The sequence below is a fragment of the Micromys minutus genome (assembly GCF_963924665.1).
Source record: "Micromys minutus genome assembly, chromosome: X".
NCBI classification, from domain to species: Eukaryota; Metazoa; Chordata; class Mammalia; order Rodentia; family Muridae; genus Micromys; species Micromys minutus.
In genome coordinates this window covers 42,517,465-42,578,412 of record NC_137970.1, presented here as the reverse complement: position 1 = coordinate 42,578,412, position 60,948 = coordinate 42,517,465, and the positions used below count along the sequence as shown (strand labels likewise).

General features: G+C 40.5%; 1 pseudogene across 1 annotated transcript; it reads right to left on the bottom strand.

Annotated features, from left to right (window-relative positions):
• Positions 1-9,346: 9,346 nt before the first annotated feature.
• LOC308414902 (ATP synthase subunit d, mitochondrial-like) lies at positions 9,347-14,614 on the bottom strand (annotated as a pseudogene). Its single transcript has 2 exons — positions 14,602-14,614; positions 9,347-9,826 (listed from the first exon to the last, which is right to left on the bottom strand). The product of its transcript is annotated as an ATP synthase subunit d, mitochondrial-like (transcript).
• Between the last annotated feature and the right edge of the window lie 46,334 nt (positions 14,615-60,948).

Here is a 60,948-nt window from a genome sequence, read left to right as displayed (position 1 = left end):
TCTAAAAAAGGAAACTCTCAAAAAAACCCAAAAAAGTAAATAATATGTTACTATATTAGGCTCATGAAAAGTTTATTTTAAAACCATGGTAGGAGTTTGAGAAATAGGTTTATAAAAACTCATGATGTAGCAGGTGCTCAAACATGCACTAGGGAAATAGCCATTATGAAAAATAAATAGTCTCATGGAACTTAATTCCCTTAGAGAAGACAGACACCAAATAAAGTAGTATTATGTGATATGCTATCTGGTGATTAAAATTAATGCTAAATCAAGGATTGAATTAAATGATGTAGCAGTGATAGCAAGCTCAAGTAAGGGGAAGCAAAAACTACCTTGTTGAGAAGGCCACAATCAAGTAGCACCTGAAAGAACTGGAGGAGGAGCACTCAGATAAAGGATTGAACAAGGGCAAATCTTGTTCAACATATAAAAGTTTATGTGCTATACAAGAACAAGGACATCTTTCATAGATAGATTACTAAAGAGGAGTGGCAAGGATTAGGTCAGAGAAGTGAAGTTGGTTATCTTTGGATGGGACCGCCTGGAGAGCTTGACTACTTTTTCCTTTTCAGATAGGTCTCATGCATCCCAAAATGGCTATGAACTTGTTCTATAGCCAAGGATGGTCTTCTGTTCTTATTCATCTTCCCACCTTTGCCTCCAAAGTGCTGAAGATACAAACACACACTCAATTTCTATAGTGATGGAGAATAAACTCAGAGTTTGTGCAAAGTATGCAAAAATTCTATCAGCTGAGCTATATACCCTCTACCCCATAGAATTTTTCTTTTTAAAAAAGTTTTTAATGTTTTTGTAGACAGGAACCTAGCTATGTAGCTCCACTGAGCAGAAAGTTGCAATGTAGACTAGGCAGCCCTCAGACTATGGCAAAAGGTCTGCTCCCAGCCTCTTTCCTGAGAAGGAAAAAGCTGGAAGAGAGAAGGAGCTAAGGAATGTCAAAAATGCATCAGAGCTTGTAAGGTTCCAAGGAGAAAAGCAAGTACACACTATTAGAAAGGGTATGTGGGGACTGAATCACAAGCAGAATTATGTGTCTGCCAAAGATTTAGGATGGCTTTATACAAAAGTGCAAGGGAGGTAGGAACACATTAAGATTAATAGTTGCCTCTCATGGCCCCAGCCCACATTCATTTTGATAGAGCTTTATGATCAAGTTGGAAATTAGATTACTCAAGGAGAGACCTGAGGTAGAAAACAAAAACAACACACAAACAAACAAAACTTCTAAGATGTTACACAATAATCTAGTGAGTTCTCCATACCAGAGATACAATGACAGAATTGAAAGAGGGAATCTGTTCCCTCACCAGTCAAATTCATTGCCAAGAGCATGAGCTTAACATTCAACTACTAAGTCTAATTTCCCTCTGCAGTCCAGGCTAGCCTGGAATTCACAATCTTCTTGACTCACCCTCTTAAATAAGACAGAATTACAAACGTAAATTACCTCATTGAGTTTATTGTCCTCCTTGAAAGAAAGATAAAAAGAGTTCTACCTCCAGGCTTCTGACTACAGTAGTACACACCTGTAATCCTAGAATTCAGGAGCCTGAGGCAGAAGGACCTGGGGATCAAAGTCATCTTTGAAAGCACAGCATATTCAAACTCAGTCAGGACTACTTGAGAATCTACTTCAAAACCCAAAATGTGAACGTGTTTGTTAGAATATTTGTTTTGTTTTAGTTTTCAAGACAAGTTTTCTCTGTATAACAGTCCTGGCTGACCTGGAAGCTGCTCTATAGACCAAGCTGGCCTCAAAGTCTCAGAGATCTGGCAGCCTCTGCTTCCAAGTGCTAGGATTAAAGGTATATGCCACCATTCCTGCCCCCCCCCGTTTGTGTGTGTGTGTGTGCGTGTGTGTGTGTGTGTGTGTGTGTAAATAAGCAAATGAGGCTGCTGAGATAGCTAGTGTGAAGGAGTAAGTGCTGCTGAGCCTGATTTCCTGAATTCAGTCCCTTGGACCCACAGGGAAAGACAAGAAGTGAGCATATAAGCTGCTCTCTGATCTGCTCCCTGTTCACGCATGCATACCTAAAACAAATGAAATTGGAAATGGAAAAATAAACAAATAAATATTGATCGAGTAAGATTATCTGACCTCCACAATTCTTACCAGAACACTTTGGGTTCTTGGAATTGGGGCACTCACTATATTCATTCACTTTAAATTCTCTGTCTAGATCAACAACTGCTGTTCCTCTCTTCTCTTTCCTCTCTTTTCCTCTCCTCTCTTCCCTCTCCTTTCTTCTCTCCTCTCTTCCCTCTCTTCTCCTCTCTTCCCTCCCCTCTCCTCTCCTCTCCTTTCTTCTCCTCTCCTACACTGTGACCAAATCTAAAGTACCTTTAAGGATTGTTTTTCTAGAGGCCACTGGGAGCTTAGGAAAAAGTACAGGGACAGACCTCAGTTACTCTGCTCAATGACTATTCTGGCATCCCAAGCTGGATGGGGGTGGGGCAGACCCACCTTCTGGGATATTTTGAAAGCTTCCCAAAATAGCCTCAAGGCCTCACTCAGAGTGTTCTGGGCCAGGACACAGACAGAATGTTGGAACTCACACTCTGCCAAGTTCCCACCCAGGCTCCCATCCCATGACTGAGCAAACCAGTTTTCCCTCGATTTTCCTTAATTGTCTTCTGGAGAGCCACACCCAAGTCTGAAACTTCCAAATTTAGCTCCAAGTCTCATCCTTAGCTTCTTCTCCACAGAGAGAAAGGTTTACCTTTTAGAAAGAAGTTCCATAAAATTAAAATATTTGCTTTGTTTTGAGACTTGGTCTTTTGCAGTCTCAGACTCATGTAGCTGAGAACGGCCTTGAATACCCCGCCTCCACCTTTATGGACTGGAATGGCAGGCCACCAAGCCCATGTCTAGTTCCTGTCTTAGTTTTTTCTTTCTATGTGAGTGTAGAAGGGGTATGATTACACTTGGAGGCAGAAGTCAAACTCAGGTATTAGTCCTCACCTGTCCCCTACCCAGTTTTTCAGAAACAATCTCTCAGTTAATAAAACTCAGCCTGTCAGCTCCAGGGACCTTCCTGCATCTGCCTGCTCTGGCCCTGGGAGTGTACAGACAGACATCGCCCTACCAGGTTTGTTTGTTTCTTTGTATTTTCACACATGCTGGAATCAGACTCAGACCCTTATGCATAAATAGCAAGCACTTTACTGAATGAGTTATCTCCTTAGTCCCAGTTGTTTCACTTCTTATGGTCCCAGTACTCTTAGTGAAGAGAAAGGAGAGGATAAGACACTTATGAACACAAAAGTCAAAAAACAAAAGAAATGACAACGGAATTTGAAAGAGACAACAAAAGGCAGAGAGATTGGAAGACAAACACAATGTATAAGATGGTGCCCCCAATACCATCGTGAAAAAGACAAAGTAAGAAGTGGATATGTTAGTGCATGCCTGGAATCTCAGCACTTGGGAGACTGAGGCAGGACGACTGCTAAGAGTTTGAGGAGGCCACCCTAGGCTACTTAGTGAACTCCATGATAGCCTTAGATAGAAGTTAGCCTTTCTCTTCAAAACTACAGGGCTTAGCAGGTCTGGGCACTTAGTGTCAAGGCTGATTGATGACTGTCCTTCAGTCACTGGCTCTCACAAAGTGACAGGAGCGTAAACTGGAAACTTCTAGTTCTTTGGAAAGTTAGTTATATCAAATGATGTTTTGTTGGGCCACACAGGTGAAAGGATGTCTTGCTAAAGCAGACACACGAAAGACTGTTCACCTGAAGCAGACACGGGTGAGAGGATGTTTGGATATAGCAAACACATGGAAGAACCCGTGATAGGGGAGTATAAATATGACCCACCAGACAGTGGGAGACGAGCACTGAGCATTGGTTTGCTCTGCCTCGATATTCTTTGCTAAAGAGGCATGTATTGGTTCCCGTCATTGCTGAGCTCAACTTATGGTAACGCTGCCATTGAGAGAAGCTCACCCAAGAACTGTTTTTAAGGTTCCTGCAGCAGCCTGCTGCCTCAGCAGCCCCACCTTAGGCTGGTTGGCTAGCCTGGTGGGTTTTTTCAGGATTGAACTATACCTGACTGGTGACTGCTTGCTGAAAGGACAGGACTGTAACTGCTGGTTGGTGCTTGGTGTCTATCTGCCCAGAAGACTGGTCTGCGGCTGCTGAATCATATTTGGTGTTTGCTACAGGACTGAACTGCTGCCCAAGAAGAACAAGCTCACACCCAGAGAACTATTGCTGAACAGGTCTGCTTCCTGCAAATCCTAATCATTTTTCTCTCCCACTGCCTCTGCTGGGTGGTGGGCTAGAGGAGAGGTTGAATCCTTATTAAAAGTAGATTGCAAAAATTTACACCTACAGGATAGAACTTACTTCTGAGAGTCATTTTCTAACCTATACTCATACGTATTGTCACCTACACCACACACACACACACACACACACACAAAATGTTTAATATTTTAAAATAAGCTGGAGATCTAGTTTAGTTGTTACAATTCTTGCCTAATAAGGCACAATGCCCTTGGTTTCGTTCCTACTAGTTCATAAGTGATGCTACCCATAATCCCAGGAATAAGAAATGAATGCAGGAGGATTAGATGTTCTAAGTCATCTTCCTCGGCCACCTGGCATATTAGTTCATAACCAGCTTGGGCTGCAGAAAACAAAATCTTTTCTTAAAAAAATTCAAAAAATAAATAGAATGGAAACTTCAGAGAGAAGAGAAAGGGGGGATAGGATAGATACAGAGAGCTAGGACAGCAAGGGGTAGTAGGAGCTAAAAAGAGTTAGAAATAAGAAAGGGAATTTTGATTCCTTGCCCACCCTAAACCCAAGCATCAAGCCAACAGACAAAATAAGAATGGTTGTGCCTGTTGTAATATCAGCATTGGAAGTGATGGCTAGAGTGTAGTGAGTATGAGGCCAATTTGTGAATGAAGTCCTAACCTGAGCTGTGAAGATCCAGTGTTCCAGAGATTCTGGTAGTCTCAGTCCCCAGATGAAATACCCAAGGTAATCATAGCCATAGACCTTTTGGCTATGATTACAAAAAGCAACTCACATTTTTACATAATGATGCATAATGCATCAGTCACTCACACCCACTGTGTATATACTACAGATGTATAGAGAAAAAGATATAAAGAAAGTATACAGGCCTGGGGGTATGGTTCAGTAGTAGCAATTGCCTAGCACCTACAAGTCTCTGATGTGTTTTGGTTTCCTTTTTGATATGTGGTATTGTTGTATAGTTCTGTGTTACAGTAACTTTTATTCACCTGACAGTACTGTAAGTTGTCTCCCAGGCTGATTGCCTCAGCCTGCTAACCTAGGCCTAGCCCGCCTCCCCCAATCTTATCTAGACTGAGAATGTTTTCAGTCTCTGAGGCTTACTGCTGAATAAACTCGCCCTTTCTAGTTCTTTCTGCGCTCTGGCTGGTTGGTTCAACTCAACTGTTATGGCTCCACGTCCTCTCCAAGCTGATTGCTTCAATCTCTCTCAGCCTCTGACTAAATTGTTATGCCTGGCTTCAAACTAATTCTGGCAATCTGTTCTGATCTTGTGACTCCTCGGTTTCTGGCATGCTCTGTCTTCACCTGTGTCTAGCTTGTTCTCTTCAACCTGTCTCTGTAAAACTGTCCTGGCAAAACGTCTCCCTTCCTCTCTCCCTCTGCACTGCTAGCTCTTACGTCCCCTGCCTTCTTCTCTGTTCTCATGGGAGTTGGGAAAATCCTATTCTGTCAAATCTTTCTCTGGTCTGTAACAGCCTCTCAATTAGACATCACTTTCAAAAATATTGGGTTTGGGGGCTAGAGAGATGGTTCAGCAGTTAAGATCCCTGACTGTTCTTCCATAGGTCCTGAGTTCAATTCCCAGCAACCACATGGTGGCTCACAACCATCTGTAATGAGATCTGATGCCCTCTTCTGGTGTGTCTGAAGACAGCTACAGCATATTCGCATATTTAAAATAACTAACTTTACCTCCATTGTTTGGAATTAAATGTATATACTAAGGGCATGACTGTATTTCATCCAGAGAAATTGATGGTGTGTGCTAAAGAGTTTGCCTACATTCCAACCAGAGTATCCATGTTGCTGGATTAAAATCCCTATACAGCTCTGACTATCCCTGTCCTTACTATGTGGCCCAGACTGGTTCCAAACTTGGAGCAGTCTTCCTGCCTCTGCCTTCTCAGTGCTGAGATTACAGGTATGCATCACCATTACCACTCTGAATTTGTTTGTTTTATTTTGTGACATCGGTGTTCAAATCCAAAGCCTTAAATAGGTGTGGTCATAAGGAAGGTCTCAAAGACTCAAGATATTGAAGCAGGATTGCCATGAATTCATGGTCAGCCTGGAGTACACAGTTCCAGACCAATCTGAGCTTCAGTATGAAATACAGTGTGGCCAGGGGGTACCTGGAAGGCCCATCCAAGGTATCCCCCTGAGAAATAACACCATGCAGCAAATCTGGTATAAATGGGCTTTATTAGGCAAAGGGAGAGGAGTGAGGACCTGGGAAGGGGTAGAGGCAGAGGAGTGAATGAATGGCCAAGCATATAGGCAGACAGACCGGAGCAGAGTCATGAGGTCAAGAAGGGGGAACAAAGGACAGAAAGGGGAAGACAGAGACTGGCCTGGAACACGTGGGAACAGAGAGAGTGCTGAGATGGTAGGAAGTTCCTTTACAGGCATCCCACACTCAGCACACCTGCCAGTTAAGGTGTATGATAACTTAAGCTATTGCTAAGTCCCTAGGAGGAGCCCAGTGGAATTGTCTGTAAACTATCGGTAAGACCATGTCAAACAGAATAAACCAAACAAAGAATAATCCAAGAATGAATATCTGAGTTCACTGTTAGCATAGGCTGTTATGAACAATGCATTTATCACAAAAATAAAGAAAAAAAAGCCATAAATCTGAAAGGAAGTTGTGGAGGTATAGGAAGAACTAGAGCGAGAAGACAGGAGGGGTTCAGTGAAGCACAAGAAGGTAGAAGTGACACAATTAGATTTAAATTAACATAGAAATGTAAAGTAAATATTAAAGAAGTCTAGAGTGTCTATAATCCTGGTACTCAGGAAGCTGAGACAAATGATCTTAAATTCAAGGGAAACCTGGGCTACATAAGGTGACCCTATTTCAAAACCTCAAAGGTTGGAGAGATGATGGCTCAGAGGCTACAGGTTCAGACCTATATAGTGGAGAAAGAGAACAGACTCTGAAATTTTGTCTTCTTACTTCTACCCGCCCCCTCTCTCTTTCTTTCTCTCTCTCTCTCTCTCTCTCTCTCTCTCTCTCTCTCTCTCTCTCTCTCTCTCTCTCTCTCTCTCTCACACACACACACACACACACACGCATGCACACACTTATTAAGTAATGTCAACCATAACAGATATGTTTGGGGCTTTATTTGGTGATAATTTACAGAGGATCGGGAAATTATGTAAATATGCCTAGTCTATAAGAAAGACTATAATAGAAGTTTGTGGGAAAGGAATGTAAGTATTCTACCAGGGACCCAAGTAGCAGCTCACACCTTGCCAGCAGCATTTGAAGTGGGAAACCCAAAGAATGAGGAATGCTGCCGAATCCTATACTCTGGCCAAGAATCTGAGGGATTTCATGGCTATAGTAACATGCTTAGTCTTTGCCTGATTCCTTACTGTTTATTCCCAAATGTAGTGTGGGTTCTCTATATATTTATCTCTTCAACCTATAGACATTGTAAACTTCTGATTACCATAACAAACCCAATATGTACTTTTTGCTTGAAATTGTGTCCATATCAGCCTTTCTCTTGCTAAACTGATTTATTCTTCATGGTTCTTCTAAGGATCACCACTCCTGGGAAGTCTTTCCTAAAGATCCTTCATCCCCACTCTGAGAGTCCATAATTTCAAGATCACGATTCCTCCACTAAGCAAACTAATTGATATTGTTTCCAGATCTTGATCTTTCATGAGATAATAAATATTCCAAGGACTAGAGTGTGTTGTTGTCATCTCTATACACGTAATCATAATTATAACTAACTTTTATCTTGCTGTGTGATAAGAACTTTAGCATGAATCCCATTTAGATGGATATTATGAAATAATTCAGGTCACACAGTAGACATCACTATTCACCTGTCAGAATAGCTGAAACAGAAATATGGAAAAGCCAAAAGTACAAAGAACCAGAGTCATTCATAGATCTTTAGTGAGAATGTATAATAATAAAACACTGATAATCAAATAGTTTAGTAATTATCTTTGCTTCGTATCTCCTCTCTCCCTCTCCCCTATCCCAAAGTTTATTGATTTATCTCTTTTGAAACACACTTGCCCTAAGTCACATAAGTTAACCCAGAACTCTTAGTCCTTCTAACTCAGCTTCCCAAGTAATGAGATTGCAGGCAAGTCCCATCACATTCAACTATCAGTATCTTATAGTGCTCCTACAGAATCTCCAACCATATCTTAGTCCATTTCTTGGTCCTATTTTGGAATTCTCAGATTGGGCAAATTATAATAAAAAAAAGAGTATTGCCTTGTAGATTCAGGAGGCATGGAAGTCCAAAATTAAGAGTCATTGTATGGTAAATTTGGTAGAAGAACAAAGACAGTATTAGTATGCTGAACTCCTCCTATTATAGCAAACTCACTTCCACAATAATAACATTAATCAACCCATGATGGTAACCTAATCAGTTCTCATTAGGCTTCAGCTCTCAGTGACACTGCACTGGGCATTAGTTTCCAACAAATATCCCACCTTTCATTGAACTCTTTGTTTTGAGACAGGACTCCATGGAGACCAAACTGACCTCAAATGTTAGGCAAAGATGATGTCAAACTTATTTTTTGTTTGTTTTGAATGTTTTTACTAACATAAATTTATGGGAATATACATAATGGGAATGCATTGTGGGAAAATGCACAATAATGAGCTTCATCATGTTTTCATACAAATATATAATGTCTTATTTTTTATCACAACATCCCCAGTATTCTCTTTTTCCCACTTCCCATTTCCATTAGCTTCTTTATTTTCTCAACTAGCCCAACCCTACCTTAATGTTTTTTTTAAGTGTGCAAGTAAACCACTCTCAAGGTGATGGGATTACAGGTGTGGATCATTATGTCCAGTTTATTAAGGGTTGAATCAATAGCCTCAGGCATACTAGTTAAACACTCTGAGGACATATCTATCTATATCTATCAATCTATCTATATCTATATCATCTATATCTATATCTATATATTCCTAGTCCCAAAAAAGATTTCTTTTTTTGTTTTTTTCACTATGTAAATGTTTTATTTCATGTCAGCCAGGGCTCCCCCCTGGGCTGCTTCATAGGTTCTCGATGGGCTGGTGTGGCCAGTACGGGTACTTCTTTTTGTCTAGCTTGGTTTCTGGGAAGATCTCATTCAAGTCATCAATGGTCATCTGGTCAAAGGGAATTATATTTCTCATTTTCTCCAGCTGATTCTCATATTCCTGGATCCTGGCCTGAGATCCAGACATGAACTCAGCACAGTTCTTCACATCCTCCATCTCCTCGCTGTCCACCAGGGCTGTGTGTTTATCCTCGGGCACAGGAATCTTCAGGGCATTATACTTCTTTTCAAAATCATCCACCAAGCCAGCCTTGGCCACATTGGCCTTGTAGTAAGCCCAGTCAATCGCTGGTGGCTTCTCAGGCAGACTAGCCAACCTGGTGTGGAGGGTCCCATTCCAGGACTTTAGGGCATTTCCAATTGTCTTCTGGTTTGGAGGTATGATCTCCACAAAAGACCCAATCAGTGGTTTTTAGAGCAAATTTATGCCCAGCTTTTTTTGGGATACTTCACTGACCCCCAGAGGAGCGCTGTCTCCAGCAGCAAGGAACGGAAGTGTCCCAAAAAGGTTTTCTTAGGGTGATGAAAATATTTGAAATTTAGATTTGGGTAATGGTTATAGAAATCTAAGAACACACCAACTGCTGACTTGTATAATTTAAAGGAGGTAGAGAAGAAAAGAATTAGAAAGTCTGGGAAAAAGAGAGCTGAGGGTTCACTGTTAGAGTGACTTGTTTTACTTATTCAAAGCCCCGTGTTATTATTAGTGTTATAAGACAGAAAAATAATAAGAAGGTGAATTTTATGGCAGCAGTTAAATAGCCAAGCATGATTGTGAGTACTTTTGTTCCCGGCTATATGAGACTGAGGCATAAGAATTGCTTGAACACAAGAGGGAGTTTGAGACCATTCCAGGCAAAACAAAACAAGACTGTATCACAAAACAAACAGCAAAACCCATCGCAATCATTTCTGTGAAACTCCAAATATTGGTCTCACTAGAAAAAGTCTTTATAAGTACTGTACTCCACATGCTTAAAGATTTAAACACAAAGAGACGGTGTGTGGTAGTAAGATGGCTTAGTGAGTTAGGTCTCAGGCTGTTGAGCCTGATAACACAAGTTTAATCCTCAGAACCCACACAATGAAGAGAACCTTCTCCTGGAAGTTGTCATTACCTTTGTATGCACTCTATAGCATCATGGCATCCACTACACACACACACACACACACACACACACACACACACACACACACACTGGATAATGTGTCAAGGGTAGTGTTACTGGAGAAGATAGATTCTCGCTTTCTTAATAGTCATTAATTATCTGTAGCTCTTCATGTAGGGGTAGGACCTTGTGAGATTTCTCCCATCCACGTTGGTCTATCAACTGGTGCTATCATTTTGCAAGCCTTGTTTAGGCAAATGTATTAGTGAGATTTCATGAGTGCAGATAGCTTCATCATATATAGAACACATGTACATGCATATATGAGCTTGTGCATGTACACACACACACACACACACACACACACACACAGCTTTATCCTCTGGATCTTAGTCTTTCTATCCACTATTCCTGATGTTCCTTGAGCCTCAGTTGTAGTGGTTGTGTTATAGATGTATCAGTTGGGGCTGAATATTCCCATACTCAGTTTTTTTTTTCTTACATCTTGAGCTGTTGTGGCTTTCTGTAGTAGTCTCCCATGTGATACAAAAACAAACTTTTTTGATGAGGGGTGAGAACTACACTAATCTGTGGAATTAAGGATAAGTATTTAGAATGCAGCTAAAAATTATGATAGTCTAGTAAAGTGGCAGTAGTAGGTTCCCCCACTAAGATTCACAGTAGAAGGCATGAATCTCCTTCTTTTGAGTGGGCCTTAAGTCCAATTAAATGGCCGTTGGTTACTCGCGGGAGATAAGTGCCTGGGTTCATAGGCCCTGTGGCTGGGTAAGGCTATTGACTACTCGTATTTCATGGCAGATTGCAAGGTCCGTCCAGTACTATGAGAGTTAGTCCTCAAGGAAGAGGATTCCAGGTCTGTTCTAGCTTGATTCCTCCAAGTCCTATATCTGTAGAGCATGGCAGCTTCAGTAACAAGGACTTAACTTCACCCTCTGGCAACCAAAGGCAACAACTATATGATTTTGGAAGTGCCTGGGTTCCTAGCAAGGGTTCTGGAGAGTAAAAGAACTGACACAGTCAGTACAACAGTGGCTATTTTAAAGAGCCTGAGAATATGCTAGTTGTTCAGTCCATGAGGATGAGTGCCTCAGCAGCTCCATTCTGGGAAAAATAAGCCCTCAACAGTTTCTGTAAAGCTTCTGCTCTTCAGTCCATGTTGGAAATCCAAAGAATATGGGATTGATATCAGCAAAGGAATCACTGATAACAGCAAATGGTAAATGAACTCAACAGCGAGTAATGGCAAGGAAGCAAAAGTAAAAGAGAGCAAATATTTTTCTGTGTTCTTCTATTTGGGATACTACAAGAAGATGCCATCTACATTTAAGGTGGATTTTCCTACATCAGTAAGGGCAATTAAGACAATCACACACAGACATGCCCAAAGGTCTGCCTGATATAAATAGTTCTTCATGGTAACTCGTTGTAAATGATTCTGGGTTATGTCAAAGTTAAAGGTACCATCTCACTTTTCAGGAATTCTACCAGTGAGATACATCCCAATTCAATTGTATACTAGATGATATACAATAATTTTTGCTATTAATAAGAATATAATGCTGCATATAATGGGATATGTTTGTATCCCTGAACTTATGAGGCTGAAGCAGGAATATTATGAGTTTGAGACTAGCTACAAAGTAGCTACAAAGTATGTCTTTGCCTCAAAAACCATAAACAAACAAATCAAATCCTACTATGGGAGTTAAAGAATAAAATTATTGTGGATGAGTAAAAATGAGAAATTGATAAATAATATACACTTGGGAGGTGAAGACAGAATTATCAGGAGTTTCATAATGTATACTGAGTTAAAAGCCAACCTGAACTACATGAGACCATCTTTCAAAAGAATTAATCAAATAATACATAAAATTTATAATATCTAAATTAACTAATTAATTAAATCCATCCAATATGAAACAAACTGAGAAACCTGACAGGAAGCTCACACCGTTTTAAATGTTAATGGAAGACTAAAATCTCTTCATTTTCTTTGTTGTTGAATTATTTTTTCTTCAGTTTGAATATGAGTGTATTTTGCAGCTCTCAAGCAAGGATAGATGTTGAATTATTTTATTAAGGAGCTGAAAAGGTCAATAGGATCTGATGATATTCTTAGCAGGGTAGGCACTTCCTGTCCTTATCATCACTGAAGAGTCAAAAATCCTACTTTCAATAATAGAATATCTAGACAAAAAATAAATAAGGAAATAGGAGATTTTATTTAGAAGACAAGTCCTCCACAGTAGGGCTGGGATTTACTTTGTTAGCTGAGACCAGCTTTAAACTCCTCCTTGTGCTTATATGTCTAAAGTGCTGAGATTATAGGTGCATGCCACCACATCCAGGGTAAAGAAAGGATTTGAATGGCACCACAAATGAGGTAACCTAATAGAAACATATGGATCACTATACTCAATGACAGTAAAATACATATTCTAGGGCATGATGGTATATGCTGTAATCACAGCACTTGGTGCATAGAGGCAGAAAGATAAAAATCTCAAGGTCTCCTCAGGCATATATCAAGTTCAAAGCCAGCCCAGGTTACATAAAACCCTGTCTCAAATCAAAACAAAACAGCAAACAGGGAATGGAAAGGTGATTGAGCTGTTAAGAGGACCAGCTGCCCTCCCAGAGGACCCAGGTTTAAGTCCAAGCACCCACATGCCAGCTCATAACTGTAATTTCCATTCCAGGACATTTGAAACCCTCATCTGTCCTCCATGAACACCAGATGTGTATGTGGTGCATATACATACATTCAGGCAAAACACCCATATGCATAACAAAAAGAAATCTATGTAAAAAAATCTAACAACAAAATATGGAATTAGAGAGATGGTTCAGTGGTCAAGAGCACTGACTACTCTTCTGGAGGAGCAGAGTTATATTCCCAGTGCCTACATGGTGATTCACAACCAACTCTAGATCTTGGTTGTGATCCACCTCAGGATCTGGATCTAGAAGATTCAGCATTCTCTTCTGGCCTCTTCCAACACTGCACATATATATATATATATATATATATATATATATACAGAACACCCATACACATAAAAGAACTCTACGATAGGGTGAAAGATGATAGGCCTTGAAACATGCCTAAAATAGATTTTAAAGTACTGGTGTCATATAAAGTATCTCCTTTAACCACAGAAATGATACTAGGAACAAATACTGAAAGAATACCTAAGAACTTGTAAATGTGGAAAAATTAAATATATTCTCTCTCTCTCTCTCTCTCTCTCTCTCTCTGTGTGTGTGTGTGTGTGTGTGTGTGTGTTTAGAATCACTGCAGTTTTAAAGGCAGAGCCAGTCTGGTCTATATAGGGAGTTCTCTGGAATCACATATTGACCCGTCCCCCAACAAAAGAGATAAAAGAAATAAGAACAACATGTTTATTTCTGCTCTATTCACAATAACCAGGAAATAGAAGCAGCCTGCATGTCCATCAACTTATGAGTGGATAATGCTATTGAGCTATTAAAAATTAAATTGTGAAATTCACAGGTAAATGAATGGAGTTGAAAACAATCATTCTGAGTAAGGTCATGCAGACCCAGAAAAGGAAACATCACATGCTTTCTCTCATCTCTGGATGTTAGTTTTGAATATTCAGATATGTGTGGTTCATTTGGTCTACTCATAGATATCAAGAAATTACTAAGGCTTTATGTTGAAGGGCTTTCAATGGAGGATAGGTAGAATATACTGGTATAAAGGGTTAAAAGACAACAGAATGGGAAGGGTTAAGTTGGGTGGGGGAAAGGGGGCAGGATAATGGAGGGAGTATGGGTAAATAACACTAAAGAACTTTTGCAAATGCCATATGGAAACTTACTATTGTATAAGTTTCCCAAAATATATCTATACACACACACCCCAGTTCAAGGAATGGGTTTACAACTTTTGGAGTTGTTCTTAGCCAGCAATGTTTCACAGACTCCTTAATAATACAGGTATTGCCAAAGCTCTTCTTGGTTACCTTCCAGAACTTGACAGTCAGACCATAGTGATGAAGATACTACACACTTCACTTCTAGAATAGATAGAAATCAAACTGGTATTTACCTGGAAGCTTCATCCCTACTGGATAGCTTTCATAGTCCTAGGAGGTACTGTGCATGCTACTGGAGAAGAAAAATAATTATTAATATTTCCCAGATGTGAACCCTGTAAGCTATAATAATGCCCAGCTTTGCAAGACATGCCCACTGGTACAAAAGTGACACAAACAAAATGGGAGTAAATGGATCACTTTCTGATTGGTTTTAAGTTCCAGTTCCCAAGATGAAAACAATATTTGGCATAATTTAGGGCATCAAGTACTATGGATAGACAAGTTCTAGAAGGTTCTTTTTGCAGTAAGTGTTGCTTAACTTAACTGGCCAAGGGTCAGAAAAATAAGAGACCACAGTATGCTCAGCCCTAAATGATATATATATCACTGCCTCCTCCCTAGGCTCAGGGATCATGTGGAAGAGAGGGTTAGAATAGCTTAAAAGCACATACCAACTCACATCAGTTGTGACAGCCTACACAAGACCAGTACAAGTCCAAGCTAGACCAAATCTGAAGATAGAAAGGGGAATTGGACACTAAATCCTACCATTAGCAGCTAAGCTATTGATAATCATTAGTATCTAGGAAAAGGAAGTCAGTTTTCTCCAAGAATGTAACCTCTGGTAAGTCAACCACGATCCCATGGAACCATTCAACCACACATCCAAGAATACTTAGTCAACACACATTCGTCTTGATCAAGTCACACACTGAATGGAGATGGGTATGGATCGTTGAAGACATTGGAGCAGGAACTGAATATAATCAAAATTCCTTCTACAAATTTCTCAACTAATATTTTAATAGGGATAAATTAAATTTCTACCAAGGTTAAGGAGATGAAATGAAGATAGTAATTAATCAACAAACCAGTACAAAATTAATAATTTTGTAGTTTGATGGACAGGAAGAAATAAATAGCGAAGGCTGAAATTTGGATAGAGACCACAAAGTTAGTAGAGCATGAATGAAATTCAAAGTTGATTAATTAAAAGACTCATCAGTGTGCTACACATGGAGATACATATATGTAATCCTAGCACTTAGTAGGTGAATGTAGAAAAATTAGAAGTTCAAAGCCAACATGAACTTCCTGAGATCAGTCTCACACCTCACCCGAGGGGGTAAAACATAAAAAGAAAAGCAACATTTCCAGGATTAATTTCCTGTATTTTTATATAGCTATGTGGATTAGTAAGTTTTACAGCCATTTTTTTTTCATCAGGAAAGTTCAGAATTAGATATTGTTAAGGTCACAGAGGGTCTCAGGAACATTTAAGTCATCCCATAGTTTCTGTACATCCTATGTAGTCTGAGGTTGCACTTCTATGTTCCTATTGTATATCTCATATTTAATATCTCACTACAGACACTACCTTTATTTTAGGTTCCTTGAAGCCCCAAAAGAAACTTGGATACAAAGCTGAACATGAATATACAGCTGTAATAGTAACACTTGAAAGCTTGAACCAAAAGATCTAGACCAGCAAGGGCATGCTCAAAACTGCCTCAGAAATCTAAAATATAAGGTAGGACATGGTGGCATATGCTTATAATTCTAGAATTCCAGAAGTACAGCCCATAGGATCAGAAGTTCAAGACCACCATCCGCTGTACATTGAGTTGGAAGCTAGCCAGAGTCAGGTGAGAGTCTGTCTCAGAGAAAAGAAAAAAAAGGAAGAAATGAAGGAAAAGAAAGGAAGAAATGAAGGAAGGAAAAGAAAAAGGAGAGTAAGGAAGAAAAGGAGGGAGAAAGAAAGACAAACTTTAAAATGCAAGCCATTCAAACAAACTGAAACTGGCATGTACATCTAGACACACTTAACAAGAATACTGACTTCTCTGTCACTTCACATACACATATAATCACACAGGTTTCCTTGGCCATTCATATGAAAAGCCATGAATTTTGCCCATTTATTCAAATATAAACACAAACTCTTAGGGATATACAGTTACAACTATGGTCTAACAATACAATGGGGACAGCAATGCTTCACTCAATCTGTTATATTCTCCTTGTTTTCTTCCCCCAAACCTGACCTGTTACCATGCCAACCTGTCTTTATTCCACTCATATACAGATGCTACACAGTCGCATGCTCACTGACAGACCTAAGTTAGGCTCTAACCAAACACTGCTAATTCTCTCTCCTTTTATCTTTCTCCTCCACTCTGTGCTATCTTGAACCACTATAGAGTTGCTTATGCAGAAAGAACTATGCCATGTACCTCAACTAAGTTCAGTCTCTGAGTGCTACATTCTTTCCCATGGAGTTAGATAAAGGTATAAGTGGAGGACCTTCCCTGGGAATCCAAATTTAATAGTAACAACTGATTACTTGTTTTGAAGCTATCACTACACTCTCCATTCATAGTGCCCTCACTCCACTATTGCACCATCTCTTGGATATAAAGGCATCAGGATCATTCTTCCCTGTCAATGTGCCTTTAAGTTACTTCATGTCCCTGTTTTTCCCATCTATGAAGGAGAAATCATACATGTGGCCTACTCTATTACCATAAATATTGAGAGTACAAACAGGATATATCAATTTTGTCTAGTCTGGAAGCTGCCTGTGAGGCTGTATTTTTCCAACATTTCCCTCTAGGTTAGGAACCCTGCAAGAGTGTCTATGTACTATTTTAGGTCCTGTCAAAAGCACTATGTTAAAATATAATGAGTAAATTGGCTATGTAGTCAAACTACCTGAACTTAACTCCTTCTTAGCTCTCTGACAAAAGGGAAGATACCAATTTCTTAAATTTTGATAAGCCTGTCTTAGAAAAGTGAAGCTAATGATGACATGTCTCACACAGGGTTGTTTGAAATATTGAATGAGGTATGCACCTTATCCTTTGAAAATATTTAATGGGAGCTTGTTGAATAAATGGGTGAACTGCTTAATACTCACTGAGGCTTAGGATCATACTCAGTATGTGTCCCATTAGAAGGCAAATTTTTCAAGAGAAGGGAATTTGGAGGAGCGTTTATTCTGGCTTCTGATTTTAGCCCATTGCAGTGTGGAACTGTAGTGGTGGGAGTGTGAAGCAGTGGTTACATCATGCATGCAGCCATGAAGCAATGAGGGAGATGAATGCTGGCACTTCTTAAATTTTCGCATTTCATTCTCTTTGCTTTTCTCTGAGACAGGGTATAAATATATAGATATATAGCTAGGTTGGCTTTAAAATTATTATGTGGCCCAGGATGGTCTTGGATTCTTATGGATCCCGTGCCTATAACCACAGGTGTGTGATGCCTGGTATGAAAAGGGCTCCTAAGCCTTTTTGGCAACCACATGACCCTCATACATTGACTGAAAAGTAGTGCTGTGTGTATGGGGTGTGTGTGTGTGTGTGTGTGTGTGTGTGTGTGTGTGTGTGTGTGTGTGTGTGTGGAGAAATAAATTAGTACAATATTCCAGTAACTGTGTTAGGCATGTGAGATAGAGTTCTAAGACAAACAGAAACAGCCTTCATTGAAGTTACAATCTAATTATTAAAGTGACAATCATACCTGAGGTGGAAACTGAAGAGTTCTTTGGAAAGTCAGTTAGGTGGTGTTTTTCCAGGGCAAACACCTGAAGGAATCTTTTGTTAAAGTGGACACAGGTGTGAAAGGCTAAGACAGACTTGTGGAAGAGCTTTTTTGCTGAGGCAAACACAGGACAGAGGATGTTCTGCTAAAGCAAGCACATGAAAGGACCTGTGATGAAGAATTCTTTGCTAATGACACACATGTATTGGCCCAACATAAATCACGTAGTTGAGCGGCTTTTGTTAGTACTCCGTAGAGAGAAACACACCAAAAAAAAAAAAAAAAAAAAAAAAAAAAAAAAAAAAAAAAAAAAACTTCTGGTGGTGTGCTGTAGTTTCTTGCCACTGCGGACACACTCTAATTGGATGTACCTGCTGAGTCAAGACCTGTACTGAGGCAAAACCCGTGCTAAGGCAAGGTGCGTGGAGGACGCGTGATGGTTAGAGGGTATAAATAGGACTCCATGGAGTGATGGAGACAGCTTGGCTTGCTGGTGCAGCTAGCTGTGCGATTGTTATGTATCTCTCATCCTCATTGATCTTCGATTCCCTGAGAAAGACACAGCCAAGAACTTCCCCCAGGTGCTCCTGTTGGTCCCTCCTGCTGATTCTCTCTGGGGCTGAGGCCTGGTTCTCCCTGCTAAGCTTTGCTACTGCTGCTAATTCCTGTTTGCTATCCTGACACTACTAAACCAGACTGCTGGTGCATCCGCAAAGTGTTTGTAAATGGATGAAGCTGCTGCTGCTAACCTGTGAACTGAACTGCTTATTTCTAGAAGGCATAGATGGGAATTCCTCCAAAGAACCTTTCGAAACAGGTCCACTTCCTCCATATCCTTTCTTTTCCACTACCTCTGGTGAGTGGTGGGCTAGAAGGGAAGTGAAAGCATTTAGGGGCCATTACTAAAAATCAGGTATGAAAAAAGTTAAAGTTATATGTACCAGTCACTGAACCTAGGCTTAAAGATGATTGTAGGCTACTATTACAGTGACACATAGGAGATTTGAAAAATGTATAATCTATCTGAGGTTGTTTGTTCATTTATTAAATGAGTCCAACAGTAATACCTAACTAAAACAACTGTTGTATGAGTGAAGTAAGTTTATATGTGTAAATCATAATGTGGCACTGACATTCATTTTCTGTGTAATCTTAGGCATACTATTTCCCTTCTTTGGCCTTAGTAGGATGATGGAATCAACTATGGACCATGTTCTTACCAGTTACAGTGGTATTTAAGGTAAAGGATTTACCTTCAAATGATATAAAGCAGTTATAGAGAACAACCAAGTATATATGGAGAAATATAAGTTCAGATCCTCATTCATCAAGTGTTGTTGACACTGGTCTGAGCAACATGATACTTTAAAAAAAAATCTTATGTTTTTAAGACAGAGCCTCAATAGCAGTGAAATGATTTTTCTATGTCCTGAGTGCTGAAATAGTATGTATATAATTTTACCTGGCTTTATACATCATTATTGCCTTTCATTTTCTCAAAAGTTCTCTGAGGTTCATTTGGTCAATGAAGAAGATGAGAGTAGAGAAATAAGGATTTGGAAAAATGAACCAACTGTTAAATGGCCAATGTTGAGTAATAACATGCATTCAAACCTAAACCCACACTCTAACCTTCCTTATACTGCTCATAAGACTTGATTGGCTAACATGAAGCTGAAAGAGTGAATTAGAACAACTCTAGAAAAATATGGAGGAGGCATGGGAAGGGGAAAACTTTGGAAACAGGGAGAACCATTAAGGGACTGTTGAACAGTATCTAATTTTATAAAATTAAAACACTACTATATATAAAAAGGAAATTTAGGCCTCAGTGTAATGGTGGGTGATTTTGTTGTTTGTTTGTTTGTGACAGGTTTTTGTGTACCCTTGGCTGTCTTAGACCTAGTTCTGTCAACAAGGCCGGCCTTAAACACACAGCAATCTGCCCAATGTTGCCGCCTGAGTGCTTGGATTATAAGTGTGTGCCACCACCACCTAGCTCAGTGGGTGATTTGTAATTCCAAGAATAATTATGCATAACTAGAGAAAATATCTCAATCTATGCAAGAGCACAACAGACATCAAGTAGCTAAAGAAATCTAAGCAAAGTTATATTGGAGCCAAAATAAGACACAAGGACAACACTTAAGGGTATCGACAAAATTAGATTTTCTGGATAAAACTTCACAAAGTAGAAAAATAAAAATCAACACCTAGAATTCCATCCAAATCTTCTTTCCAGCAAAGCAGATAGATTTCACTCTGTTAACCTATAGAATTCACAGAATGAAATGGCCTGTGGTGTTCTGAATGAGAATGTCCCTATAGGTTCATATATTAGAATACTTGGCCCCAGTTGATGGAACTGTTTAGGAAGGGTTAGGAGGCATAGTATTGTTGGAGGACATGTGTCACTGGGAGAGGTCTTTTTCTCAATTTTGGTTTCCTCCACTGAGATGACTCAAGCTTATATCAAGTTCACAGAAAATTAGCCAGCACTGAGGTGTTTCCTTCTTGGAGCTGGTGTGTCCCTACAGACAGACATGAGGTTTCAAAAACTCATGTCTTTCCCGGTGTGCTTTCTGATTCCTGCTTGTGGTCTGAGATGTTAGCTATCAGCTATTCCTGTAGGCATGCCTTTGTTCTGCCATCATGGACTCTCTGGAACTGAAACCCAATTAAACCTGTTCAAGGGAGCAGCTGATGTATGAAAATGGAAAATAATGGGGGATCTAGAACAGGGAGAACATCGTGGATGAAAAGAACAGGTCAGAAAACAGAAATCTCACTACCATTCCATTAAAGTATTGTCAATTCCTTGAGGGCAAGAATTAACTTTTGCATCTTTGTGTGTGTGTGTGTGTGTGTGTGTGTGTGTGTGTGTTGGAGGGCAGTAGGGGAGACAATTAACTAAAAACTTCTAGTTCTTTGGAAAGTTATATCAAATGATGTTTTGCTGGGGCACACAGGTGAAAGGATGTCTTGCTTAAAGCAAACACATGAATGACTTTTCCTGAAGCAGACACGGGTGAGAGGATGTTTGGATATAGCAAACACATGGAAGAACCCGTGATAGGGGAGTATAAATATGACCCAGCAGACAGTGGGAGACGAGCACTGAGCATTGGTTTGCCCTGCCTCGATATTCTTTGCTAAAGAGGCATGTATTGGTTCCTGTCATTGCTGAGCTCAACTTATGGTAACGCTGCCATTGAGAGAAGCTCACCCAAGAACTGTTCTCGAGGTTCCTGCAGTAGCTTGCTCCTCCTGCAGCCTTGCCTTGGGCTGAAAGGATTGGACTATAGCTGTCAATTTGTGCCTGGTGTCTGTTTACTGAAAGGACTAAACTTTAGCTGCCCATTCATGCCTGGTATCTGCCTACCAAAAGGACTGCTCTACAGCTGCTGAGTTGTATTTGGTGTTTTCTATGGGACTGAATTGCTGCCCAAGAACATGGATATCACCACCAAGGATCTATTGCTGAACAGGCCCACTTTTCCCATATCCTAATAACTTTTCTCCCATATCCTAATAACCTCTGCTGAGTAATGGGCTAGAGGAAGGTTGAATCCTTATTACAAGTAGGCTGCAAAAAAATATTATGCCTACAGACAAGGTCTCATGTGGCCCAAGATGGCCTCTCAAATGAAAAATGACTGGGAATTCTTGATCCTCCTGCTTCCACCTGGTGAGTTCTGTGATTACAAGCATGCAACACCAAACTTCCTTTTGTGTGGTACGGGGCAGTGAATCTAGAGTATGATAGTAAAGCACTATTAACAGCTGAGTTACATCCCTAGTCCTATTTTCCAACTTTGGATCACATCCCTAATCAGATACACATAGAGTACAATGCAGTGTTTTGCACTCAAGTCCAAAGTTGGCTAAAATAGGTTCAAGTAAATTTTATAAGCAAGACAAAGTGTCATGATTTGCAGATATAAAGAGGGATCTAAGTTTAGAACTTGATTCCTAAGGAGAATTCTGAAGTTGCTTTTGGAGTACTCTAAGCACATACCATTTGCTTGGCTTCCCCTGCCTTAAGTGCTACCCTTGGCAGTGCCCCAGATAGGGTAAATCCAGCCTTCCCCTCCCAATCATCTGGCTCTCTAGACTGGGAAGGAGGCTTTCTTTTTGGGCCTCCCTTCCGCTTTTCCTAGCCTGGGTAGTGAACCGCTCTTCATAGTATTTGAATCAGAGGAAACAGATAGACTGAGGAAGTAAAGAAAAAACAGGCCGCCTAGGCTCTGGGAGCCAATGTAAACATTCAGTGGTTTCCTGTTGTTGCAGCCCAGAGTCCCATGACATCATTACTGGCCTTTCCAGAACATGCAGGCTCAGCCCAGCCTGCCAATCTGCCCAGGGCTGAGTGGCAGTCACCCCCTTCCCCACTAGAGTTAGATTCCCCCGGAACTCGGAAATTTCTCCAGGCCAACAACTCCCTCACTTGACTAGGTCTTTCTAGCCCTATAAGGCATTAGAGGTTGCAAAGCGGATATGCTGTCCTACTTCTCAGAGGCCGTAAAACTTATGGGTTAGAGCAAGATTTCCCAAACCGGAAAAGTTATTTTATTTCTTTTAATGGAGACTTGGAGTCAAAGGAGGTTGTGACACATAGTTTCTGAGACAAGCCCTGATTGCTTCTTCCTCTCTTCATCCTGGTTCAGGACCCACAGGTTTGTGCTCTGATTGTTCACATAGAGAAACAAAGCTGTTGCCTATTATTTCCACGGTGCAGATAAGGGCAGTGAGGCCCAGCAAGGAAAGGAACTGGGGACATGTGGGGAGAACAGTTTAAGTCATGCGCAATGGAGATATAGACTGAAAGTTTTCTTAGGCAGGATGGACTGTACAGTTTCGAAGAGTTCTCGACTGAGAATTAAGAAGCTGCAGCCTGAACTCTAGTTCCTTTGGTAGAACTTGAATAATTTTATCCTTTTCGTTGGTTCTTAGCCGGATGTGACTAAATTCAAGGCAAGATTTAATTCTTGAGAGCCTAATATACTTGGTAGATAGGAGATGAGAGGAGTCGTAGTAAAATGCCCCCCTTTATGAGACAGGGTTTCACTGTGTAGCCCTAGCTGTCCTGGAACTCTCTCTGTAGACTAGGCTGGCCTTGAACTCACAGAGATCTACCTGATTCTACCTCCCTAGTGCTAAAATCAAAGGTATGTGCTACTCCCTCTCAGATCCATTTACTACGATTTACTCAGATCCATTTTATTTTATTTTACTTTACTTTATTTTATTTTATTTTATTTTATGTGCACCAATGTTTTGCTCCCTTGTATGTTTGTGTATCAGTTGCATTTTGGAACTGAAGATATGGACAGTTGTGAACTGCCATGGGAGTGCTGAAAATTGAACCCGAGGCCTCTGCAAGAACAAGTGTTTTAAGCATGGAACTATTTCTCTGCCCCTCAGTATTCCCCATTTCACAAGTTGCAATGAAAAGAAAATGAAAGTCATGGTCTAAATTCTATGAGATCTGAACGCTGTCTGGACTAGTCCTCTGTAAGAAGCCAATTGTAATCAGAACCGGGGTCTTTTGTGGCTCTAGCCTCTCCAGCCCACTCATCACCATAAGACAGCACAATGTTCTTATTGGAAGATATCAGTTTGCAAAAATGCTCCCCAGTTTGGTGTCATTTAGTTAGATAGATTTGCATAAAGAGGCAGCAAAGTCTTAAATTACCGTGTGGAAAATCAAGCCAAATGTATTATGGTAATTCCTGCAGCCAGCAATGATTGAATGTCAGGCTGTAGCTGTGCTGCGGAGCACAGACAATGTGAAATCTCTCATAACCAATCAAATTCATCACACTGTAGAATAGCAACAGAATTTGGGAACACCTTTGGAGAAAAAAAGATTTCTTCACTCAAAGATGCACAAGACAATTTGAAGCAATTTCTTCAGCCAATCAATTTAACCACAGACTGGACTAGGTGTAGGACACACAGAGCAAAGTATAGCCTCATTTATATGTCTGAAATGCATATTCATACTCCAATGTGGACGAATAACCAGGAAGCTACGTAAGCATATTGGGAGACAGAAAAATGGCATGTAAGTGCACACACCAGCAGCAGCACCAGCAGCACCAGTAGCACCAGACACAGACACAGTCCAATAGAAAGGAAAAAAATAGCTAGCTGTCTGGCAGTTTAAGGATGGGAGTGGCTGTTGACTCTGTTTCAGAGTACCTTACTCATTTTTTCCTTCTCTACCAATGTTCCTAATTCAAACACTACAGTGTTTTCTGTACAGATGCTATTTCTCTCACTTTCTACATCCATACGTACCCCAGCACATCATATCATTTACCTGTCTGTTCCCTGCACTATAGAAGAGATCTTTTATCAGAGCTCTTTAGTGGTAGTATCGTCTGTGGTCTTTCTGGCAGAGTGACTCCCTAAAACTCAGCCTTGTTCTTGCTTAATCCCTGTCCACAGTCTCCTTTTAAGATGTTTTCACATTCATTCATTTATTCATTCATTTAATAATTGTGTATGCACACAAGCCATGACTCACTTCTGGAGGTCAGAAGACAAGTTTCAAGAGACAGCTTTTTCTTTTTACATTATAGGTCCCAGAGCTAGAACTCAAGTCATCAGGATTGGTAGCAGGCAGCTTCGTATGCTAAACCACCTACCTCTCCATCCTTCTTTTTCTTCCCTGTTGCTAGCACAACACAACACAACTCAGATACCAGAAATTCACGGAATGACCATAATCTGGGCCTCCCATAAATCTGTCTCCCTCTCCCTCCTCTCTTTCCCTCCCTCCCTCCCTCCCTTCCTCCCTCTAACCAGGTCAGCCTTGAGCTCAGAGATCTGCCAGCATCTGCCTCCCAAGTCTTGGGTGGGATAAAAGATGTACTGCATCATATCCAGCTCCCTGACATTTCTTAAAGGTTCCTTGTCTTTCAGCAGGCAGATTAAACCTTGCTGAGATCCCTACCAGTGTCCACCTTCAGATTTCTTCCTCCTATAGTAGTCTCTTGATAAAACAACTTCTTTCTCCACCTTATCAAAATTCTACACAATGTAGATATTTCTGGGGTGTTTTGTTGGTGGTGATGGTAGGGGTGGTTTTGTTTTGTTTGAGACAGGATTCCATGCATCATAGATTGTCTTTATTTGAGGATAACCTTGAATTTCTGATCCTCTTGCCTCCATCTTTTAAGTGCTGAAATTACAGGTATGCACCAGTGCACTCAGTTCAAGGGCTTGAAGACATGATGGCAGACACTCTAGCAAATGAGCTACATCCCCAGTCCTTTTAAAACATTTGTAAAAAGATAACTATATGCTTGCCATTAAAATTTTGTTTAGTATTTTCATTTGTTAAGGCCCACGGCACAAATTCCATTGTCTGTGACGTCTGCCACTAATCTCTAACCACCGTATTATGCATAGACTTTAACTTACTCCAGTCAAGCTCACTAGTCTGGAGTGTGTGTTTTAGTCTCCAAAGGAAAGTTGATGTGACAAGGACTAATTTGCTGATGCCAATACTTCACTGGAGCAAACAGTGTCCTGGCATTCTTCCTGCTGAGACATACTGACAAACTTCGGGTTATTTTTATTTTGATTGTGTGGAGAATTGAACCCAGGACCTTGTATATGCGTTGCAAGTATTTTGCTTCTGAACTATTTTCCCAACCCAGCCCTTTTGTTTTGAATTGCCTTTATTCTACTCATGATTTGAGTCAGGGTACTGCTACCATATTGCTGTGTGCCTATCATCAACACTCAATACTTCTCTTGCCTTGATGTATTTCAAAGCTTACTTTTGTTCTAGATGGCGTTAATTCAAGGTGCAGGGTTTTATAATCCAGCTCCTTTTATATGGTTGTTTGTCCATGATTACATCCTTCTCTGTCTTTCTTTCCCCCCCTATTTTGCCATCTTGCCCTCACCCCACCCCCATTCCGCCACTCTGTCACTTCGTCCTCAAACCCAGAAGCTGACTGAAATACCTGCCCATTTTAAACATTTCTGGGGATTCCTGAGTGTTCTTGGTGAACAGCAGTGTTCATCTGAAGCCTTTAGGAAGTTCAAGTCCCCTATCCTCCTAGCACAGCTCACAGAGTCATAAAGCAAAATAGCAGGCCAAAGCAACTTAGAGAAGCCAAGTGTGGTATTGCAACTATAGAGGACAAGGCAGGAGGATTGAGAGTTTGAGGCCAGACTGGATAACACAGTAAGTTCCAGGCAAACCAGGGCTGTATATTGAAAGCCTCGCTCAAAGCAAAACGAAAGGGAGCAAAATAAAACAGTATAACATAATACAAAATGGCCCCATAGGAAGGCCTTCTGACAACTGTGCTTTAGCTTTTCATCCAAAGAGAAGATTCCGTGGATTAGAGTCTTCTCCTACATGACATGATTAAAATGTTGTTTATTATTATTATAGTTATCGTTATTATTGTTCTATGGCTTTCAGAAGGCAACTCTTCAGAAGAAAATTCTCTCCTACCAACTTTATCTGCATTTGGGGAATTGAAGTCATGTCAAGTACCTGCTGAGTCATATTAACCAGCCCATGCCAAAGGAGTTAGTAAGGAAATTTCTACTGTTTTCAAATCCTACCCTTTTGTAAATGTGGAAAGTCATCCCATAGGTTTATTCTGTACTGAAAAGTGACGCATGGAAAAAGGGACTGGAGAATGATAGTCCTTCTGACCCCCAATCAAATGCTCTGAGAAAATTATAAAGGTGTTTCAGGACCATCAGTTGAAAGTCAGTCTTTTGATCACTTTGCCAGCAGAAGATGATTGTCATTGGGTGGGGCAGTGACATTAACCAACATGTAAACTGCGAACACTGAGGCACGGGGCTTAAGTGAGTGGATGTTTGGTTTTGGATTCTTGTTTCCAACGAAAGGCTAGCACAGCATCTGGCCACAGTGTACTGTTAATAAATGAGAGATGTAACTGCTACCAGGTACTTGATGAATGCTTGTACTTCCTCTGGGGGTATGGATATTGATGCAGAACGCTATAGAAACTTGGAAAATTAAGGATCTGGAGACTTAGTCTTGGTTTGTCCAAGACTTGGTCAGGTGTCCTTTATCCATCCCTCACAAGTCATTTTCTTCTTTGTAAGAGAAGGGGTAATGACATCTTCTGCCTCATCTGGCTCCCTGGGGCTTAGGGAAGTAGCAGCGAAAATAAAGATAGGAAAGAGCTTTGACAAAAACAAGCTCTGCAAATGTGATGGCTGGGTGCTACGGTGACATCCTAGCAATTACGTCCTCCACAGAGGCGACTGTGGGCACAGAGTGACTCATCCTCTCACTCTCAAAGCCTGAGGCCTTGACAGGGGAGAAATGAGGTGAGGTTTTTGTTAAGAAACTTTTTTCCTGTGGAGGGGAGAGCTTGAACAGAGGTGGACAGCCCCTCCTACACACAGTTTACCACAGATGCCAGGCTCTTGGGGACAAAACAAGTAAGGACTAACCAGAACTTCTGAAATACAATTCTGAGATACATGGGGCACTAAGCTATTGGGGGTCTCTCTAAGGCTAAAGTTTGGGACCCAATTTTCATTCAGTCCCAAATCTAAAAGGCAGGTAACAACCACTAATTTACTTGGCAGCTGCTGGTAAATATCATTTCCTCTCTGAGTCCTTTTCACCTGTAGCAAATAGAATGAGCTAGAATGCTGGCATTGTGCTTTCAGAATCCTAGGCACTTATTTAGAGGATTTAAATTCAATCCTAGCTCTGCCACAACTCTATTACCTTAGACAAGTTCTTTCCTGGGCCTCAGTTGCCACAACCATGAAGGAAGCAAGCTTTTTATTAGACTTCATACATGAGTTCTTAAATATGAACCAAGAAATATGAGTTCCAATTCAAGTTGACACAGAATATATAATTATTTGGGTTTAGACTGTTCTCGGCCCTTCTTTAGGCCTCATTTCTTCTAGATGGAACCCAGGGTTCCAAATGTTCTCCTACAGAGTTGCATTCAATGGTTATGAAGAGATGTAAATACAAATTATCTAACCTATACTGTGATTCTGACAGTCTGTGGTTCTAGAATTTTACAAGCACTGGAAAGGAAGCAAAGAAAAATGCCACACCCAGAATAATTCTCATAAACTGGACTTGGTTGCCCTCTATGGGTCAGAGATGAAAACGCAGGCCCAGCATGACACCTAACCAAGGCAACTACTTAAAAGGCTTGGCCAGAATGGCCAAGATGACAGCTGTACCAGATAGGGTCAAACACAGTCTCGCATTAGCCCACGGACTTGCAGACCTTCCTAACGAGGGATCCAGAAAGTGTATGTTAGATGACTATTTCTTTCTATCTACCAACCAGAAACAGGAAGCCTCAGGGTTTTTGTTTGGTTGTTTTGGTTTGGTTTGGTTTTGCTACAAGCAAAGTTGTCAGATTTTGGAGGCTATAGAGAAATATTTAGGGGTGGAGTATCATTGTACTATGAGAGAGTCTGGAAACAAAGTAGCTGATGGCTTAAGAGTTTTCATATGATAGACAAAGAAACCTTCTTAACAAATGGTAACATCTACTCAAGATGTATCAATATCTTTAATGCATTAAATTTCTGTTGCTATGAAAATATTGTAATCTATTTTAAAGAAGGAGATATTTATTCAGTTGTGGCGGTATGTACCTGTAATACTAGCACTTGTTGGGCAAGGGCAAAAAATTTGCCAGTTTCCAGGATAGCCATGTTTGTTGTTGATCATTTTAAAGGTTTCAGTCCACAGTCACTATATTCTGTTGCTTTTGGGCCTTGTGACAAGGAAGTATGTCATGGCAAAAGCATGTGGTAGATGACAGATGATATTGTGGTTTCTAGGAAACAGAGATTTTTAAAATGGTAAAACTCCCAATGCTTTAATGTTCTCCCAATTTGTTATACGTTTTGAAGGCTCTAGCATATCATAATAAAAACCCTTCAGTCCAGGAGCCTTGAACTTGCTGGTACAGGAGACAACTTCCTGAACCAATGGCTCAGGCACTAAGAACAAGAATTAATAAATGGGACCTCATGAAACGAGAAAGCTTCTGTAAGGCAAAGGACACCAGCATTGGGACAAAATGACAGTCTGTAGATTGGGAAAAGATAGTCACCAACCCTACATCAGACAGAGGGCTGATATACAAAATATATAAAGAACTCAAGAAATTAGATACCAACAAACCAATGGCCAAATTTTAAAATGGGGTACATAGCTAAACAGAGAATTCTCAACAGAGGAATTCATAATGGCTGAGAAGCACCTAAAGAAATGTTCAACATCTTTAGTCATCTGGGTGATAAATGCAAATCAAAATGACTCTGAGATTCCATCTTACAACCATAAGAATGACCAAGATCAAAAACTCAAGGGACAGCACATGCTGGCAAGGTTTTAGAACAAGCAGAGCATCCCTCCATTGCTAGTGGGAGTGAAAACTTGTACAACCACTTTGGAAATCAATTTGGTAGTTTCTCAAAAAATCAGGAAACGACCTCAAGACCCAGCTATACCAATCTTGGCCAAAAGATTCTTTGCCATCCCACAAGGACACTTGTTCAACTATGTTCATAGCAGCCTTCTTTGCAATATCCAGAAACAACCCAGGTGTCACTCAACTGAAGAATGGATAGAGAAAATGTGGTTCATTTATACAGTGGAATGCTACCCAGCCATTAAAAACAAGGACATCATGAATTTTGCAGGCAAATAGATGGAACTAGAAAATATCATCCTAAGTGGGGTAATCTAGACCCAAAATGACATGCATGTAATCACTGATAAGTAGGTATTAGCCATAAAGTACAGGATGACAAAGCTACAATTTACAGAACCAAAGAAGCCAAATAGCAAAGAGGGCCAAAGGGGGGATAGTTGAATCTCTCTCAGAGGTTCCTAGTTCTCCATAGTAAGTAATAGGAACTTGTCTGTAAGTTGTCGGACCTGAGCAACTGGCTGAACAAGTAGCTCTGACTGTGATGATTTTTGATGTCTATTCCCTGATGCCAGACCCTGGCACTCATTAGAAGTAGCACCAGCATTACCATTAGCAGCAGTTCCCATAGGTCTCTTTTGTAGATAACTTAAGATTGTCCTTAAAGTTGTCCTTAATGAGATCCTTGCCTGGGAATAAGGAAGAATAAGAACAGTGTTGAAGCAGAGAAGAGAGAACTGGAGCAACAAAAAAGCATTCAACTAGGAAGCATCAAAACATAACTCATATCAACATTTCAGTGCTGCCTACCCACCACAGGCTTCTTGTATTTGTCCCTGAATACAAAATAAAATAGGACATAGGCAAACACTACCAACCCAGAAACTCCATGCCAGCCCCAAGCAGCCCCTGCTCCCTCAGTTGTATATATTGTATAGTCTATGCACACTGACACCAAAGGCAACAGTAGCTGGCTAGGGGCCTGTGGTGATGGACAGATTCTGGGGCCTGTAAGAATGTTGTTTTCTCAGGAGTTTGTGGCTGCTTCTGCTTGGAAGGATTCCAAGTTCCAGGAAGAGGATGTGCTCATGGAAGAATGGAGAGGAACTAGAGCCACCCAAGAATTTCTTGTTCCTGCTGTGGCCAGAGAGATACGAGTCAGACCTTAAACTATATGTGCCCCGCTTGCTGATTGAGAGAGACTATCTAGGTCCTAGCCTCTAAAAGAATCAGTCAAGTGACTTTGGCCAATGTTTCTGCTCGTCCTTTCTCCCCATCTCAGTTCTAGCCCAGAGCACTGCAATGGGAAAGGCAGGTCAAAGAAACAGGAAGTTATAAGGTAAAGGGTACCTTATAAAACTAATGATCTACAACTTTCTTCCCCAAACCAGCTCCACTGGAATTCCAAACCTACCACCCCAAGGATTGCAGGAGAGAGGCAAAGACCAGGAGTTATCCTGGAAGAGGCCATATGTGCTCTTGGATGCTCTTTTCTGCACACACTTTTTTTCTTCTTGATTCTGAGACTCTTTGTAAAGGGAATGAGGAAGAGTATGGGAATAAGAGAGAGATCTTCTTGCCTGTGGCTTGTGTCAGGACTAGAAGGGACTCCAATTCCTTTGAGAAAAACTATGTCTCCTTCTCCAGATAGATTACCACTCCTTCCAGGTTTCCACCTCTGAAACTGGTCCCATCTCCTGGTACAGATGAGATTTTGCTAATGGAATACCTTCATGATTATTTCCAAGATAGCACCTACTTCTCCTTGACCCAGCCAATGTGCCTCTATGGACACTTCAAATTCATATATGTATATAATATACATTTATAATGTTATCTCTACCTCCCACTTCTCTCCTATCTTTCTCAGCCTTGTTGGTCTCTTTGGTCTCCCATGCAGTTTCACTTTTACCTTTTGTGCCATATATATGATTTTATGTATCTATATAAGATCTAAGAATCACAAGAGACAGCATATAGTATTTGGCTTTCTTTCTTTTTCCTCTTTTTTATTAGATACACTATATTTACATTTGAGATGTTATCCCTTTACCCAGCCCTGCTCCCATACCCCCTCCACCTCCAGTTCCCTTCACAAAGGTGCACTCCCTTCTGATCCCCCTCTCCACCCCATTGTCTTGTCATTCCCCTACATTGGAAAAAAACGTGCCCTCTCTGGAACAAAAGCCTCTTCTCACATTGATGACAGACACTGCTATCTTCAGCTACATACACAATTGGATCATTAGGTCTCTCCAAGTGTGCATAAAGGTTGGTGTTTTACTCCATGGGGAGTTTTGGACGGTTTGGCTTGTTGATAATGTTATCTTCCAATGAGGTTGCAACCCCTTTTAGCTCCTTGGGTCCTTTCTTTAGCAACCTCATTGGGATCTCCGAGTTCAGACAGATGGTTAGCTGCAAGCATGCTCAGCTGTATCTATATGACTCTAGCATAGTCCCTGAGGGGCATCTCTGTCTGATTCCTGCCATAAGTACTTTTAGGGATCAGATATAGTGCTTGGATTTGGTGACTTCAAATGTGATGAATCCCCAGGTGAGGTAGCTTCTGAGTGATCTTTTCTTCAATCCCTGTTCCTCTATTTGACCTTGCATTTCCTCCCATGAGAGTTTTGTTCTCTTTTCTAAGAAGGACTGAGACATCCACATTTTGGCCTTCCTTCTTTTTGAGCTTCATAATGTCTGTGAATTATTTCGTGAGTATTGGGTATTCAGTTCTTTCTGGGGCTAGTATCTGCTTATCAGTGAGTGCATACCATGTGTGTTCTTTTGTGACTGGGTTACCTCACTCAGGATGATAGTCTCTTGTGCCATCCATTTGCCTATGAATTTCATGAAGTCGTTGTTCTAATATCTGAGTAGTACTCCATTGTGTAAATATACCACACTTTCTGTATCCATTCATCCGTTGATGGACATCTGGGTTCTTTCCAAGTTCTGGCTATTATAAATAGGCTGCTATAAACATGGTGGAACATGTGTCCTTGTTATGTGTTAGAGCATCTATGGAGTATATGCCCAGGAATGGAATAGCTGGGTTTTCAAGTAGTACTATGTTCAATTTTCTGAGGAACTGCCAAATTGATTTCCAAAATGGTTATACCAGCTTACAACTCCACCAACAGTGGAGGAGTGTTCCTCTTTCTCCACATCCTCACCAGCATCTGCTGTCACCTGAATTTTTTATCTTAGCCACTCTGACTGGTGTGAGGTGGAATCTCAGGGTTGTTTTGATATGCATTTCCCTTATAACTAGGGATGTTGAGCATTTCTTTAGGTGCTAGTCAGCCATTCGATGTTCCTCAGCTGAGAATTCTGTTTAGCTCTGTACCCCATTTTTTAATAAGATTATTTAATTCTCTATAGTCTAGCTTTCTGAGTTCTTTGTATATATTGGATAATAACCCTCTATCAGATGTAGAATTGGTAAAGATCATTTCCCAGTCTGTTGGTTGTTGTTTTATCCTTTTGACAGTGTCCTTGGCCTTACAGAAGCTTTGCAATTTCATGAAGTCCCATTTGTCGATTCGATTCTTGATCTTAGAGCATAAGCCATTGGTGTTCTGTTCAGGAATTTTTTCTCTGTGCCTATGTGTTCTAAGATCTTCCCCACTTTCTCTTCTAATAGTTTCAGTGTACCTGGTTTTATGTGGAGATCTTTGATCCACTTGGACTTGAGCTTTGTACAAGGAGATAGGAAAGGATTGATTTTCATTCTTCTGCATGCTGACTGCCAGTTGAACCAACACCATTTGTTGAAGATGCTGTCCTTTTTCCATTGAATGTTTTTAGCTCCTTTGTCAAAGATCAAGTGACTGTAGGTGTGTGAGTTCATTTCTGGGTCCTCAGTTCTGTTCCATTGATCTACCTGCCTATTTCTGTACCAATACGATGCAGTTTTTATCACAATTGCTTTGTAATATAGCTTGAGATCAGGGATGGTCATTCCCCTAGAAGTGTTTTTATTCTTGAAAAATAGATTTCACTGTTCTAGGTTCTTTGATATTCCAGATGAATTTGCAAATTTCTTTTTCCAACTCAATGAAGAATTGGGTTGGAATTTTGATGGGGATTGCATTGAAGTTGTAGATTAATTTTGGCAAGATGGCCATTTTTACAATGTTGATCCTTCCAATCCATGAGCATGGGAGATTTTTTTCTCTTTCTGGGTATTTGTCTTTCAAAGACACTTATTATGATAATCTCCATATTAGCTTATCAGTGTTAACTGGGCAGTAATAGGATCCCTCCATGTTATATTATGTACATGCATGCATATATATACATACATATTCATACATGCACACATATTTTTTAATTCAGGTAAGACAGACCTATGACCAAGAGCTCCAGCAACAGAAAAATAGACCCTTCCCTCCACATCCTCAACCTTGTATTCATGTCCTGATTCTTTTTCCTCTTTCTCTATTTGTCTTGTATATGGGCCGAAAGTACAAAATTGTTTCACATGGATGAAGGTTATCAATTGTATGCTCATATTTTCACAGAATTATAAAGTTGAAAAATAACTTGGTGAGTTTCATTTGTCTCTTCCTTAACAAAATGAAGAATCAAGGCCTATGAAAGGTAAAGGGTTTATCCAAGCATCTGAAATATTGTTATTCTAGTCAAAATTAAATCTCAGGAAAGTTTTCAAGATTTCTTTATTTAATCAAAATATAATTGAATTGTTTCTTTCTTTCCTCCTTTCTACCCCTCTTGTGGCCCACTTCTTCCCAAATTTATGAACTCCTCATCTTTAAGCATTGTTGACATAACAAAACCTACTGAGTCCATTCAGTATGTTCTGCACCCCTAGATGAAGGGGTGCATCCAACTAACAGCTGCTAAGAGACGAACTTTACTCTTCCCCATGGATAACCTCCCCCTCTGTTATGCAGTATACCAAGTGATCAGCCCTAGAAACATACACATGAAAGTTTTAGAAAGTGTTAAAATTTATTTCCTTTCTACACTGCCACTTTCTAGAAGCTCTGAACAGAAAAGTGGGCCAATAGTGCCACACAGTGGCTGACAGGCTAATGTCACTTAAGGAATTTCCTTGAAGTTGAACTCCTAGCCCTTGCATGCTTTCTGGCCTAAAGAATGAGGGGGCACAGGGAGATCATCTCTAGGGATAAATGAAAAGATATCAACATAACCTCAGGTTTACCATTATAAAATAGTAGCCAAGTATACTGTTTAACATCCTCACTAAAACAGGTAGGAACTGGGGTACGGTACACAGCATAGTAGCCACAGGGATTCCTAAAGACACTCCAAGATCTTCCCTAAAACAGCTTGGAAAGATATTTTTGCAGTTTTAGTCTGGCTGCTTTTAGAGGCATATTGTTTTTACATCTGGCTTGCTAAGGGCTGGATTTTCAGATTGATACAGGATTTTCTTCCCAGAATAGCAAATACAAAGGTCCAGGTCTCAGGATACCAAAATCCACCCCCTGATACTTCAAATAGGGGCTTTACTAAATGTGTTTAGAAATTTGGAAGGTGGGTCTTTATTTTTACTTTTTTTCACAGAAAACCAAACTCTGATTGTTCTTCACAGGGGTCTTATACCCAGGTAGGCCAGAGGAAACAGAGATATATGGGCAGAAAAAGGAAAAGAGAACAAGTTTCCTGTCTTCGGCCAAGATCTGATAGCATGCCTCATCTGGGACTGGAGATTCTGGGAAAGCTAAGAGAAAACAAAAGGCTTCCCAATGCTGGACCTCAGTTAGGGATACATGCAGGGCACTTGGCAGTGAAACCTCGCTCCTATTTGGCCTATGAAAGGATTTGTGAATAGAAGTAAAATGAAGAGAAATCTGGCTTCAAGGAAAATGAGGCCTGGCCCTAGCCCAGCCCACGAATAACATTAGGATTAGAAAACTGGAGATTGAGGTCAGAAATTTGTAAATTAGGTAAATGGCCAATGGTAACTCAGGTAAGAGTTTTGTAATAAATGCATCTTGATTTTGTTCCAAGTTCTTATAATATGTCCAACTATTGGATTCCCTGAATGAACTGATTGCTGGCAAGCTGGGAAGTGAGAAATGCTTAGAATACTGGGTTCAGAGGAAAGGATGAGCATGAGGTAGAAAATAAAGAGCACTATAGGGCAACAGGGCAACAGGGCCTTGGGTAGAGGACAAACATTTTTGTGTTGGGATAAAATTTATACAACCAAATTAAGCTTAGTTTTAATTTAACATGATTGAGGTATTTATTGACATGATTTTTCATTATGTAATACAATCTGCTCTCAGTGGCAATCTTTCTGTCTTAGCTTCCTAAGGGAGGAGAGTGTATGTGTGAACTATCATATCTGCTTCCTTTAGACATAGATCAATTAGAAAGTCGGGGAAATGTAGTCGTGACTGATTATATTCTTGACATATAATTATTTCATAGAGTTGTGAGTTGGAAGAGACATGGTAGCTTACCTCCATTTCACAGATAAAGAAATTGAGCCTCTGCCAGCTGGTGGGTATGCCACAGGCCTATAAACACAGTTCTTGATTACATCTCTAATTAACTATAATCCAGAAATGGAGCACACAAAAACAGTTGTGGTCTAGATCTTGAGGCTGGAGTATAGGTTTCTGACTTGCATCTTGACATGGAGATCTTAAAGCATAGTGGCTGTGAAAATCTTAGGCTCAGGGTATTGAAGCAAGCAGATCTCTGAGTTCAAGGTCAGCCTGGGACAAAACAAGTTTCTAGGAGTGGTGGTGCACACCTTTAATCTGAGCCACAATTTCTACTGGAAGCCTACATAAGGACATTGGAATAAGAAAGATTCACTCTTTTTTGACTATGTTGTAAGATCCCAAGGAGTCTTAGCTCAGAGGCACGACCGACAGAACACAATTAGATGCTGTAATAAGAGGTTTTTATTTCGTGTACATGGGGTTGCTTATCCTTTCAGGGAGAGTCAACCCCAAATTCAAAAAGCACAAACCTTTTATTCTTTCCAAATGGCAGATTTCAGCAACAGCGTACTTGGCTTACTCTCATTGGTGAATCTTAGGACAAAGGATCAGACATTGGCTAGCCCTGGGGGGCTTAGTCATTTCTTTATCTTGTTCTGTGCTTGGCCTTGGGGAAAGGGCCAAGTTGAAAGTCCCTGGCGATGGGGAATGGGTCACACTGGGTGGTCAGGCAGGGATAGGCTGACTCCTGGTGGTTTTTCTCAGAATTTATCACCGGGAGGGGTAGAGGGTCTTTTCCAGGAATTGTTTTATCTTAACTCAGCTTAGCATAGCCTGACCTGTCCATTAAAACTTTGTTTTTACATTTTCAGAACATTTTTTATACATTCTCAAAAACTTTGAGGGATTTAAGCTGATGATGACATATATTTGGACCTTTCTATGAGACCCTGTGGCTGTCAGCCAGTTAATTCTGTCCTTGCCTATTTTCTCAAAAATGGGTGTTTTGGAAAAGTCTCAGATCCCCTAAAATCTTTATTTTTTTATATCTCAACTACTTGCACTTACTTGCCAGCACATCTATTGGAATCTACTTCTTCAGGACTCCAGTTTATATAGAAGATCAGGTGAAACAACTAGCCTCATGTGACTGATTTGTTGAAGGAATCATGAAATTTTAAGGTAAATAAAGGGCCTAGAAAAGACTAAATTGAGTGAGGTAACAGAGACCTAGAAAGACAAACATTGCAAGTTCTTTATCATCTATGGCTCATAGCTTAAAATCTTCAAATATGGGTATATAACATAAAGTAACCACAGAAAGCAGGAAATACATACATGGGGAAGGGTTGGGAGGGGACTAGCAGGATACGGGTGCTATGAGGCAGGAAATGGAAAAATAGTGAGGGGGATTCCAACTGGATAGTGGGGAAGGAGATCAATACAGACAGAGGAACAAGAAGGAGGGAGCAATATCATCAAGGCTGCTTGAGAAAGCCTCCAGGAATCTTTTTTATATTTATGTAAAATTATACATAATACATATATGCATACACATAAAAGTTATGCAGCTACAGCCAACAATGCTCCCCACAAGAACCATAGACTAATAAGAACCCTAGAATAATGCACAAGTACTTTCTTTTAGAGGAGTTGGTGTGAGCAGTTGAGTGTCCAAGGGACACTCAAAACAATGCAGACTATGGCTTTTGCTCTTGGCTGGCCATTAGGGATTGAAGGTAAACTCCTACTGATGAAGACACTGCACACATAGGACAGGGACTCAGATGATTGGAGCTGGATGAAACCTGAAAGCCTTCATTTTACTTCATAGTTTCAGAAAAATATGTATAAACTGCCAAGGGAGGGAAGCTGTGACAGCTGTCTAACACAGCAATGATCAGTATGGCAAGGTAGACGACATGCAGTAAGTGACACTCACATGGTGGTGCTAGCTAGACCAAGAAACCACAATCGACGGCAGGTTTTGTTTCACCCAGCCTGTGACCCATTAGGTACGGGTTCTGAACCAGGTAAACAAGAATTAGATGGAGGTTATAACACAGCTGACATTTAGCTTACTATTTCCAAGTAGTGAGTTCACAAATCAGTTTAGCTCATTTGTACTAGGCATCTCTTTATATTATCACAAAATCAAGCCTCAGGGAAAGAAATGAACTCAACTCAACAAAAGAAGAAATATACTAAAGAGTGCTCACCACAAATCTCTTACTCTAGAAAAGGATCTGGGTTGGGGTGAGATGGGAGAGGAAAAGTGGAGCTGATTTATAAATCTGGTTAATTCCCTGGAACCCAGACAGCACAAAAAATATTCCAGTCATCTTAGAATTGGATTTTAATCTGCTGCTAAGAAGTAATAGTATGATAGTGTTGAGTTCTCATCACAAATAGATGTACTGTTCCAATTGGGCTACTTTGAGGTAACCACCCAAGCTAGTAGCTCCCATGTGGCAGATGAATTAGTTGTCCATTGCCAGAAGTCTGAAATGAAGAAGAGGAATTCCATTTTCTTCTGACTTGAGCAACTATTTTGGCATCATGAACAGGGAGAAGTCTTCTCCAGAACAGAAGTTAGCCCTACAAATAATTTTGTCAATGTTGTTATTATATAACCAAACTCACCATGTGTTCGATTATTATTAGCAAGAAACCTGATGCCCAGGGAGATGGTTTTCCCTTGATAACAGTAAAATTAAGCTGATTACTTGGTAAGTTTTTTAGTGAAGTTGATTCATCTGATTGTTTCAGTGAAAAACAGCCAATTTTCTTGACATAAAACTGTTCGCACAGTTCACCAAGCTAATGTTCCTGTTTTTCTTATGTGTTTACTTTGACAGACATTAAATCTAAGTCTAGGGGGTGGAGAGATAACCTCAAGAGCACTGGCTGCTCTTCCAGAGGTCTTGAGTTCAATTCCCAGAGACCAGATGGTGGCTCACAACCTTCTGTAATGGGATCTGATGCCCTCTTCTGGGGTGCATACATACATGCAGACAGAACAGTGTATATATGATAAATAAAATCTAAATTATTTTTTAAAAAATCTAAGTGTGACTTTGTTTTATGTGTTCTCATTTAACCTGATGCCAAAAAGAAAGGACAGAGGTATTTTTGTGCCTGTCTCATGTGCACAGTCAGGTGTTCCCTCTACAAACTCTACCAGTATTGAGTCTAACATCTAAGTAAAGGATCCTCTGCTCTATTTCCATGTGCCTCTTTTCAACCATTCCTGCTCCTCTCCCCCACCCACATATATGTGCCCCAAGGAAATATGCTAGTCAAACATTTTTATTTTGTGGTGCTAGAAAATGTTAGTCAAACACTCCACTGAATTACATCTTCAGGTCTCTTCCATCTAAATATGAAGGTTTCTGAATCATCAACTCATGGCCAGTCTTCTAGACATAGTTGTCCTTCTGCTATCAGGAACACTACCTCATCCAGCCTACCTATTTACCACCCATACAATGGTTTTGGCAAGTATCTCCTGGGAAGACCCAAAAAAAGGAGTAATAGAGGAATGAATGATTTCTTCTCTCTGTGTCTCTGTCTAATCTCTGTGTCTGTCTCATGCTTCTCTCTCTCTCTCTCTCTCTCTCTCTCTCTCTCTCTCTCTCTCTCTCTCTCTCTCTTTCTCTCTCTCCCTCTCTCCCTCCCCCCTCTCAAAACATCTTTTAAGTAATGTCTACAGGTTACAAACCATTTTCATAGAGGGTATGTTTATACAAATTTCACATGTATTCAAGAGCAGGATATAAGTCAACTTTTGTTTTTATTTTAACAGAGGAACAAAGTAATAGAGTGAGGAAAAATCTGCTTTCTTTGAATCCAACTATCTGTGAGAGAAAAAGACATAAAGAGGGAAAACTACCCTCTTTCATTGTCTCACCAATAGTATCTTCTTTAAAAACCATTAAACCGTGGGTATCTCTCTTCCTAGCTATTAGTCAATCAAGTCCACTTGATAAGTGCTTTGCTATGCCCACTACTGCTGCACACTACACCAATGCTTCTTCACACAAGCCTAAGGCTTGCACATTAAGACCAAGGTATCATTCGTCTGCAAATACCTTGACTTCCCACAACAGGGAAGATTGCCGTCTTTGGATCTGACTCCTACAAAGGTGAACATCAAAGCAGACAGGTCATATTACTGTGTTGCAAGATAACCAGGACCCTGTTTGATAATTTTGTTTTGTTTTTTGTTTGTTTGTTTTGGTGTTATCCTATGTTCTTGAGAGAAATCAACAAACCAACCTTCCTAAGCAGAAAACTACATAGTCTAAGTCATATGTTCAACCCTAGCGCGGATGTGGGGCTCCAGGGAAGGAAATGTAGAAGACCCCAGTCAAGGTTGAAGACTTCCAATTCAACTCTTCCCACTTGCATACCCCTATTGACCACTCAAGTCTATCAATTGAAGTACTCTTTTTTCCAGGGGGGTGAAAGCAGCAAGAACAGGCAGGCAAGGGCAGGAATCAAAAACATCACAGAGCTGGTTTGCTTGAGCAAAGTCCTTAGGCCACAGCTTCTAGTGGCCAAGACAAACTGCCTGTGGAAGCAGGTTTGTGACTTACAGCTTTGGGGAGCTAACAGTGTCATCAATAACATGAGATGACTAGAGTGAGAAGGTTTTGAAAGAATGTGGATATATTCGAACCTCTAGACAGGACAGTGTTTAGAAAGGGAAAAACTAATATATCCAAGTTTGGAATTTCCCACGACCTCTAAGTGCTTCCTCATTCAGGAAATGACCATTCATATGTTTATTGGAGGCTACACCATTTCTTTTACTACTTGATTTTCCCTACTACCTAGTATAAAATACCAGCTCCTGGTATTGATCATCTCCTAACTCGTTCCAAACCATAATTGAGTCTCCCATTCATTTTGGTCCCCAAGTGGTACTATTTGTCAATGGCCAGTTTACTCATTCCCAAGTACCTCCATTTGGAGGTTAAAAAATAAAACAATTTCCACTAGGCTGGCTTTAGTTAAGTTAGAAATAAAGTAGAAGATCTGGCAATCTCCCGGAAACTAAAACAACTTGAGAGACTAAATTTATCTTTCTAAGGATGGGAAATTTATTTATTCTGATAATGTTTGGGAATTCATAGGTGCCACTGTAGGATAATAATTAAAAAGTACAAATCTCATTCTTCCTCTTATATTTCTTTACTGCCTAACTGATGTAACCATGTTGGTCTGTGTACCAGAGGCTATCTGTGCAGACCTCTGGCCCAGCCCAGCAGGAAGGTTCAAACGAAAAAGAATTGGCAAAAGAATTTTCAAAAAAAAAAAAAATCAGGTCTGGGAAGTGCCACCACCTCTGCTCTGATGCTCTGAAATGCTGCACTGGTTACACTGAGCATAGCTGAACCAAGCTGAGCCAGCATGGCGCTGGTTAATGAGCAGAGTGCAAGTGAGCTTCTGGTGGCAAAGCTTTCAGAGAGCATTCTCTTCCCAGTCAGTGTTACAGCTCTTGTGTGACAGATGCGCTCAGACTACTGAGTAATTTTCACATACTCCTTTATTACTTCTGGGTAGGAACTTATACACAATGTTGGGGTGGGTTGGATTTGACAGCAGGTGCTGCCTAATGGCTTAGCCTGAGATGTCTCATCTACATGAGGAGGGACTTAGGGGTGCTGCCTCTATGTGACTGATGGCCACATTTCTCTCTGTGAGGGCTTTGGCTGCATGACAGGGGCCTGAAGTTGGGAACATGCAAAGCTCCTACTGTCCCTTCTGGGTCTCTGGGTCTTTAAGCCCAAGCTCAACCTTACCAGGCTTCCTCTCATGGTCCACCACCCCACATGACTGAGTCTCACTGTCACTACATTTCTGCTGAATGGAGCCCTGGGCATTAGTCACACAAGTAACTGCTTAGTATCATCAGAACACATCACACCTTCCCACATTCAAACTTGGTAGCTTCATCTCTCTGGCTACAATGGTGATTCTTCTGTTACTTCTGTACTTTAAAAGGTTGCAACAGCATACAAAAGAATTTCATTTTAAAAAAAGTTATTGATATGTTTATAAGAAAAGATATGTCCCAGTTTTCAGCACCAATATTATGAAAAAAAGAGAGTAGAGGGATATGTTCTATGGAGGTGTGGTGAGGTGTGAGGGGAGAAGGGGGTGCCTCTGGCGGACCCATATTGGGCATCCCTTCCCCTCCAACCACAGTATAGTAGAGTTAATTCAGGGCATGGGGAGGAGAGTTTAAGAGGATAGTAGGGGCAAGAGAGAGGGAGAAGAAGAGTAGAGGAGAAGAGGCCAGCTATGAGCATGTGGAGAGAGGTGGGGGAAGGGAATGGGGAGAGGAGGGACAAAGGGGCTAAGAATAGGAGACGCAATAGCAAGAGAGTGAAAAGGGGGCAAACATCCCCCTTTATAGTGACAAGTTGTAGATTTATGTTAAGGTGATACTTGATTGGACAGGAAAGAGATAGGAGGAAGAAAGGTAGAGGAGCAGAAGTGGAGGCAGAGGGGGAGGAGATGGATGGAGGAGATGGAGGCAGATCTTTATGTTTCTCTCTGTACATCTCTTCATAAATAAGGTTATTATGAATGTTTTATAAGGGAAGAAATTGTACAAGATCATTTGATTTATCTAGGTGGGCAAATTATACTTTACCACTTGGATCAGAGTGTTTTGATGTGTTCTTCGATGTGGCAACTCAATCGAGTTAAAAGGGTGTACTGGAGGGATGCATGGAGTTGGTGTGTGTGTGTGTGTGTGTGTGTGTGTGTGTGTGTGTCAGGCCTGGCAACAACACATCAAAGGGAATTGTGTAAAAACAACATGTCGAAGTGGTAGTACCCACCTGGGACAGAAGCAGCAGGGGCAGATGAAGTGGACCATGCCAGAGTTCTTAGAGGAATCCTGGAGCACCAAGTCGTGTGGGGACCACATGTGTGTGCTTGGCTCCACACTAGAGCAGCATCTGTGAAGTGAGACCACGGGGGCCAATAAAAGGATAAGCCGTTTTTATTGTTTTCTGCAACACCAAGTCACCATGAGGTGGAACATACCTGGCTGTTGTCGGGTATCTGTGGGGTGGAGTTTAGACAGAATTCTAACAGTTATGAAAGACCTCCAGGACATGGTGAGAGGTTTTATTTGTTCTTGAATGTTCCAGGGAAGAGACACAGGGTGTGGAGGTCTACTCAGTGTGGTCATATCCCTCATTTTCATCTTCACTGTCCATGGAGAGTGTCATACTTGCTTGCAGAACTGAACTTGAATGCTGGAGTTCCTTCAGATTGCTTTGGATCAGGGGCTGGAGTATTGATCTTTTCTTTTGCCACCTTTCCTATCCAGCTCCTTCCAGTGGTCTTTGCTTCCTCCAGGATCTCCAGGATCACAGCTGAAGCTCTGAGTTTGACCTTTGGAACATCCACCCCACCAATTTTATTTTCAGCTTTCCTTGATAGTCCTTCTTCAGAGGGATGAGCTGTAGCTACTTTCCCTCCACCACTTGTAGGGGTTTGCTGATCTGTTTGAGATCTGAGATTGAGCAGGGATTTACGGTTTCCCTTTACCCACACATTTCCCTTTGATGGAATAGTTGACATTACCCTTGGAGGCTGATGAGATTTAGAAAGTTTAGAGGTTGGGGAGTGAGAGTCTTCTTCCTCATTGGGTGATTTCTAGAGAATTTTCACTCTTTCTCCCCTTTGTGTATTCTTGTCTGATTTAATTTTGCCAGGTGTGTCTGAGGTCCCAGACTGTGATGACTCACTTCCTGTCCTTGACCTTACTCTTTCTTGAATTTCTTCACATTGCCAACTTGGGCATCTCTACCAGGGCTGGCAATCTAGTTTTGGCCCATGCATCTGGTACTGCAATGACTTCATCTTTTTCTCTAGTAGCTGTGTCAACAGCCTTGCCCCTCCAAAGATACAAGGTGCTCAAATTGGACTGGAAGGTTCTAACAGAGTAATCATCTTCCTTAGGAGTACTCTGAGGGTTTAGATTCAGTTTGGTGGGGACGTCTGTCCTCATGCCTATAATCCTTCCTAGAGTACTCATCCCTGACTAATTGTTCCATTCTGTCATAGGGGTCTCCATAGTGGTTGCAACATCCTCTGTCTCTCATCCCTATGGTACTCACTTACAAATGCTCTTCTGCCACTGTCTGACATGGAATCATAGCCTTAGTCATAGTCTCTGATATTTCAGTCATCATAGTGATCCCAACCCCCATATCAATCCATATTTCTACATAGGCCATCCCAATGACTGTCTCAATACCCATCCAAATACCATTCAGAACTATAGCAATCTTTATACTTGTCTCTGAAACTATCATCACATCTTTTGGGTGGGTAGTCATAAGAGCTGTATGTGGCAGGATGGTCCCTCTAGTCTGTGCCTGTTTTGTCAGAGTCCAGGTTTCTATCTCAACCAAAATAATGATAATCTCTGTTTTTATCCTATGCTTGATCAACAACGTCTGTTCACTTGAATTATCCTGCTATCTAGAGATTCTTCATTAAGACTGAGATGATTGAGTATATGTTTGGCCAAGGGAGTAGCTCTATTAGAAGGTGTGACCTTGTTGGAGTAGATGTGGCTTTGTTGGAGTAGGTATGTCATTGTGGGCTTTAAGACCCTCATCCTAGCTGCCTAGAAGCCAATATTCTGCTACCAGTCTTCAGATAAAGATGCAAAGCTCTCATCTCTTCCTGTACCATGCCAATCTGAATACTGCCATGTTCCTGACTTAATGATAATGGACTGAACCTCTGAACTTGTAAGCTAGTCCCAATTAACTGTTGTCCTTATAAGTGTTGCCTTGGTCATGGTATCTGTTCACTGCAGTAAAACCCTAACTAAGAAATCACCCAACAATGTAGACACCAAGAAAAGTACTGCTCTAAAGTAAGAAATACTAAGAAAACATGTATATATGTCTGCATTAGGACAGCTTCCTTTTGCTGTAAGATGAAAAGTAGTTCTTACCTTGGTGAAGAAGACTATGCACACATCTATAACTTTTCTCCTCAAGATGGTGTATGCAGATGGGTTATGAGAAGATTCCAACATAGTTTTAGAATCTAGATCCCAAATCCACTTGATTCAAAGACTAAAGAGGACCAGTGCTCAAGGATCTGCCAAGGTGCTACAGCAGCACTTAACATGATGAAATTTCTGATTCTTTAAGTAAAGTTGGCTAGGGGAGGAGGCCAATGTCCTAGTTTTGTTTCTGTTGCTATGACAAAATACCTTGAAAAAGCAACTTAAGAGATACAGTGTTTATCTTACAATTTTTAGTTACTGTCCCTCATTGTGGATAAGTCAGTTAGCAGAATTTGAAGCAGCTAGTTACTTTGTACCCACAGTCAAGAGCAGAGAGTAATGAATTAATGAACATGCTGGTGCTTAGCTCACTTTCTCCATCTTTAAACAATTCAGAATCCCCTGTCGAGAGAATGGTGCCACCTATATATATTATATAATTAATATCACCCCCCATACACATGCCCACCTGATAACATAATCTAGACAATACCTCATTGAGACTCCCTTCTATGGTGATTGTATTAACAATTAAAACTATTAAAAGTTACCAGAGGACTTCTTGGAAGAGTTTTTAAGGATGTAGCCAAGGTCTGGTCTTTTCTAGAATGAGTCTCATGGTTTATGGATTTCACCTCAAAATCTTAGGCTAGAACTCCTGCAAACTCTTGCTAAGTTCCTTTGAGAGCCAAGAAGAACACTGAAACAATAAATAATAGCAATTGTTCTTTTGGGTTGTTCTTGGGGTTTTATGCTTTTGTCCAGGAACTGAGAACATATATTATGGACCTTCATGTTTGCCTCACAGTTTCAAGAAATTAGAACCTAATATCCTGATTTAAACACAAAAAATGTTTTTTAAATATATGCTAGGTATAGGATATGAATTTATGAGTTCTTGGCCAGGGAGAACATAGAGTCCTCCAAATACCATAGGTTCTTTCTTGTCTTCTTGGTTGCCCACTAGAACTAGATGATGAGATCACATTATTGAACACAATACATACTTGGATTGCAACTCATATAGAACTCAAGTAGGAATTAAGCTGGAAGCTTCTTTTCTGGTGACTGGTTTTCATGGTCTTAGAAGGTGCTTTAAATGGTTTTGGAGGATAATATGGACACTAGCCTATCTGCCAGGCATGATTTATCAACTAGTGCATTAGTAGCATGATTGCTTTGGGTCACTCTCTTCTTGGATTTGAGGCCAGTCCACAGGAAGGAATCCATACCTGGTATTATAAACCTATTCAAAAACTCGTGGCAGAGTACCATGACCTGGGAAGAACCTGACTCAGATGGAAAAAAAAGACAAAAACAAACACCCGACAGACCCATATACAGAAGAGTGGTCCATGGCTGATGGAGACTTACCAGCTGCCTGAAAATTCAGTCCATTTATTATATACGGGTTAATGAGGAGGTAGGTTAGTTATTTGTGATAGGAGTTCTCTTTAGGGGAGAAGTCTCAGGATACAGTCTCCTGGGAGAAGGAAGCTCTGGTTGATACTTTCTATACAATCTGTCAACTGTTGTACTCAGACCAAGGAAGATCTTACCATTCCCCTGAGCCTGACCTGTAAGTCTTACTATTTCCATGGGTCTCAGGTATTAGTATTTTGACAAGGCTGTGTTCATGTCAAGAATACATATTTATTTAGGACTTCATTTTCTCCACACAGAGGCAAAGATATAGGCCCCAGAGCAAGTGTGGTTTTTCTAAATTGACAAAACATTGAGCTGCTGTGCCTGTTCATGAGCCCCAAAAGACCACCAAGGAGCCGATTATGATGCAGTCACACTAAGACCTTTTTATTCAAGCTTAAGCTTGGGCTCACTGACAAACCTGACACAGCAGGACAGAAAGGTGAAGCTATGAGCCCAGCTTCAAACAAGCATTTATAGCAGTAAACAAACAAACAAGATGGTTTCTAGCCTGGCACACATCTGATTGGGGAGCTATTATGGAATTTTCTCTTTAAAATAATTGGCTGGTGCGGGGATCTAAACTATAAGCTTAACTTCTGCTTTCCTCCTGATTGGTGGTTAGAAAGTGAAGTGCCAGATGCAGGCTTATAACCTGGAAACTGGTGCTAGACACAGGCTTGTTGTAGAGTAACTTTAGTTCAACCTTAAGTCAGGTTTTTTATAATTTGCTTCCTAAAAAAAAAAAAAAAAAAAAAAAAAAAATGTCAGGTTCTTTATGATGGAGTCTGAACCCAAGATTTGGTCTTTGAAATCCACCTTTAAAATTTTTATGACCCCACAGACAGTGGGAGATGAGCACTGAACCTTTGGTTTGCTTTGCTCTGCCTCGCTATTTTTTGCTAAAGAAATGCATGTATTGATTCACCTTACATAGCGTTGTTGAGCTCAACTTGTAGTAACGAGAGAAGCTAGACCAAGAACTGCTCGTGAGGTTCCTTCAGCAGCCTGTTGCTTCTGCGGCCTCGCCTCAGGCTGGTTGGTGAGCCTAGTGCTTTCTTCAGGATTGAATTATAGCTACTGGTTAGTGCCTGGTGTCTGCTTGCCTTAAGGACTGGACTGTAGTTGTTGATTTGTGTGTGGTATTTGCCTGCCTAGAGAACTGGTCTGCAGCTGCTGAATTGTATTTGTTTTTTGCTACATGACTGAACTGCTGCCAAAGAAGATCAAGTTTGTCCCTACAGAACTATTGCTGAACAAGTCCAATTACTCATATCCTAATAACATCTCTTCTACTACCTCTACTGGGTGGTGGGCTAGAGGAGAGGTTGAACCCTTATTAATAGTATGTTGCAAAAATATTATGCTTATAATACATTATGGATGTACTATTTAGAGTATGGTGTATGGTACCTAAAGCAACTACCAAAACTTTTTGCATTCTATAACTTCATAGACTATTATTGTAAGTAATGAGACACTTTTTAAGGTTGTATATTGTATGATTTCATATAAACATCATTTTAATAACTTATTATCCACGTGTGTGTGTGTGTGTGTGTGTGTGTGTGTGTGTGTGTGTGTGTGTGTATTCTATAGAGAGAAGCAAAGGGGGAGGAAGGGAACTGAAAGGAGGAGGAAAGGAGACAGAATGGTGCAAGAATCTTTCTAGATTAAACACTCTGACACCAATGAAAGAGAAAGAGACCAGATGTCAATGGTGGACCAAAGCCAGGATAGCTTCTGAAAGGTATGGGTTCCAATTTGTATTCTCATTTTATACTCTAAAACTACAAGTTGGGGTTGGCAAGCAAGCAAGATTTTACAGTAGAGAATGTGGCAGTCAGCAGGTTGTTAAGAGCAGCAGCTGATTATTTCAGCTGTTTCTCCAGGTCATTCTGTTCTAGATAGTGAAGTCATGCCTGGCAAATAGGCAGTACAAGTAGTGCTTTAAGCAAATCACTAAATGAATCAGTATCTAATAATTGGTCTTTTTTACTTTATTCTACTTCAAGAACAAGGTAATAGGAATCAAATAAAGTAAAAATTATATATGACATACTTGACCACAAGTGTCATGAAAGTCATCACTCTACAAAAATATATATACACATATTAGAAATATATATAGTAATATAATAAATATAATATATATATATTTCTAATATATATTAGAACAAAATTTTAAAACTTGATTAGAAAGCAAATCTCTGGTTACAAGGAGTTATAGGGGAAAGAGCTAGGACACCGGATGTTTAGGTCAGATAAACTACTCTGAATGGTATTAACATATCATGAAGTATCTTTGGTAATATACATTTATCTAAAATCATACAATGTGCAATAAATACCAAATGTTAAGTCAAAGGTAAACTACAGACCTTGAGTGATAACTATTTTAAAATGTAGGTTCACCAACAGTAGCAGATGTGTGTGGGGGTAACAATAGGGAAGACTCTGCATGTGTGGGGCAGGTGATGTATGTCATGCTTTTATACATTTCCATTTTTTGTGAACTTAACGTGCCCCAAATAAAATTATTTGAAAAGAAAAAGAAGGAAGTGAAGAATGGCAGTGTTATGGAATGATAAAAGTACTTAGTTTCACCAATAGTGAAAGAAATTAAGCTTAAGTAAGATTTCAATTCTTAGCTATCAGATTAAGATGATTTGCTTATGACTGAGCATTTAAAACCATATAATTTTTATAGATATTGCCTAATTGCCCAATTTCTATTCTGGTTGTGTAGAATAGTGACTTTCTCTCAACACTACCACCAACACTTCTAACCCTAAATAGGACATCAATATCACTCTGTGGTGGTATGAATATGCTTGATTCATAAAGTGTGGCACTGTTAGGAGGTGTGGCTTCATTAGAGTGGGTGTGGCCTTGTTGGAGAAAGGGTGTCACTATGGGAGTGGGCTTTAGATGTCTCCTCCTATGCTGAGGCTCCACCCATTGTTAAAGAGACCTTCCTCCTGCCTGCCTGGAAGTCAGTCTCTCCTGGTTGCCTTCCGATCAAGAAGGAACTTTAAGCTCCTTCTCCAGCACCATGTCTGCCTCGATGCTGCCATGCTTCCTGTCGTGATAATAATGCACTGGATCTCTGAACCTGTAAGCCATCCTAATTAAATGTTGTTGTACCTTATAAGAAGAGCCTTCAATTAAATTTTTTTAAATCTTTAAAAAAAAAAAAAAAAAGAGTTGCCTTGATCATGGTATCTCTTCACAGCAGTGGAAACTGCAACTTACACATGCCCCTTCCATGAATCAGAAATTTTTTTGCACAAAGAAGCAGAAAGAATGTAAGAAGCTGTAAGTGTGCTAGAATACTGACTTCTAACACTGACACTGCAGTTACAATCTCAAAGTCATAGCAGCCGTAATAACCTACACAAAATTTGCATAAAATCGGGATTGCCAATGTGTCAATATCTTATCATGAATCAGGAAGGTGCTCATCAATCATGATCCCTCCCTAAAGATTTAGATCCAGTTACTGGTTGCTAAGAGAGAAAGAGAGATTTTCTTTTGTGGTATACCTACAGTCCCCTAGCCAATTACAATGAAACTCACTGAGTCATACAAAATAAAAGACATCAAAATTTAAAGGAGACTCATTGGCAAGAAGAAATCAAGTACTAGGAGTAGGAAAGGAACAAGAGAGGGTCATGAGGAGTGGTAAATATGATTGAATGTACTGTTTACAGGTACTCGTGGCTTCTTTTGAGTTTATTGGCTCCAATACTGAGGAAAGTCTAAAGGCTGGAGGATACCTTACTCTCTATTGACTCACGCTTAAGATGACAGTGCAGAAAGGACCCCTCAGATACTAAAGATAAAGTCCCTTATCTTGTGTTACAGGTGTCAAAGAAGTAGAAAAAAATTCTCAAGTCATGAGGCAGTTTAAGCTACAGCCAAGACTTTCTGGCTTTATGTTCAGTATTCTTTCCTTGTTTAATCATAGTAGGGATTTTTAATCTCTACTAGCTTGCAAAAGTAATAAACTCTGGTTTCATGATTTCATCACAGAGAGTTGAGAAGATACTGGTCTCCCCCTATCCTAATCTAAGTGAGCATTTATGTGGCTACTAACATCAGATGATCTAAAAGCTGGTTGTAAAGAATTTTCTGAAATGTCCTAGAAGCTCTGCCTCCAAAACCATTTCTCTAGCTTGCTGCCATCATGATGTGGTACCCCTCTGCTCTTCAGTTTTCCAGTGAAGTCTTGCTTCAGCCCTAGGTAAGCTAAGATATTACAATTGATTACTCTCCACTCACCCTATGAGGCTGGTCAATCTCCTTTCCACAAATCTAATATAATCTCTTCTCAACTCAAGTTTTTCTTAAGGATCCAGCAACAACCTCACTCCCAAAATGAGGCTTTTACCTGTGTTCTTCCATCATATTGGCAAATCAGGGGTGAGAAGCAACAGAAGTCAGAAGGTAATTGGTAGAACCCAAGGCACTCAGCCAAGTGAAGGGCAGCCTACTCCATCTTCCTTATTCAAAGACATTTGGATTGTATGAAATAAAGTGATGAGTCAGTGTCTTCTTGTAAGATGACAGATACTAAAAAGAAGGGAGGACTAGAGAGATGACTCAGTAGTTAAGAACACTTCCAGAGGTCCTGAGTTCAGTTCCCAGCAACCACATGGTGGCTCACAACCATCTGTAATGGGATCTGATGCCCTCTTCTGGTGTGTCTGAAAACAGCTACAGTGTATTCACATACATAAAATAAATCTTTTTAAAGAAAAAGATGACAGATGCTTTTCATTGACTTAGAAGATGATACTACAAGTGTTTCCTGTTTTCTAGCAAAGACTTTCACAGAACAACCACCCCTCAAAAAATATTAAGGCAAGAATAAAGCCTTAGAAAAACAAGAGTATTTGGGAAAGAGCTTTCTCCCTCCCTGCCTCCCTCCCTCCCTGCCCCCTCCCATTCTCTTACTCTGTGTGTGTGCAATTATTCTGACTATATAGACACCATTTATGCTAAAACTGGTATCTAAATACAAAGATACAGGTACAGGTTTTAAAATATTTTAAAGTAACTGTGCTGGTTGGTATCAGCCTTCTTGACCATTATAACTTTCCTGATCTGTCTGTCGGATAGATCTTTATTCCTTTGAATTTTTACACAAAATCCAGAATCTGAAGGGTTAATGCTTGTGAGTCAAGGCTTTTAGGACTTTGCTCTAGAAGTGCAGCCACCAAAGTTTGTGGCTGGTCAGAAGCTGCTAGTTGTTAAGTATTTTAAAAATTAACTTTGTGTCCACTTCCCTTCTCCTTGTTATTTTGTTGTGCTTTTGGAGAGAGAAAGAACATATAAAGTTGGGTTGGTAGGGGAGCATGGATGATCTGAGATAAGTTGAGGGAGGGGAAAGAATGTGATCAAAATATTCCATATGAGAAAATTAAATTAAAATATTTTACATAAAAACTAACTTTATTCCACTTTACCCCAGGGGAAAATGGGTTCAGAAATGATCTGGTTAAGATCATATAGTTAACATTAAGGGGTGAATTGTATGTCCACTAAAATATGTTTAAATTCTAATCCCTAGTACACCAATGTGTGACTGTATTAGGAGACACTGTGATGAAGTTAAATTGTGGCCATTCCTGTGGATCCTAATCCAGTTGAACAGGTTAGTGGCCTGCTTAAAGGGGGGAAATTGGAAAAGAAACAGGCAGACAGACAAACACAAAGAAAAATCATATTGATAAGGACATGAAATGAGAGTTCAGGAAAACATGAGTACAAAAACCCATTCCCCACCCCCCACTTTTAAATGTTCATGGCTGAAACCATCTCTTCTAAGTTTCAGTTCCTTATTAACCTCTAGGTGTCTGGGCCAGCTTCGGGTTCATTTTTCTCTTCAAGTTAAATAATTAAAAGGCCGGAAAAACTCTTAAGTACTACTAATAGTAGCAGAGAAAAAAAATCTCAAACACAACAGCAGGCAGAACAGATGGAAATACTTTCATTAAGGGTGCACAGGCACAGCAAGGGACAGGGAAGCAAAGACCTGCAAAGCAGAGGGCACACCCAGGAAGCCAAAGCTCTGTCTCTCCTCTCATGCTGGGGCTTTTAAAAGTATTTTTGGGGGTAGAATCAGGGACTTCTAGTTTTAGAGTTCAGTTTGAACAAAGACAGAGAGGTTGATAGGCCCATAGCTTTAGGTGAATGTGCCCTTGTCAGGCCTTAAACACCTCAGACAGGTCTCAGGGCAAGAGGGTCAGGAAGAACCCAGAAGAAAGTTTGCCATATTTTCTACTGTGATTTCTTTGTATATCTATACCAGGACCTTTCTCTGTACAAAAAAAAAAAAATGGTGACTAAAAATTTGAATCTATGAGTGTAGCTTGGTAAGCAGTGTACTTTTCTGTTGTGTCAATGAACCTGTTGTAAGACAGGAGTGCGACCCACTAAACACAATTAGACGATAGACCTATAATAACAAGAGGCTTTTATTTCATGTACATGGGGTTGCTCATTCTCACAGAGAGAGTCAACCCCAAACTCAAAAAGTACACATTTTTTATACTTTTTTGTGAGGGAGGGTGAGCTACTATTTTACCATTGGTCAGCAGTATAATTTTCAGAAAGAGGAGAGGAAGGGGAGAAGAAAGGGGGAGAAACTTTGGCAGTAAGGTTGTTGACAATTTGCATTCTCCTTGGGATTCAGTACAGGGAGGGGTAGGGGAGCTGTTTTTATCTTAAGTCAGCTTGGTCAGTATAGCTTGACCTGTCCACTAAAACTTTGCTTTTACATTTTCAGAGCCTTGTTTATATATTTCAAAACTTTGAACAGGTTTGTCCTTGTTTTGTTTCTCAGATTTGGGTGATTAGGGCATAAGTTAATTATGACATGCGTCAGGACCCTATCTAGGGCTTTCTAGAGGGCCAAGTGGCTATCAGTCAGTATATTCTGAGTGTGTGTATGTGTGTGCTTTCTGAGAATTACTCTGGGCCATTGTTTTTATTTGTCAGGCACAGGCGAGATCTCATAGCCTTGGGATGAGATGACTGGAAAGTATCTGAGTCTGACTTTAACCATTTCTGTGTCTTTAGGAAGTCTCACATTTTAAGAATGGGGGGTTTTGGGAAAGTCTCAGAGCCCCCAAAATCCTTGGTTTTTTTTTTTTTTTTTTTTTTTTTTTTTTTTTTTTTTTTTTTTACATCAAACCATATTTCCTATATTCGTTCTTCAATTGAGGGGCATCTGGGTTGTTTCAAATTCCTGGCTAAAACTAATAAAGCTGTTATGAATATGGTAGAGCGCGTATCCTTGTGATATAGTGGAATATCTTTTGGGTATATGCCAAGGGTGGTATAGCTGGGTCATCGGGTAGAATTATTTCTAATTTTCTGAGAGACCATCATATTGATTTCCAGAGTGGTTCTACAAGTTTTCAATCCCAGCAGAATTGGAGGAGTGTTCCTCTTTCTCCACATCCTAGCCAGCATCTGCTGTCATCTGAGTTTTTGATCTTATCTATTCTGATAGCTATAAAATGAAACCCCAAAGTTGATTTGATTTGCAATTCCATAGTGACTAAGGATGTTGAACATTACTTTAGCTGCTTCTTGGACAATCCAATTCCTCTGTTTAGCTCTCTACCCCATTTCTTCAATTGGATTATTTGGTTCTCTGGAGTCTAACTTCTTGAGTTCTTTGTATATTTTGGATATTAGACCTCTTCCAGATGTAGGGTGAATGACCAATTTGTATGTTGACATTTTGTCCTATTGGCAGTGGCCTTTGCCTTACAGAAGCTTTTCAGTTTCGTGAGGTCCCATTTATCAATTGTTGATCTTAAAACCTGAGTCACTGGTTTTCTGTTCAGGAAACTGTCTCCTATACCAATGAGTTCAATGGCATTTCCCAATTTCTCTTCTATGAGATTTAGTGTATCCAGTTTTATGTTGAGGTCTTTGATCCACTTGGGCTTGAGTTTTGTGCATGGATCTATTTGCATTCTTCTATATGCAGACATCCATTTGTTGAGGATGCTTTCTTGAATCCATCGTATGGTTTTGGCTTCTTTGTTAAAAATCAAATGACCATAGGTGTGTGAGTTTATTTTTGGGTCTTTGGAGTCTATTCCATTGATCTTACCTGCCTGTCTCTGTACCAAAACCATGTAGTTTTATCACTATTGTTCTGTTGTTTAGTTTGAGATTGGGGCTGGTAATTTCTCCCAAAGTTCTTTTATTGTTGAAGATTGTTTTGGCTTTCTTGTTTTTTTTTTTTTTTTTTTTTTTGTTTTTGTTTTTCCATATGAAGTTGAGAATTGTTCTGTCAAAGTCTGTAAATAATTGTGACAGAGCTGGACAGATGGCCCAGAGGTTGAGAACACTGACTGCTCTTTCAGAGTTCCTTACTTCAACTCCCAACAACCGCATGGTGGTTCACAACTATCTATGAGGAGATCTGGTGGCTAGCTAGTCTGCTCCCTGGAAGAGGCTATATCTTGAGGTATATCAGAAGAACCAGTACACTCAAAGCATTTAATACCACATCCTGAGGCATCCCAGAAGATCTGCTACACTCAGGAAACTGCAGCTTGAAGGAGTCCCAGGAGTTGTTCTAAACACAGGGCGACTGAACAACTGACACCACAGTCTGAAGACCTCCTGGAGATCTGTGGCATGCAGGGCAATTGACCCAAAAGACTGAAAGCCACCTTGAAGTTTGGCTGCAAACAGAGAAACAGAGACCACAGTCCATAAGACCCCTGGAGAACATCTTCAGACAGGACAACAGTTCAACTGCTCCTCTGAAGACTCAACAGTCTGAAATCCTCCCAGGAGATCTACTGCAGCCAGGACAACAGATCAGCAGTTTCTCTGCCCCTCTGAAGACCTTCCAGTTGGAAGGCCCCACAGGAAGTCTGTTACATCCAGCAGAACCACAGGCCTATAGGAGACCTGTGGCAACCCAGGGACAAAAGAGGCAGACTCCAGACAGAGGCACCCAGACCAGTTAACACCAGAGATAACCAGATGGTGAGAGGCAATCACAAGGCCATAAAAAACAACAGAATCCAATATGCATGGGCATCATCAGAATTCAGTTCTCCCATCACAGCAAGCCCTGAACACACCAACACACTTGAAAATCAGGAAGCTGACCTAAGATACTATCTCATAAAGAAGATAATAGAGTCCTTTAAGGAAGATATATATATATATATATATATATATATATATATATATATATATATATATATATATATATATATATATAAACTCACTGAAAGAACTACAGAAAAACACAATTAAACAGGTGAAGGAATTGCATAAATTGGTTCAAGACCTAAAAGTAGAAGTATAAACAATAAAGAAAACACAATTGGAGGCAAACCTGAAAATGGAAAACTTAGGAAAGAGGTCAGGAATTACAAATGTAAGTATCACCAACAGAATACAAGAGATAGAAGAAAGAATCTCAGGTGTAGAAGATACCATAAAAGAGATTGACACAAGTGTCAAAGAAAATTCAAAACATAGAAAACTCCTAACCCAAAACATCCAGGAAATTCAGAACACAATGAAGAGATTAAATCTAAGAATAATTGGAATAGAAGAGAACAAAAATTCCCAGCTCAAAGGACCTGAAAACATCTTCAACAAAATCATAGAAGAAAACTTCCCCAACCTAAAGAAAAAGATGACTATAAAGGTACAAGAGACCTATAGAGCACCAAATAAATGAAACTAGAAAAGGAAATCCTCTTGTCACATAATAACCAAAGCACTAAACACACATAACAAAAAAAGAATACTAAAAACTATAAGGGAAAAGGACCAAGTAACATAGAAAGCTATACCTATCACAATTATTTCAGACTTCTCAACAGAGAATATGAAAACCAGAAGAGCCTGGTCAGAGGTCATGCAAACTATAAGAGAACACAAATACCAGCCCAGGCTACTATACCCAGCAAAACTCGCAATCAATGGAGATGGAGAAACCAAAATATTCAAGGACAAAATGAAATTTAAACACTATCTATCTATCTATCTATCTATCTATCTATCTATCTATCTATCTATTCAACCCTTCAGAGGATCCTAGAAGGAAAACTCCTGCATAAGGAAGGTATCTATACCAAAGAAAAAACAAGATATTAAGCATCTCACAACAAAGCCAAAACTAGAGAACCACAAGCACATAAAGCCATGTACAAAAACAAATATAACAGGAACCAACAGTTGTCTGTCTTTAATATCTGTCAATATTAATGGACTAAACTCACCTATAAAAATACATAAGCTAACAGACTGGATATGCAAACAAGATCCAGAATTTTGCTGCATACAAGAAACATACCTCAATAATAAAGACAGACACTATCTCACAGTAAAAGGATGGAAAAAGACCTTCCAAGCAAATGGTCCCAAGAAACAAGCTTGAGTTGCCTCCTAATATCCAATCAAGCATGATTGTATCTGTTAAATCCATTTGGTTCATAACTTCTGTTAGTTTCACTGTGTCTGTTCCCACAATCTGTCCATTGATGAGAGTGGGGTGTTGAAGTACCCCACTATTATTGTATGAGGTGCAATGTGTGCATTGAGATTTAGTAAAGTTTCTTTTATGAATATGGGTGCCCTTGCATTTGAGGCATATATGTTCAGAATTGACAAGTTCTCCTGTTGAAGTTTTTCTTTGATGAGTATGAAGTGGCCTATGTTTTTTTATTGGTAAATTGATTTCATTGATGTTGAGAGGTATTAATGACCAATGGTTGTTACCTTCTGTCATTTTGATGTTGGTGGTGGTACTGTGTGTTTGTGATTCTCTTGATTTTTCTGTGAGATGATTGATTTATTCTGTTTTATTGGGCATAGTTACCCTACTTCTTTTGAGGTTTTCCTTCTAGTATCCTCTGTAGGGCTGTATTAGTAGAAAGATATTGTTTAAATTTGGTTTTGTCATATATTACCTTGGCTTCTCCATCTGTAGTGATTGAAAATTTTGCTGGGGCTGGCATCTTCAGTCTCATAGAGTCTGCAAGACATTTGTCTTAGATCTTCTGGCTTTCAGAGTCTCTGTTGAGAGGTCAGCTGTACTTGGCTATCTAATGACTTTACTTTTCTTTCCGGGTATTCCTTCCATCCCTTTAAAAAAGTTATTCAGGGCTGGAGAGATGGCACAGTGGTTAAGAACACTGACTACTCTTCCAGAGGTCCCGAGTTCAATTCCCAGCAACCACATGGTGACTCAGAACCATTTGTAATGGTATTCAATGCCCTCTTCTGGTGTGTCTGAGGACAGCAACACCATACTTATATACACTAAATAAATAATTACATAAATCTAAAAAAATTAAAATTTATTTAGTGTTTCTTTTAAGAAAGTGTTTCATGTAGCTTCATGTTTCAAGTTTGGCTTCAAAGTGGCTATATAGCTACATGTCCTTGAACATTTGATCCTCCTGTTTCTATCTCTCCAACTGGTGCAATTATGTCCTGGTTGAGCATAATTGTGTGGTAAAATTGACTTTAAAACTAAGAAAAATATCAATGTTGACAATGGAGTGCAGTAAAAGAGCATATAATCTCTATACAAAGCCTGGCTTCAATGCTTGGCAACAGTTTTATAGGGAAATTTCAAAGATAAAACAAATGTATTTCAAGAATTATCAACATGAACCACTCTTGTTGCATCTATATCTTTTATATTCACCAATATATAATTTATTTTTATAACTTTTGGATTTAAAATATCATATGGTATATTGAATACATTTCATATATAAAACATATCTCAGCAGTAAAGCACTTGTTTTGCAAGGGCATACTATGATGATCATTTCTTAAAACTGTAAAAATAAGTAAGTAGATAGATAAATAAATAAATAAATAAAGCATAAAATTTGGTAAGATTTCATTTATAAAATCATGACCCCAAACAGCAGCAACAGCACCATAATACATGTTAGTTGCTTCATGAAAACAAGTATTTTTAAAAGTATAGGTAGATATACAATATAGTATATGGGAACCACTTTTGGAGAAACTGGTTAAGAGACAAATATGGATGGCACTGGAAGCTCATTTTCTTCCCTTCTCCAGTAGTTTACTAGAGGGCTGGCTGCTCTGGATTGAGCTATCTGTGCAAAGACAAAGTCTTTGTCTAATGTCAGCATTCCCAGTCCACAAGACTTTTCCTAGGCTCCTTTGTATGCAGAACTTGATCTTTAGCATACACAATCCCAGGCATTGTTCTTGGTTTGGGAGATCATTGATAAATTTTTTGTTACTCAGAGAAAACTATGCAGTCCCTAGCCAAATTTCCTAGGGAGGAGTTAGCTCTTTTTTTTTTCTTAGAATGCAAGATGTACCACAGCGGTACATTGTCTTGCTAAGTAGACAAGATCCTCTTTGCTGGAACCCTGCATACAATTCATATAGAAGATCCGTGACCAACCTATGCTACAAAACAAGGAAAGTTCGGGAGACTACTGCTTTTTGGCTTGCTTGTAAGTGTCCCATCCCCAATGAATTCTAAGCTATACTTGTATTCTCTATTATGATCAAAGTAGACTCCTCAAGAACCTAATACCGGGGAATAAGGGCGCAGATGCTGAGTTGCGTAGAGACAGAGAGGCCACTGGAGGGATAGAAGCCGAGGGAGAGGCCGAGGGCCATAGAGACAAAGGGGCATAGAGAGGGGGTCAGAGATGCAGATAGGCTTAGAGACAGAGGCTTGGCTGAGCCCAGTAATATCGAGGCCAAGGTGCATAGAGGTTGAACTCCACTAGGACACAGAGGTTGAGGGGTCACATGATGGTGAGGGCCATAGAGATACAGGAACAGAAGGGCTGAGAGGCATAGAGTCTCAGGGACAGAGATGCAGAGGAGCTTAGAGGCAGAGGCTAGTCGAAGTCCGGTGATAAAGAGGCCAAGGGACATAGAGGCTGAATTGCATAGACAGAGAGGCCACAAGGGCATAGAAGCTGAGGGAAAGAGAGTCCTAGGGCCATAGAGACAAGAGGGACAGAGGGACAGAGATGGAGCGGGGGCATAGAGGCTGAGCTGCATAGAGAGGCCACGGGGTGGAGGCTAGGGGGTATAGAGGCCAAACGGCCTAGACACAGAGAGGCCACAGGGGGCAGAGTCCGAGTTGCATAGAGACACAGAGACCAAGGAGCCACTGATAGGGACAGAGAGCTTCGAGGGGCTAAGAAGTCTATGGGCATCAACACATCAACACAAATAGGAATCGGAAGGCATAGAGGCTGAGGGGAAGAAAAAGGGGCCAGGGTCCCTATACACCCAGAGCCATAGAAAGAGGGACAGGTTGAGGGGTCCAAAGGTCATCGACAAAAAGGGTCAGAGAGGCCAGGAGGGGGGCATTGACTCTGACCTACATAGAGACAGAGGTTGTTGGGCTGAGGGCCATATATTTACATTGACAGAGAGGCCCCGTAGGGCATAGAGGTTGGACTGCATAGAGACATAGAGGACACGGGGGTGGGGGAGTAAACGATGAACGAGAGTCCTGGGACCAGAGAGAGAGAGAGAGAGAGAGAGAGAGAGAGAGAGAGAGAGAGAGAGAGAGAGAGAGAGAGAGAGAGAGATGCAGAGGCTACAGAGAATGGGCTGTATCAAGACAGAGAGGCAAAGAGGGCATAGAGGCCAAGATGTACAGAGACAGAGAGGCAGGGGTGGGGCATACAGGCTGAGGCCGAGATGCCAAGGGCCATAGAGACAAGGGGGAGCTGAGATGCAGAGGGCCACAGAGATCTATAGGGACAGAATGGCTGAGTTGCATACAGAGAAGCCACAGAGGGCATAGAGGCCGAGTTTCATAGAGGCAGAGAGACCACAGAGCGGGGGGGGGGGGGGTGAGGCAAAGAGAGGTCAAGGTCAATAGAGACAAAGACATAGAGAGGCCACAGGGTGCATAGAAGCTGGCTCCATAGAGACAGAGAGGTCATGGGAGGCATAGAGCCCAAGCTCCATGGAGATAGAGAGGCCAGAGGGGAGCAAAGAGGTTGAGTTGATTACACAGAGAGAGGCGGGGGAGGGGAGGGGGCAAAGATGCCAAGGGCAATAGAGAAAAAGAAGCCGAGAAAGAGATGCAGAGTACTCCAGAGATATGGGGACAGAGAGGCTGAGGGGCATAGAGTTTCAGCAACAAATGCTAAGGAACAGATAGCGAGGGTCATAGAGGTTTGGGTGTATGGAGCCAGAGAGGACACGGGGCATAGAGTCCCAACTGCATAGAGCCAGAGAGGCCACGGTGGGAGGACATAGAGTCTGAGCTGCATAGGGACAGAGAGGCAAGGTGGGGGCGGGTCATAGAGATAGAGAGGTTCCAGGGGGGGCTTAGAAGCTGGGCTGTATATAGAGAGGCCACGGGGCGGGGGGAGGGCTTAGGGGTTGGGCTCTGTACGGACAGAGAGGTGGGGGGGGCAAAGAGGTTGT